Raw genomic sequence first — 70,732 nt, forward strand, 5'->3', positions numbered from 1 at the left:
TGGAGAATCCCAAGGATGGCGGAGCCTGGTGGGCTGCCGTCTATGGGGTCACACAGAGTCGGACGTGACTGAAGCAACACAGCAGGGTCTTTAGGTTAGGGCTTCCCTGGTGGCTCAGTCAGTAAAGAATCCACCTGCAAAGCAGGAGACCTGGGTTCCATCCCTGGGTGGGGAAGATCCCCTGGAGAAGGCAATGGCAACCCATTCCAATACTCTTGCCTGGTGGCCTACAGTCCATGGGGTCCACAAGGGTCAGACAGGACTTGGCAGCTAAACCACCACCACCACGTGGTCTTTAGGTTAATAAGAATGTTGGAGGAAACACAATATTATGCAGAAAGGCAACTTCCATTTATTCAAATTAAATTATTATATGAGTTCCCTATACAAATAAAATCTTTTTTGTAAATAAACATACAAAATGCTACAAATTTCAACCATGTAAAAATGCAAAAATAGTATCTGGATTATTATAGATGTGTCCTTTCCCTTTACCATGACCAAAATGTGCAGCAGTTCCCCGCAGTCCATACCACCAGGCCCGTGAGCCTTGTTCAGTCCCGTGTGCACCTCCCCGAGGGGCCAAGAGTCTTTCTCCCACACGCTGAGCTCAAGGTGCTGAGATGCTCACCCCTGCCAGGTCAGGGTCGGGCTCTGTCTGGAGCTGGTGAGAAGGCGTCCCACTCCGAAGCCCGGCCCCGGCCCCGATGCTGAGTGAGACCCGACTGGGGCCTCATTGGTCTAGCTCGCTTTCGTTCTGCAGCGTCTTCATCGCCAGCCCCCAGAGGGTCATGCTGGAGAAGAACTGGCCCTCCGAGTTCCTGTAAGCGGGGGCGGTGGCGCGGCTGCCCAGGGGGTCGGTGCAGGGGGGGTGGTCCAGGGCCGCCAGGGACGATCGCAGGGCGGCCACGCCATCGGCCTGCAGCGGCTCGGCGCCGGCCGGAGCATCCATGTCCGGGTAGCCATAGGCCTGGTGCTGCGCCGGCGGCACGTGCGGGGGCTTGGCCAGCTTCACCGGCTCCAGGCTGAGCTTCTCCGGCTCACTCGGCCCGTGCGGGGGCTGAACCACCGGCTGGAACTTACAGGGGCTGTCAAACTCCGCCACTGAGTCCTCATCTGCCGGGTGTGCGGGGATTTTGACGGTCACGGCGGGCATCAGGGGCACGGACACGTCCTGGGAGAAGGAGTCGGAGCTCTGGGAGCGCTCTAGGTCCGGGGCCTCGATGGCCCGCGCGAGTGCCTCCAGGGCGTCCGGCCCCTCGTCGCCCGCCCGGCAGTGCGTCTTCTTGTGCCGCCGCAGCACGGCCGAGCGCGTGAAGCACTTGTTGCACACGTCGCAAGTGTATGGCTTCTCCCCAGTGTGCGTGCGCACGTGCCTGCGGAGGTCGCCCGACCCTCCGAAACTCTTCCCTGCAGGAACAGACAGGGCGCTCTTCAGAGGAGGACTTTCGGGAGGGTGTCCCCGCCGCCCCCAAGTGCCCCGCTTTCCTGTTAAGTCGGCCAAGCACTGCCATCACCCACTCATGCCGGTTCCAGACCCTTCCATGCCCCACCGCTGCGGCCCCCCAACCTGCAGCCTCGGTCTCCACCAGCCGTGTCACCTGAGGGCTCCGGAGCCCCATCTCCCTGCTCAGAAGCATCCCAGGGGGGCCTGGGCACCTGACCGACAGCCCACGCTGAGAAACCGCATCAGCGCTATTCAGCTATCCCCAAATCGACCACAGCCAATCTCTACTTTAGAAGCATCTTTTCTAAAGTTACTTATACACTCAATTTTTAACATAATTTTACGCTCCTTCTCCAGGTCCTATTTCCTTTCTCTAGGTATAAACTAGAGATAGGTGACCTAAGGCCTGCCATGAGGTCAGAACACCAGAAGAGAAAAACCAATATATAACCTGATAGAAGCCATTTACAAAGGACTGAAACAAACTATGCTTTGTTTGAAAAGACGTTTGCTCCTTGGAAGAAAAGTTATGACCAATCTAGACAGCTTATTAAAAAGCAAAGACATTACTTTGCCAACAAAGGTCCGTCTAGTCAAAGCTATGGTTTTTCCAGTAGTCATGTATAGATGTGAGAATTGGACTATCAAGAAAGCTGAGTGCTGAAGAATTGATGCTTTTGAACTGTGGTGTTGGAGAAGACTCTTGAGAGTCCCTTGGACTGTGAGGAAATCCAACCAGTCCATCCTAAAGGTGATCAGTCCTGAGTGTTCACTGGAAGGACTGATGCTGAAACTGAAACTCCAATACTTTAGTCACCTGATGCAAAGAACTGACTCATTGGAAAAGACCCTGATGCTGGGAAAGATTGAAGGCAGGAGAAGAGGAGGATGACACAGGGTGAGATGGTTGGATGGTATCACCGACTCAGGGGACATGAGTTTGAGTAAACTCCAGGAGTTGGTGGTGGACAGGGAGGCCTGATGTGCTGTGGTCCATGGGGTCACAGAGTTGGACACGACTGAGCGACTGAGCTGAAACAAACTATATGATTTGCGCGGACACACCTGCCAGAACTTCTCACTTAACCCTACGCCCCTGTGTTTGAGTCCTCAGCTATCTAGCCCTGGTCAAGCAATGGTGGGCTGTCTGGACTGCTTCCAACTGTTTGCTACTGTACCTGAGGGTCAGCTCACATTGTCCTTTCCCTTGTTTCCTTAAGATAGATTCTCAGTAGTGGACTTTTATGTGGCAAAAGGTGTCAAAGGATATAAATTTCAGCTGCAGGAGAGTTTCCCAGAGAGGGGAAATGGGAGGAGGAGTCTCTCCTTTGTACCTCAAGTCAAGACAGGGGCTTGATGTGGGTCCCTAGGAGGTCCGAGTGGAGCAGCATCTGCCTCTGGCATGGGGGAAATGGAGACAGCTCGCTTACTGTATGGGCAGCCGACAGAGAGAGAGCAGACGGTCACCTCTGCACCCACGTGGGCCTGCAGACCTCAGAGCACAGAACGTGAGTATTTCCACAGATCAGACGAGGGTCATGCTCGCAAGGAAGCCAGCCTTGGAACCTCAGAGGACTGCCCAGAGGGGCGATGGGACACCGACAGGGAAAGCCTCCTCAGGATGAACGGCTACAAAACCGAGGGCTTAAAGGAGAAAGTCTGGCCAGAAGAAAATGCACCTTTCCATCCTGGAAAGTGCAGCTAAGTGGGGAGGGAGAACAGGGTATAAGGGGGAGGCTGTCTCAGGAAGAAGGTAAAATGCTTGAGGGAGAGGGAGGGGGAGGAGGAGCGAGGGAAGAAGAGGCAGAGAGGGCCAGGCTTTCAAGTCAGCAAAGCTCAGACTGTGAAGCCGCCATGAAATGGAAACTGTCTTTTGAATCCAAGAAAATGAAAACATACGCCCACACATACACTTGCATGTGAATGTTCATAGCAGACTTGCTAAGCGAAATGAAGTCAGTTACAGAAGGCCACACATTACAGGATGCTACTTCTATGAGCTGTCTGGAACAGGCAAATCTAGGGACCGAGAGTAGGTTAAGGGTTGCCGAGGGAGGGAGTGGGGAGTGACTGCGAGTGGGCACGGGGTTTCTTTCCTGGGGTGATGGAATGTTCTAAGACTGTGGCGAGGGCAGCACAGCACTAATGCACCCCAACTGCTGACTTGCTTGCTCCAAGTGAGCAGGTTCCATAGACAGGACTCGACTCAGCAAAGCTGCTAATACAGATTCGAACCTGCCACACAGAATCACTCTTGCTCCCTTCCTCTCCCTGCTTTCCTGAAAGCTGACCTCATGTGGGTCAGAAGCCTCAGGCAGCGAGTAGCGGGGAGGGGTGGAAATGAAGGATGGGGGAGACAGGGGCCCACTTCACTGCCTTCCCTAGAGGGTCGTAGCTGGCAAAAAGCAGGTCCTGGCTGGAAGGAACAGTTGAATCTGAGGTCAAGTTCACAGTCGTAATAAGAATAACCGACATCCTACACTAGGGATTTGAGACTGCAACTGTGATTGAAAGTGATGCAATTTTATCCTCTAAGAGGGAGCAGACAAATCACGGAGCTGCCGATACTGGTATCCAGGGAATCTGACCCAGCTTAAGCGGGAGACACGAAGGAAGCTGCCTCCGGCCACATCCCACACGTCCTGCCCTATTTTAGGGACCAACCACAATGAGAACAGAGCCGCTCCGAGGATGCCCCAATTCCAGGCTCCCCATGGCCTGACTCTGAGCATTTTTCCTCTTTGTTCTAACCAGGTAATCATAAAAATGGTTACTCACTCATTCAGTCCACATTGCCAGTGGCACATGTACACATGTGTGTGCACGCACACACACGCACACCCTCCCCCAGTTCTTCAGAAGCTCTAACACTCTGTGATCACGGGTACTTAACTCGAGGCCCCAGTTCCCTGGCCTGTGCAGTGATGTGCCTGGAAACTGAGCCTCCCGACGACGTCACGGATGCACCAAATGCCGCAGAGGTGACCTTTGCTTTGTGACATGTGACACGATCTCAAGAAGCACCCCCTCCCGAGCCCACTGTGTGCCCTCGGTGTCCCGCAGCCCACTGCGCCCCAGCCCTGCAGCTGCACCGCACGCTCTCCCCCACCTTTCCCATTGCCAATGCCCCGTGGCATTTGGGACTCTGTTATGTCATCTTTGTATCTGGGGCAGTTGCCGAAACCTTGGGTAAATGGCACATGAACACAGATGAATCAGAGAAGGCCAAAGTGATCAAGAAATAGCAATCACTTCCATGTTACCCATGAGAAGAGGGGTGACTTATCTGAGCACCCCTAATGACCCAGGACAGTGTGTGGGCACAGAGCCCAGCATCCTTCCCACGGGGTCTGGGGTGGGCGGAAACTTACCACAGGCAGAGCAGCTGTAAGGCCGCTCGCCCGTGTGCCGGATTCTGTGCTTTACCAACTTCCTCTGCATGTTAAAAGACTTCCCGCACTCATCGCAGGTGAAGACTTTGTCAGCCGTGTGCGTCTTTTTGTGTTCCTTCAAATTACTGAAGTTACTGAACCCTAGAGGAGACCACACACCGGGGTTAGGCTGAGGGACGGAGAACATTTTAATCGGAAATCTTCCGAAGGGAGACGCTCGGCCGTACCTCGACCACAGATGTCACACAAGTGTGGCTTTTCTCCTGAGTGGATGATAATGTGACGCTGGACATCTCCCGAGGCTGCAAACCTGCAAACGCAATTTGGAAAGTCAATTAAGAGCCTGCCTGCGTCACTGCAGACCTTTCTAACTCCAAGTCACCCAGGGAGGGGACGAGCTGCTCCCTCGGAATGCGACCAGGAGTGGCCTGATTTCGTTTGAGATGCTCGTTAGAAAAGAACATCTTTTTTTCCTCTTCTTTTTAAAGGAAGAGTAGAGAATGATCCTAATGTTTCATTTCTAAAACAGTTTTTCCCTACCTACTTGCGTTAACCTTTCTTCCTCTGAGGTGATCGCTAGGTGGGCTGGGGGCGGGGGGGCAATCCTGGCCCAACCCAAGCCCCAGTGTGGAGCTAAGTTCCTCTCTGTCCTGCCTCACTTGATTTCAGGACCACAGGTTGCATCTGGGAAGATGTATCTGGTAACACTATAAACACATTTACTTCTAAATGGGCGTTCAGAAGGCTCACACTGAAAACACCCTGAGAAACAAGACTTTCAAGGACCCGCCCTGCAGCGAAACAGCAGAGGGCCTGTGCTACAAGGCACCCCAGACAGGCAGGACCCAGGACCTGGGTGCTAAACCTGGCCTTCAGTGTCTGGGCAGCTGCAGAGACACTATCAGGCCAGGAAGCCTTTATTTCTGTTTTCTACCATCTGCAGAGACAACTGCTTTTTCTGGAACTGAATCAAGGGTGCTGCCCCATCCCAGTAGAAGACTGTGACTATAACTGCCCCGTATCATCCCACCCCCATCCCCGACTCCTGAATACAAACGTATCAGGAGCAGAAAATGTCAGTGTTCCCATCACAGCACTTAGCATACAGTAGGTGCCTAATAAATGCTGAATGGCTGAACGGTTAAGTAACTGGTAGAGGCCTGGCCATTGCCTCCTGTCCTAGAATGACCAATCACCAGATGATGACCAACCCCCAGATGACAGAGGGAGTGGAATCCCAATGAATGCCCCCGAGGGGCAGGGGGTACGCTGCAGGCCGGTGTGCCCACAGGAGGGGGCACCTCCACCTCCAGGGGGAGACTGTGGTCCCCCAAGTCCTTGGCCTCCCCGGCCCTGAGGCTCGCCTGCTCTTCCTGCGGCTGCACTCTGCCTTTTCACGGGTCTGCGAGCGGGGCTGGCGTGCCCCCAGCACTCCCTCTCCTGATTCCAGGCATTCAGGCTGCCGAGTCTCATTTCCCTATCAGACGGTCACCTCCATGGGACCAGTCATCTTTTAATAGACATTTCTGGAATGAATGGAAATTTTAGCGTAATTCTGTTTCCTGTTAAAATCCCATTTCCTACAACTGTGTCCTAGATTCTCCTTTAAGTAACATGTCCATCTCTTTCCGCTGTTCTCATGTGTGTCACAAGGAAGGCCAGTGGGCTGGGCTCTGCTGTGTCCCTGGGTGGCAGCAGCCCCGCGGGGCTCGGAGCTGCCGAGCCGGCTCCCCTTGGGCAGCCGACCAAGCCCTGCACTGACCTCTTCCCGCAGACCTCGCAGATGTATGGCTTCTCCCCAGAATGCCGACGCAAGTGAGTCTGCAAGTTACCCGCCTGCAGGAAAGGAAAAGAAAAAATATGCCACTAATGGAAAAAACACTTTTTTAAGGGCACATACATTCAAAAGGGACACTGACAGATTTAGCCAGGTTCCAGTCCAACTTCCCAGTGAAGATCCCAGATGCACGACTCAGAAGCAGCCACGTGCAAGGAGATGGAGGCCCAGCCTGGTTCTGATTTGGGAGCGGCCCCTGCCTGGCAATGAAATGAACAGGGGGCGACTGATTTCAGCTCGGCTCCATGCCAGCCCCTGGCCCGTCCCTCAACAGGGGGACAGGCCGCCATGTCCCTGTAAAATGGGCCCGACATTCTGTGGGGGCTGCTTTTAGGTTTGCTAAGCTTGTATTTTGAACAGCTGTTGATGTATTATATTTCTTTTTTTTTAACCTCGACCACCTATATGCAAACATCATTTGAAAAAAGGTAGCACTTGTACTTGGTCATTTCAGTATTCATTGTTTTTTCTTGAAAAACATGCTTTTGTTCATAAGGAAGGTAAGACATTTACAAAAAGTATTTCTTCTGGTGGTACAGTTGTTCTTACTGACAGGTTGGTCATTTTTACTTCTGTGCAAAAAAAGCAAATCAGGAGATTCACGGTGGTCCTTCAGCTGCAGGCCTTTTATGTTTCTAATCTCTGAAACAGCAGGGCTTTACGAAGAATAACTGATTTAAATGGAGATCACAAAATAGATTTCCATGTGCTAATCAACAGGAAATCAACACTAAATTGCCTAAAGTACAGTGAAATTAAACCTGCAAATGCCTGACTTTACAAAAGCTACTGGCAAATGTTTCAAATTCGGACTGGAAAACACAATCTTCCATCGCTGTGATTTACATTAACAGTCTCAATCTGCCACTTCCCAACTTAATTTTTCATAGTGTTCTGCTATGAACAACACTGAGGAGGACGAAGATATCCAAGGTAATAATGTGCAGGCCTTACGTACAAAATAAGCCAAAAAAGAGAATGAACAATAATCCCCAACTCATAACTGGCTTGTAATTTTTTTTTTTTTTTGGATAGGTAAGAAGTGGATTTATTTAGAGAGAAACACACAGACACTGTGGGCCACCTCAGAAGGCACGAGTGGCTGGCTTAAACTATATTTTAGATGAGATTCAAAGATAGTTCATGGTTATAGGACTGAAAGTATAAAGAAAACTGCGGATTTCATGTTATGTAACACAGAAGATTCTTTAAGTCTATCAGAGTCTGAAAAAACTGAGTTAGATACTGTATTTCAAAATATGATAAATATGGCTTAAGGAAAAAAAAGCTGGTTTATTTTAGGTAACCAAAGAGAAAGTATTTGGCAAAACAATGGGAAATACCTAGCTTTTAACTGAATGACTATTAATAACAATAATAAAACAGCAAATGTCAACAGCAATAGACATTTGGTCTACTCACACATAACCAAATTACCCTCAGAAATTGGTATTATTGTCTCTGTTTTCTAGGTGTACAATTGAGATTCAGATAAATAAATCAGTTGCTCTGGTTACACAGTAGGCCAGAAATTAATGCTGGTTGATCTGAGCTTAAACTCTTGTCTTCCATGAGGGCCTGCAAGCTTCTGTGAATAAGCTAGCTTGTGCTGAATTCTCAGTATGACAGTGACTGTGCTATCCAGGAAACGGCTCACTGGATTTAAGATAACACACATTTTAAATCAGTCACTTCCAACTTTCAGAAAAGCTGGTCATTTAAATAACAATTTGTATGGCACCATCTGCTCAATGGTTTAATTAGATCCTTCGTTTCAAGTTCTTATATAAACCATGTATTATGGTTAAAATACAGTCGGATTCAATTCTTAGCAATGGTGCATCTTTCCTTTTTAAATACAGCTTAACAATTACTTGTTTTCAAAGTAAATAAAACCGAATAGTCTTCCACTTAACATTACAGTGGTGGTGGTTTAGTCGCTAAGTCGTGTCTGACTCCTGTGACCCCGTGGACTGTAGCCTCCCAGGCTCATCTGTCCATGGAATTCTCCAGACAAGAATACTGGAGTGGGTTGCCATTTCCTTCTCCAGGGGATCTTCCCAACCCAGGAATCGAACCCAGGTCTCCTGCGTTACAAGCAGATTCTTTACCAACTGAGCTACAAGGGAAGCTTAAATATTACAGTAAACAACAGTAAAACAAACTTTAAGATGTTTTCTTGGCTATTTAATACTGAAAATGTATAATGAAAATGATTATCATTCCCCCTGATAAAGGAGCATATATTAGTCTGATAAATGGCATAAAAGTAGATTAAATAATGGAAAGATTCAGGCAAAAAAATTTCAATCATGCATTCAGATAATGTATACCAAATTACATAGCAAACTGGGGCCCCGATTATTTGCCCTTTAGTCAAAAGTCGTCATTTTTAGTAATTTTGCTATGCTCTGCGTGCTTGCATGCTAAGTCACTTCGGTCATGTCTGACTCTTTGTGATCCGATGAACTGTAGCCTGCCAGGCCCCTCTGTCCATCGCGTTCTCCAGGCAAGAATACTGGAGTGGGTTGCCATGCCCTCCTCCAGGGGATCTTCCTGACTCAGGAATTGAACCCTAGGCTCCTGCATTGCAGGTAGATTCTTTACCACTGAGCCACCAGGTTACTAATTATATCCTAAGTACAAGGATGACATCTTAGAAATTATCTACATACTGCTGGATCCCTGAAAACTCCAGCAAGGGGTAAATACCAGGAGGTCTCCTTTGTTAAGAGTTTACTATGAATGGAACACTTGCTCACCAGTTATAAACTGACTTTCAGAGAGTCCTTACAATGTCCTCATAAAGTGCCATTCACCAGCTCCAGGAGGTAAACAGAGGCCCTGGGAGGGGAGCAGCCATGGCCCCTACAGCTGGCATGGAACACTCCCCAATTCGACTTTGTCTGTGGACTCAAAAAGCTTGTGCTGCTGTTGGGGTGAAAAACATTAGCAAAAAAGGAAATTCTACCCTTTCTAAGTGGACACCACTTTAGTTTAGGATGGAGTTGTCAGAACTCAAAAACTCTGCTGCAGAAAAGAAGTTAACACCTGGTTTGTTGAATAATTTAAAAAATAAACTCCTTCCAACAGGTACCTGGACCTCAGTATTTAACCGTGATCAAATCAAGCACATGTTCTCGAGCAGAGTACCCTTCTAGTGGTGGGTGACTGTTTCTGTACAAAATCGGGAACTGTGAGACTTTACAGACCAAAGAGAAGTCAGATCTTAAAAGTCATCTTGAGAAGTTTTAAGACTATGAAACAGAAAAAAAAAAAATCTAGAGATTAGCAGAAGGCTGTCACCTAAGGGACAATGATTACTCCACTGATAAAAGGACATTTAACATCAAAAGTGTGGGAAACACCACCACAGAGTTGGAAGATTTAATAATTTAGGTTCACTGAAGTACTGCTTCTGGCATATTCACCACAGATGGGATGCAGCTTTGCCACCTCTGGCATGGGGCTGCATAAGCACCCTGGAACATGTCTCAGCAGCCTCCCAGGGATGCAGCGCCCTGCCAGTCACACCCTGCACAAAGGAGATGCGGGGAGGGTACTGAACCTCTCAGAACCCGACCTTCCGCAGCAGCTGTTCAGGGTCTCTATTCTGCTTCACTGGAGAGGCGAGGCGACTCCCCTCCCCTCCCTCAAGACAGCTGAATACACCGGGTTTCCCTTTGCCTGTTTTTAGATTTCGCCTGTTTGCACTGAACAGCCCGGGTTCTCCTGCACATGGGAGACACGCGGCTCCCAACGGGGCCTCAGGCACACTGTCAGCTACTGCGTGACTCTCACTTGCTGCCATCAGGGCAAGGGCCGTGTCCGAAATTGCGTTAATACATGCAGAGCCGGCTGTCACAATCTATGCTTGTCACAGCTTTTCCAAAGCTGAAGTAAACTGTTTGCTGACTCATTATTAACATTGTGGCTAATTTTTTTTTTTTTTAAAGACTAACCAACCCTATTAAATACTACAATGAATAAAGTTAATTCTTATTGGTAGGTCCACTTTCTGAATCTTCCAGAAGGGAGGGTATTTCCAGTCCACTGTAACCACGTTTTCCAGTTCATATGAGAAATGAAGGCCCGGTTACTAAAGTGTAAACACCGCCACTGCTCCCTCCGCCTGGAATGCCAGAGCCTCAGGCCCATCAAGCCTGCCATCCTCAGGGCCCCGCCCCAGTCACGGGACACACCCCAGGACCTCACCCACCCAAACATCACAACTTTCAGGCAGGAATGACCACGCCCCTCTTCGTCCAAGCTGTTCCCCGCACAAGAGCCATGGAAATTCCACCGTTTCATGTGCTTTACCACTTTGTGCACCTGTTTCTTCCTCTAAACACAAAGCTCCTTGAAGCCTTATTCATCTTTGTGCCGCAGCACAGGCAGAGCTCCTCAGACACTGCAGGTTTGTAATAAATACTTGTTCAAAGAGTCCTTATTCACAAAAACTCCATCATTACATTAGGAAGTAAAACAGCGATATACATCTAAAAACCATAAATATATGGTTATGTTCATTTAAAAAAAACTCGATGTTTATAAAAGTCTGATAAAAACACAGACACCGATATAGAAGAGGAGGATTTCTGTAGCGTCTATCAGACACGGCTGCCCTTGGTGGGACTTGAGGGGAACATGTAGGAAAGGTCTGAAGCAGAGGACGGGGTGCTATCAAAACCACTGTACTCAAACGCGCCGACACTGAAGCCCCAGCCCCAGGCAGCAGTGCCAGAATCTCTGAGGGTGAGCCCGGCATTAACTCCAAGAGAGAAGGCTGAAGGCAGACCCAATGCCTCAGTGTCTGGTTTCACTTTATTTGACTAACAGTGAAAACCCACGGGATTCTGAGCAAGAAAAGGATAGAACCTAAACTGTTACCACAGTGTATATGTATAAAGGACTTTCACGCCCATTTTTTTTTTTCATTTAATCCTCCTAATATTCCCATGAGGTGGTATCATCTCTATTCTAAGAATTAGAAAAATGAGACCCAGAGAAGTTGTGATTGCTATTATTAATGGTCGTTAAGCCACTTTTTTTAAGGCTTCCCATTACACCAAAGCTGGAAAGATTAAAGTGGTGGGGGGTGGAGTAGTAGGGGCGTGTCCCTTCGGAAGACTGGTCTGTAAGAGCAGAGAGGACAGAGAAATGAGAGGCAATGGCCACGGGACAGGGGCTACTGATGTGTCCTGAGGACTCACCACAGGCCAGGCGTGATGCTGAACATCTTCAGTTGCTCAGTCGTGTCTGACTCTTTGCGACCCCATGGACTGTAGCCCACCAGGCTTTTCTGTCCATGGGATTTTCCAGGCAAGAATACTGGAGTGGGTTGCCCCATCCTTCTCCAGAGGATCTTTTTGACCCAGGGATCAGACCCTCCTCTGCCTGCATTTGCAGGCAGATTCTATACCACTGAGCCACCTGGGAAGCTGACTGTCTTATAAACTCACTCACTCCTCACACACCACGAGGGCCAGTGGTCCCACACACTTGCTTCACAGATAAGGAAGCCAAAGTGCCAAACACGGAGACTGTCCGAGGTCAAAGCAGAAAACCAGAGGCTGGATCCAAATCCACACTGTCTGGCTCTAGAGGCCGAGTTCTGACCTCCAGGGCAGGCTGGCAGGAAGCAGCACAGGCCTCAGCTAGAGTGCATGGCAGGTAGACCAGCAATCCCTCCACTCAGCTCAGCAGAGGCTTCTGGAACACTTGGTGGAGCGCACAGCCCCTGCCTGGACTGATAACGACAAGGACCACACTGGGGCATGGTGAATTATGGCTCACAGCCAGCAGGAAGAGTGAAAAGCAGCCAGATGGCAGGTCTGGGCGTGTGGGAGGCTGAAGTGGGCGTCAGCGCTGGGGCCAACCTGCGGTTCCTGTGCTCCACGGGGCGAAGGGGTCCAGCTCCTCCACCGAGGCCCAGCCCCAGGGTCCTTCCCCAGTCAAGGAGCATCTGTACATGCTCTTACTCCACGACTGCCATGCGAGTGTAGAAACGGTTGTGAACTATCTCCTCTGGGCACTGGGCCTTTCGAGCAGCTTCTTGGAACAGCTACTTTCTGTTGCAGAAGGATAAGCAGGTTCCCACAGCCATTCTACCGTGTTCAGAATACCTCTGAAACCTTCGCTCTCTCTGTCTGGTGCCCAGATGAGTACAGAGCCTACATGAGGACACACACACTGGCCAAGTGAGAGGACATGCGCAAAGGCAGGGAATGCACAGTGTGTGGTCTTTTCTCCAACACCCTAACATCTACAACCCCAATCAGAGTAAGAAGGCATCTGTCTTGGGTCCAGGCTGGCATAAACTGCAGCCCCCCCGTGTGTGTTCAGTTGTTCAGACTCTTTGTGGCCCCACAGACGGTGTCTCGCCAGGCTCCTCTGTCCACGGGATTCTCCAGGCAAGAATACTGGAGTGGGTTGCCATTTCCTTCTCCAGGGGATCTTACCCACCCAAGGATCAAACCCATGTCTCCCATACTGCAGGCGGATTCTTTACCACTGAGCCTCCTAGGAATCCCCCAGCCCTCAAGTGGTGCTCAATATGGTTTATATCATGCACAGGAAGAGAAGAAATACACTAGAATTAGACCCATCGTTAATGAGGGATAAGGTATTGTGAGAGTTCACAGTTATGCTTATAAAAAAATGGTACCCCCACAATGAGCTAGAAATTATTTTTTCTTGAAAATTTTCTCCTGATTTAGTCTGAAGTCTTTTAAGTTACAGATATCATCAGTCTTCTCTCACAAGTCCCAAAATTATGTCTCATCTGTAATAAAAATAAACACTGGGTTTCAGGTTTCTGATTATTAACAATAAATAAAAGTATTCCCACCTGAGAGAAGTGTTTCCCACAAATGTTACATTCAAAAGGTTTCTCACCTAAAACAAAAGAAAACAACAGCGGGTAAAATCATTAGTAATACCTGCATGACAGGTTTCCACTTACAATGTTTAAACTGCCTTCTGTGTCCCACCATTCAAAACAGAGCATAACGTACTTCACCATCAGGGTACGAACATGGGGAGCCTCTGTCCTCACCATCTCTCTCACCCTCAGATGACAGGCAGAGATGATAAAAGTGAGATCTATATCTGTGTGTGTGCTCAGTCATGTCTGACTCTGTGACCCCATGGACTGTAGCCTGCCAGGCTCCTCTGTCCACGGGGTTTTCCAAAAAGAATACTGAAGGGGTTGCCATTTCCTCCTCCAGGGGATCTTCCTGATCAAACCCATGTCTCCTGCATTGGCAGGCGGATTCTTTACCACTGAGCCACCTGGGAAGTCCCAATCTATATTTACTTCTCTCTTTAAAAAAAAAAAAAAAAGTGGTTCTTCAAATTTAAACCTGTATTGAAATCAAACATATTTATGTGCACTCAAAGTACACTGGGGCTTTGGACACAGATTTCCCTTTCAGTCGAAAATCAAAAGTGAGTTTTCTTGCTGAACAGCACAAACCCATCTTTTAGCCTGGCTCCTGCACTGACCACAGGTGAGTCCTAACAGAACCAGGGGGACTCATCCATTTCACATGAGGTATGAACCCCAAACTGCTCCAAAGAGAGCAGGACCTCCTGAGTGTGTGCTGGGAAAAAGCCCCTCCCCACTGCCTTTTAGCCTTGGTTGAAACGTGCTAACAGAGTAAAAGGAGATTCCACCATGGGACGTGTTCCCTTGCTGACTGCTTGGCCCCTCTGATTTCACTAACTTTGAATGATCACATGTTGGAACAGAACAGATGTAGAGAATGGAACTCTACTACAAAGAAACCACAACAGTTCTGAAGACAGTCTCCAGAAAATGGTCTGTTTAAAGACATACTTCAGGTACTGCCTTTAACCTATAGAACCCTAATAAACAAACAGACCCCACGAAGGCCAAGAACCTTTCACTTTCCCCATTCCCCTCAAATCAAGTGCTTTCATTAAGATCCCTTCTAAAAAATGTTTCCCCTCCTATTGTGTTGCTGGAGTTGGCTAGCTTTCTGGGCTTCTGCTAAAGTACTTTTGATCTTTTCCTGGAACTGTTTAATGGCTTCCCCAGGGATGAGTGGGGAGCTCCTGAGCACAAGTACAGGTGACCCTTGAACCATAAGGTTTTAACCGTGTAAGTCCACTCACACGTGGATGTTTTTCAATAGTTAGTATCACAGTACTACATCATGGAGGTTGGCTGAATCTGCAGCTGTGGAGGGACCGGTACATGCAGGACCAACTATAAGTTATACCAGGATTTGACTGCTCAGATGGGCAGCACCCCTAAGCCTCGCGTTGTTCAAGGGTAACTGTAATTATAACCACGTGGATGCGGCATTTTGAACTACATTTGTGTCTGAAGATAAGGGAGATAACAGATAATGTTACATTAAAGCCCCCACTTATAGAGTCTGAAAAAAGAGGTTACTAGTTCCTTAAGAGTCTCAGGTGACCAGGGTTAATAACCCTACACCAGTGGTTCTCACACTTTTTGCTCTCAGAACCCCTTCACACTCTTAACAGTTGAGGACCCTAAAGAGCTTTTCCTTATGTGGGCCATATCTGAGGGTACAGTCTGTATTAGAAATCAAAACGGAATGATTTTTGAAAGAAACTGCCAGACATTTTTCACTGGCTACCAGGTGAAGCCCTCATCACACATTCTGCAGCCTTAAACTGACCCCACTGCACACTTGCCCTGGAGGAGGAAATGGCACCCAGCTCCAGTCTTCTTGCCTGGAAAATTCCAGGGGCAGAGGAGCCTGGAGAGATACAGTCCATGGGGCCACAAGGAGTCGGACACGACTGAGGGACTGAGCACTGTACACTTGCGGGGGAAGCAGGAGGGAAGGAGGAGCATCCTACATGAGGCTACAAATGGTTCTGGCCTCACTGACCCCCTGAAAGGATTCCCCAAACCATACTGAGAACTGCTGCCCTTCTCAATCTACTTATGCCCCAGGAAGCAACTGCGCCACAGAACTGACTGCTATTATTCAAAGATATTCTCACAGCATAAAAACAATTCTTGTTTCTTTTAAAGCTAAAGCAGGTAAGTTTCTCAAATAAAAATTATACTGATCTTTAGGCTCCAGAAAATTACAGAATGATCTAAATTAAGCTTTTTCAGGGCAAAATTTAGTCAATGGTACTGTCTTTGTATGGAATAATTTTGAGCAACTAGTAAAAATAATGATAGTAGTTTATATTCAAATACAACAAAATTTATAGAAGGCTTTCATAAATATTAGTTCAGTCTCAACAATGCAATAAGGGAGCAAATGGAGAATCAGGAGTGATAACAGGACATCACACCAATAGTCACAATCACACAAGCACCTTGAAAGCAGTTACTTTAGAAGCCTCCTGAACATACTCCTTCTCATGCCTTGAAGATAAATTGCCAATAATGTGTAATGTGTACTAGGGTCATCAGGCTTAAGTGCAAGAAAGAAAGTAATATACACGTGTTATATTACATACTGTATAAATATTGTAAAACACTTTTTCAAAAGCTTTGGAAAAAATAAATATTTTGGGAAGGGGAAGAGGTATAAGCTAAGGTAACAGAACTTTGAAAATTCAGTGTTCAAATGGAAGAATTTTTCACGTGAAAATACCAAATGGTTAAAGCTGATCCTCATTCAGAAGTTTACCTCCTGCCTCCCAAATCACAATTTTTAAAATCTGACATTCAAAGAGGGAGGGGACATGTATACCTATGGCTAAGTCATGCTGATATATGGCAGAAATGAAACCAATATTGTAAAGCAATTCTCCTTCAATTAAAAATAAATAAAATTTAAAAAACACATCAAAAACAAACAAAAAATTTGACATTCAAATTACTTTCCAAAGCTTTCAGAATTACTCAAACTAAACTACTTTGGTCTGAATTAACCAACATCATGGTTTAAAAAAAAAAAATCTAATTCTGAAGAAAGAACTAAATATTGCTTATCTGTTTTAGAATTAATTTGAAAATCTGAGTGAATCAAAAGAATCTGCCATACTTTGAAATGGAAAGCTTCTCATAGAAAACCACAATTAAAAGATGAAAAGTGCACCATCTTTTAAAAATGGCTTTATGAAAGCTTTTACTAACTTAAGATTATTCTTTAAAAGACATCACCAAAAACACAAAGCAGAAGATAGCGAACACTCTTTGATTTGGGCGGTAAATATCAATGACATCATCAAGCAATAGCAAAACTTCTTACAAAAACGGGAGCAGGCAGTGGTGTCTGATCGTCTGGTATTATTTGCTTTCCTTCTGCCTGCGGGGACCAAATCAGTGTACCTGTATGAGACCGTCTGTGCAGCTCCAAATTGCTGGGGTGTTTAAAAGGTTTCCCGCACAATTCGCACGCGTACTGTCTCTGGGACTGCGGCATCTGGGTCTGGTCTTCCAGGGCCGCGGCGTCTTCGGGCCGCTCTGTCTCACTCACGCCATTTAAGTTCTCAGAACTGCTGAGTTCCTCGCTTTCCTTTTCTTCGGCGCTGGGGCTGTTCACTTTCTCCACACCATGTTCCCTGGCAGCTTCGAGCCTCGTGGTTAAACTGTCATTGGGTTTCGGTTCAGAGGTTTGCTCTGCAGATTTCTGTGACTTTAGGAAGTTGAGTTTCTTAAGGTGAATGGCTTTCTTGAGCCTCATCTGCCGGGTAGGCTGTTGGCTGGCGTGGTCGGAAGCGGGGTCTGGGGCATTTTCACCCAAAGGCTGGGCCAGGAAGTTGGAAGGCAGGTGCTGGGAGGACTCGAGGACACACTCGGCGTGGCCGACCGCACAGGGCTGGCGATCCGTGGCGTGAAGGTCTGCGGAGGCGCTGAAGGTGAAAGGCTGCTCGGTCACTCGCTCGTGACTGGGACAGCCGGCGTGTTTGTAGTACTGCTTACTGTACAAGTTTCTGAGCTTATAGTAACAACTGGGCTGTTTGAAAGACAGTTCTGTGCAGCTCCCATCGAACGGGTCGGGGGCTTGTTTGGAGGTTTCGGCCGTGGGCGGGTGAAGGCCGACTGAGGGTGGGGCGTGCGAGAGTGACCCGTCCACGGCCCTGCCCTGCTGGGCGCCCGCGGAGCACTCCGGCAGCAAGTGAGGCGGGTAGTTTTCACTGAGGACACAGTTCGTGTCGGGAGTCAGGGTGCTCTGCAGGGAGAAGGTGCCGTGACAGGGCAGGCCTGGAGGCTGGTCGACGGTGGCTGACTTCAAAAAGGTGTGACACAGATTGAGGACGTTCTGAACCTGCAAACACTGGGCTGTGTCCAGCATGACTTGTATGTTGTCCTGGTTAAGATCCAGATGCGACGTGTACATGAAGTCCAGGATCTGCCCGATGCCACTCACATTCTTAATATCCAAATGAAAAACATCATTCTTCTGGCCTGAAGAGTTCTGAAAGAGGCTCCTGATAAAAGAAAGGATATCTGCTTACAGGGTTAACAATCCATACATTCTGATAGCTTTTTCTTTTAAGTAATATGCGTGCTAATGTTCAAAATGACTATCCTTCGATAAATGCTAAGATTAAAAATTAAGCATGCTTTTGAGAATTCCATGGACAGAGGAGCCTGGCGGGCTACAGTCCATGGGGTCGCAGTCAGACATAACTGAGCGACTAACACTTTCACACTTCTATTTACAATAGCTCAGACCTGGAAGCAGGACTTCCTAGGTGGTGCTAGTGGTAAAGAACCTGCCTATAATGAGGGAGACACAGGTTTGATCCCTGGGTCGGGAAGATCCCCTGGAGGAGGAAATGGCAACCCACTCCAATATTCTTGCCTGGAGAATCCCATGGACAGAGGAGACTGGCAGGCTACATTCCCCAGGGTCGCACGGAGTCAGACAGAGCTAAAGCAACTTAGCACAGCACAGGACATGAAAGCAACCTAGATGTCCATCGGCAGATGAATGGACAAAGAAGTTGTACATATATATGGTAGACACTTACTCAGCTATGAAAAGGAATGCATTCGAGTCAGTTCTAATGAGGTGGGTGAACCTAGAGCCTATTATACAGAGTGAAGTAAGTCAAAAAGAGAAAGACAAATATGTACTAATGCATATATATGGAATCTAGAAAGATAGTATCAACGATGCTGTGTGCAGGGCAGCAAAGGAGACACAAAGAATAGACTTTGGGACACAGTGGGAGAAGGAGAGGGCGGGATGGTTTGAGAGAACAGCACTGAGATACATACACCCCCATATGTAAAAACAGATAGCCTGTGGGAGTTTGATGTGTGACGTAGGGAACCCAAAGTTGATGTTCCACGACAATCTAGAGGGATGAGGTGGGGAGCAGGGAGGGAGGTGGGGTTCAGGAGGGAGGGGATGCATGTACGCCTATGGACGATTTATGTTGATGTATGGTAGAGGCCATCACAATACTATGAAGTAACTATCCTCCGATTAAAATATGTATTAAGAAAAGGTAACAGTTGTTACGCGACATGAATAAGCGTTAGATCTGCTACGCAGCATAGTGCCCACGTTAACACCACTGTGCCGCACACTTAAACACGTGTTAGGTGTTCTTACCACAGCAAAAAAATGTTAAGTCTGTCAGTTCTGAGTCAAGATCCAGGTGTGTTTGTGATATTATTGATTCTCAATGTTTTTCAGTATTTTTCAAATCACTCAAAATAAAACATGTCCTTTTTAAAAGCAAAAAAAAAAAATTAAGTATGCTTCAACCCTTTAAGAAGTGTTTGCAAGCTATTCAATAAAGCAATTTGGATTAACTGAATTCGTATGCTGAATATCCAAACTTCCAAGGAAATCTTAAAGTAAGATTTAAAAATATACTCATTGTTCTTTTTTAAGAAAATGTAATTATTCATATGCATTATTCATTGCATAGAGATAGATTACAGAAAACTAAAGAAGACACTTTTTAATATTTTGTTTAGTCTGACAAATTATCTATCTCAAACCATAAAACACATACAAAAATACTTCTGTATCTTAAGCGTCTTAAAAACATCTGAAAATGAAAATAGCTATAATAAACCAAATCTAGATATACTTCAGATACAGACTCTTAAAAAATATTTTTAATTTGTTAACCATGGCCAAACACACATAATGTCAAACATCTGGCTATATGGTTCATATGATAAATTCAGTGGCACCGTGTACATTCGCATTACTGTGTAACAACCACCACTTCCCATTTCCAGAATCTTTTCGTCATCCCAAAAAGCAACTCTATCCATTGAACAATAACCCCCATTATCCCCAACCCCTCAGCCCCTGGCAACCACCCTTCCACTTTCCATCTCTGTCAATCTGACTGATCTAGGTACTTGATGCTTCTCAGAAACCCAATGGTCCATAAACCAGCAGTGAGAGAGCCCTGTAAGTTAATGCAGGGAAAAGGCACCATAAAGCCCAGGCACTTTGTTCTGGGCCTAAGTCAAGTTCATAGGTGAATGAATTTGTCTCCTGTAAAAATACTGAGTCAGGTAAGTTGTCCTGCAAGTTTGTTAAAGACATTTTATCAAATAAACTAGCCAATGTTTCATAACATATAGACCTAACTGTCCTGGAAAGACAGAAGAAACAGGCAAAGCCCAAGCAGGGACCACTCTGCACATGGGCAGAATGCTGCCTCAGGGAGTCAATCCACTATAATACGGCTTGCAGCACTTATGACAGCTGAGACTTAACTTGATGATTCAGGATTATCAAGGAAAGAGTAAATACTGTTCCGTATATCATTTACTAGAGTAGTAAAATAGTATATATTTTAAGGGGAAAAGTTCTGAAAAAGTGCTTGTGTGTGTGTGTTAGTCGCTCAGTTGTGTCCGACTCTTTGCAACCCCACAGACTGTAGCCTGCCAGGCTCCTCTGTCCATGGGATTCTCTAGGCAAGAACATTGGAGTGGGATGCTGTTCCCTTCTCCAGAAGATCTTCTCTTCTGGTCTCCTGCTTCGCAGGCAGATTCTTTATCTTTTGAGCTACAGGGCAGTCCTGAAAAAGTGCTTCAGGACAGATAAATCCAGTTAACCAGAAAATGTGTGTAGAATACCTAAATGAAATACTATTGCTTGATCTTACTGTTTATAAGTAAATCTTTCATTGAGGCAAAAACAATTATAGGGATAAGTAAATTGAGTTCAAACCTGTTTTCTTAGAACAGTAAAATGCAAAACAAAACTGAAAATGTTTTAGTTTTTTAAAAATGGCATATAGGATGTTTCCCCCTCTCAGATTTCTTATTACAGAAATGTTCTTATCAGAAACTCTATTCCTCAATCTTTTTACCTGGAAAGGACAAGAAATGGATATAGAAGCCTGATATTAATTACAACTCAAAAATCAAAGACAAAGTGCCAAATTACTTTCACAGCCCTAAATATATGCATGCATGAACGCTCAGTGGCTTTAGTCGTGTCCAACTCTCTGTGACCCCACACACTGCAGCCCACCAGGCTCCTCTGTGCATGGAAGTCTCCAGGCAAGAATACCTGAGTGGGCTGCCATTTCCTCCTCCAGGGGATCTTCCCGCTCAGGTCACTCTAAATACAAAAATGAAAAAGCCCACAATGTGCTACAAAAGATAAGGAGAATGAAATCTGAGGAAAAAAAAAATTTAGACAAAAGATTTCCATTCCAGAAAAGCTTTCTCTCTGTACAATTAGAACAGTCTAAAACACGTACCTAAAGTACTGGCTGAAAGCTGCTAGAACGTTCTTATGGGCTTTAAAGCAGACTCCTTTCACCACCAACATACAGTCGCAGAGCAGGCCTTGAATCCGCTGCTCGTGCAGCTGCTGGAGAAGGTGGCAGCTGTGGGCAGCAACTGGGTCCATGCTCCACCATCCAGGAGACCTAGGAAAAAGGATGCTCATAAGCAGTGATCCCTGATGCCATGACTGGTCACTAAAGGGCACCCAAACCGACCGACTAATCTGTGCTTCACTGCCATGACTTCCTGTGCCACACGGACACAGAAAAGCGAGCACTATGTCAGATGGCACGGCGCGGTCCACAGTGCCGAGCCCTCAAGGGTGCTGAACGTCCAAATGACTGAGTGATCGGTTATCTACCCTGCCCCACGGTTGCCTGAAAAGAAAAGCCATCTTGGTTTATTATTATTATTAGCTATCATTTACTGGCTCATACAGACCGGGCACTGTGCTAGGAACATTGCAGCCATTAACTCAAATAATGCTACAAGAACCCTTTGATCACCATTTTACAAGCGAGGAAATTAAGAAACAAGGAGTTAAAGTAACGTGGCCATGATCGGAAAACTGTTATATTCCAAAGCCAGACTTAAATCCTGGTTCCTAAACCCTGAAGTCCATGCTCCTATGCCCGTGAGAAAAGGGAAAGGAGAAACACAACACAGAACTTTCCTCCAAAGACTTAAATGCTAAAATACAGCAAATGTCTTGAGTCTACATCACACGTTCTCTGGCTATACAGGAATGACACGCAAAGTTATGAACCATCCCACAACTTGACTACAAAAACTGTAACTATTATTATGTTACTTAGTATAGTTCTCTAATTGCTTCATGATATCCATCCTGTACCTTCCCAAATTAGATTATAAAAAGCTCCAGAAAGAGAATTTGCATCTTACATTTCTTATGTGTCTTACAAATAACCGCCACGAATCATAATGTATCATATACCTCATAAGGATAATCATCATATTTATCCAATGTTTCCTTTACGTCAGGCACTATTTTAAGCCCTCTACACATATTAACTCATTCAGTTCTCAGAATAACTGTAAGAGAGATACCACGTACCATTAGCCTCACTTTACAGACAGATGAGGACAATGAAGCGCGTGGCAGATTAAAGATGGCCACAACATCTACGACTCAAGGGGAGGTGGGATCTAGGTCTCCTCTCCTTGACTTGGGGCAGCCTCTATCTCAATCAACAGAACAGGTGAAAGGAAGGGCGTAAAGCTGCGCTCTTTTCTGGGCCAAGGCCTTTGAGCCAACAGCTCCCACCTTCCATCTGCTGGACGATGGGTCCGGGAGGCCTGCTTTGCCAACAGGCCTGTAAGACGTCCAGCTGGAGCCAGTATATGGGGCAGGAGAAGGGCTCTGCTGAACCCAGACTTCCAGTCATCCCTTCCAAGGGACCAGACATGGGAGCAAAGTCACGCTGAAGGCTCCAGACCAGCCCCACCGCCAGCTGAACCCCATTCGCCACCCACACCAGTGTAGGGCTGGAGAACCACCTGGCAGAGCCCTGCCTGAATTTCTGACTCACAAAACTGAGATAAAACAAAACAGTTTTGAAGTTACCAAGTTTTAGGGTAGTTTGTCACAAAGCAAATAGATAACCTGACCACAGTCAGAGAGGACCGACACGCCTAATAATAATAAGTATCAATAAGAGGCAGAGTTGGGATTTAAACCCAGGGAAAGCCCAAAGCCCACATGCTTAACTGCTACTCCAAGTTACATGCAATAGCTCAAAGGCCTTCCCTGGAATCCAATCAGCACCGTCTTCAGTCTATTACCAACGTCCAGGTGGCCCCACAGATAAGCACCAATGTAAAGCACAGCACACATGAGGACGAACGTGTGCAACACAGGCTTTGTGCTATGACACAAGGAGCACGGTGCGCTGTCTTTGTTGCTAACTCAATTTTGGACGAGCAACAAAAATCTACTGTCTTATCGATTAGCATATCTTTGGTGTCCAGAAGACTGCCTTGGACATAGTAGGTGCTCAATACATGGTTTTAAGATGGATGGAGACTCTGGGCCTCAGTGTCTTAATCTGGAAAAACAGAGGGTCCCCTATTGGGTTAGATAATCTCTAAGGTATCTTCCTGTTCTAAATCTACATCAAGAATGTGATGGTGGACTGAATGGCATCAAATATGGGAAAGGAGAAAAAAGGAATCATAAGAAAAAGCTTAGACACGAGCGAACGAAGAGGTGCTTCTACTGGGAATAAGAACCAGAATGGAATTTTATCCTGTAGCGACAGCTCCTAGAGCAAAGGCCCTTAGGTTCCATGAGGTTATTGATCAGTTGGCCAAACACCATAGGAAAGAATGTGGGCAGTCTGTTCAGTGGGGCCACTGACAGATTACTTCTCCAGGCATCCGAGGTACACACACACACTTGCCTAGAGTGGTCCTCCCTTCCTCTCTGGCCATCACGCTTCTCAAGTGGCTTGGTCCCCAGCCCCCTAACCCAATCCTAACGACAAAAACACTGGCCACGTGCACACAAGCCCAGGTTCCTGTCTTGGCGTTACATGACTCTATGATGCTATGGAGACCAACTGAGTAAAGATGATGTTGTGTGCCTGCTGCTGCTAAGTCACTTCAGTCGTGTCCAACTCTGTGTGACCCCATAGACAGCAGCCCACCAAGCTCCCCCATCCCTGAGATTCTCCAGGCAAGAACACTGGAGTGGGTTGCCATTTCCTTCTCCAAGGCATGAAAGTTAAAAGTGAAAGTGAAGTCGCTCAGTCATGTCCAACTCTTAGCGACCGCATGGACTGCAGCCTACCAGGCTCCTCCGTCCACGGGATTTTCCAGGCAAGAGTACTGGAGTGGGGTGCCATTGCCTTCTCCGGTTGTGTGCCTAGTACGTGGCAAGATATTGTGGTGAGGATGCAAAGTTGATAAACTCAGGATGGAATGCTCCCTGCCCTCCACAGGCTGCGTCTCAGTTTGAGTCACTCACATAACTTCACAGAGTGCCCACTATACACCAGGCACTGAGATGAGGTGGTAAACAACTCAGATATAGTCATCCTATGCTTTCACAAAGAGTCAGTTTAGTGAAAGAAACAAAAATAGGGCTGTATTGGCGATATTAAATGGGGAAGGTACAAATTAATTTGGGGGATGAGGGTCAGAAGAAAACCTTCTGGAGGAAAGACATCTATGCTGAAACCTGAAGGTTAAGTTTGCCAGAGAAAGAACAAAGAGAATTCACCCTGAGTTTTCACGGGGAGCAAACAAACAAAAAAGTGCAGAAGAGCACAAACAAGGAAGAGACTCACACATGTGCTCTGCATACCAACCCACCTCGAGCATCCAGCTTTTAAACCCGGGCAACCTGTCACTTCTGTTGGAGAATATTTCCCTCTCTGTCCATCCAGTAAATTCCTTCTTTTGTGGGCTGAATTGTGTTTCCCTCCAAATCCATATGTTGAAGACTGTATTTGGAGATTGGGCCTTAGGAGGTAATTAAGTTAAAATGGGAAAGTTAGGGTAGATCCTAATCCAATCTGACTGCTGTTCTTATAGAAAAACAGGAAAGCTGGACGTATACACCAGGGATGCTGTGCACAGAGGCAAGATCACCAGAAGGCATGGCCAGAAGATGTGTGGCTGGGAGCCAAGAAGAGCAGCCTTGGGAGCAAACAAACCTGCTGACACCTTGATCTTGGACTTCCAGCTCCCAGGACTGTGAGGAAAATATATGTCTGTTGTTCAGGCCCTCCAGCCTATGGTATTTTTCTACTGGAGCCCTTCCATACACCCTCTATTCCATTCCTGACACTGCTCACCTCCAGAGGGAAACCCTCCTTATTACCCCCACACCCGCACCCTAGTCCTAATTTAGCTTCTCACAGTTCTCTGTTCACACCAGGTTCAACCTTCATTTGCTCAGTGAAGCCCCACAGTGACCACCACTGCTATGTGCGGGACCTGTCTTAAGGGTTGAAGTGAGAGTTGCTCATTTGGGTCTGACTCTTTGAGACCCCATTAACTATACAGTCCATGGAATTCTCTCCAGGCCAGAATACTGGAGTGGGCAGCCTATCCCTTCTCCAGAGGATCTTCTCGACCCAGGGATCGAACCCAGGTCTCCCGCATTGCAGGTGGATTCTTACCAGCTGAGCCACCAGGAAGCCCAAGAATACTGGAATGGGTAGCCTTTCTCTTCTCCAGCGGATCTTCCCGAACCAAGAATCCAACGGGGGTCTCCTGCACTGCAGGTGGATTCTTTACCGACTGAGCTATAGAAGCTGAAGTCCGGGCTCCCACATTTCTGGCAAACTCCTTAGCATTGCGGGCAGACTCTTTACCATCTGAGCCACCAGGAAAGTCCCAAAGTGAAAGTGAAAGTTGCCCAGTCGCGTCTGACTCTTCGCGACCCCATGGACTGTAGAGTCCATGGAATTTCCCAGGCCAGAATACTGGAGTGGACAGCCTTTCCCTTCTCCAGGGGATCTTCCCAATCCAGGGATCGAACCCAGGTCTACCCAAATGAAAGCTGCAGGCGGCTTCTTCACCAGCTGAGTCACCAGGGAAGCCCGAGAATACCGGAGTGCGGTAGCCTATCCCTTTCTCCAGCGGATCTTCCCGATCCCAGGAATTGAACCCGGGCCTCCTGCATTGCAGGCGGATTCTCGACCAACTGAGCTACCAGGGAAGCCCCTTAAGGGTTGAGAAGAGCAGATAAGCACTCTACTGAGTGCTTTGCAGGAAATCCTACAATAATCTTATCGAGTTAAGCACGGCAGTGTAACACGCGTTTACAGACGCGGATCCGAGGCACGGAGAGGTCGCACGGCCACGGGACTGGGCTGGGCTTTAGGAACTTTGGGGTCTTCAGCGCTAACTCTCTCAACTTTACACGGCGATGGAGGGAGCCGGGGCGAGGAGAGGGGACCCGCGGCTTCCCGCGGGCGGTGCCCCGGGCGGCCGGGACGGGAAAGCGGGTGCGGCGTCCAGGCCGAAGGTGCTGCACACGCCGTGAAGGACGCGCTCCAGAGCCCGGCCTGGTCGTCGCGTCTCCTAGCGGAAGCACCTCACGGCCACGGGCAGACACGCCCGACCCAGCAGCAGCTCCACGGCCCCTCACGGTGGCAGAGGGATGCGCGGGGCGGCGGCCGGTCCCTGCCCTGCCCTGCCCGGCCCGGCCCTTCGGGCGCCCAGCCCGGGGTTCCGGGCCGTTTCCATCGCCCTTAGGCCCGCACGCTCTCGCGAGGCCGGCCTACCAGTCCGGCAATCCCTACCTTACCCTCAGAGACCGCTTCCCGCCCCGTCGCCTCTTCTTCACCTGCAGCCGCTACAGCCGCCCTCAGCGCTCCTGGCCGGGCTCAGCCGGCAGCGGAAGCATCGCGACAACACCGCCCCTCCCACAGCACTGGGCCGGCGGCACCCGCCCTCTGACTTCCGGTTGCCTCACTTCCGCCAGGAGGTGTGGTCGCGGGGCGCCTCCGAAGCGAATTCTGCGCGCGGAAGCCCTGGAGGGAGGTGCAGGTTATTGAGCCTTGCGGGAAGCCGCGATTCCACGTGCTCCTCTCCGGGCGGGTTGAAACCGTTGGCGGGCGCTGGCTGAGAGGTGAGGGCCGGTGGCTCAGAGGTCCGACCTGGGAGGCTGGAGCTCAGGCTCTGGGGCGGGGGTTGGAATGGGGTAGGGTGGGCGCACTGTGGCCGTCGCCTGCGTTTCCACCGTTAGAGAGTCTTTCCTTTGGCTTAAACGCATGGTAGAAAGAAATGCATTCAAGTTTCATTCGTGCTCTGGGGGAAATGGAAGAAGTCCTGGAGTTAGAATGACCAGTTCCTCCGGATTTTAAAATGGAAAAGTCGGTGCCGGGAACTCTGCAGAGGGGGTTCCAGCCGGGATGGTTGGTTGGTTCCCCCACCGGACTGCGTTGTGCAGGCTTGCTGCATGTTGGGGACGAGGCGCTTGCCTTCTTTGAGTCTTGGGGAGCTCGATCCCCAAGGAGGAGGCCCTTAGGGCATAGTGGTTGAGAGCGCGGGGCTTTAGGGCCGGGAGTAGCTGCGTTGTGAATCCAGGTTTGCCACCAACTGCACGTGTAGCTTGCTGACAGTTATTGAACCCCTTTGTGCCTGGTCTGTCAAAAGAGGATAATAATAGAACCTACCGAACTCAGAGGATTCTTGTGAGTATTACAGGAGCCAGGGCTTGGCACATAGTACATGATCCGTCAATGTCCGGATTTGCTGCAGCCCCTGCCTTTGTGGAGAGGTTAGAGGCATGAGGTGGGGTTTGATGCTTGCAAGCCTACCGTTCTTGCAGAGTGCCTACCTGGGACTTATACACACAGCACCCCCAGTCTCCCCAGTGCCTAACGTAGTGCCTGACGTGTCGGCTTCTGCACAGGTAGTTATTGCACCAGTGAATAGATGCTGTTTAAACCACTGCTGTTGATGTAGTATGTGGGGAGGGTGTGAGACTGGAACTTGGGGTTCGAGAGACACCGCTCAGCTTCTGTGAGCCTTGGCTCATCTGTCAAGTGGAGATGGATGTGCCTTCCTTGAGAGTCTTTGCAGAGCAAGGAAGAGATCTTGCCTGACTATATACCTACAGTCAGGAGCTTCGGCGTCATGGTGTACAGTGTAAAGTGTGTCCCTTTCACCATGCCCCTGGTTTCTTGGAGTTTTCCTCTTGGGAGGAGGTCGGGGCTAGCCTAGTTGGCCTGATGGATTGTTTCACAGCCTGGAGTACTTAAGTCCCTAGGGGACAATGACTTGCTTCAGGTCTCAGGGCTCACTGGAGGCTGTTGACAGCTTGGCCCTTAAAGTGGGCAGTTTTGGTGGTGATGGTGTCAGTGGGATTTAGGTCTGTGTGTGTATGTTTGTGAAGGAATTGTTTTTTAAGAATAGTAAGACAATACAAAAATGTGTAAAGAGGAAGGTTAAAAAATTGCCAACATCCGCTGGATCATGGAAAAAGCAAGAGAGCTCCAGAAAAACATCTATTTCTGCTTTATTTACTATGCCAAAGCCTTTGACTCTGTGGATCACAATAAACTGTGAAAAATTCTGAAAGACATGGGAATACCAGACCACCTGACCTGCTTCTTGAGAAATCTGTATGCAGGTCAGGAAGCAACAGTTAGAACTGGACACGGAACAACAGACTGGTTCCAAATAGGAAAAGGAGTACGTCAAGGCTGTATATTGTCACCCTGCTTATTTAACTTCTATGCAGAGTACATCATGAGAAACGCTAGGCTGGAAGAAGCACAAGCTGGAATCAAGATTGCCGGGAGAAAGATCAATAACCTCAGATAGGCAGATGACACCACCCTTATGGCAGAAAGTGAAGAGGAGCTAAAAAGCCTCTTGATGAAAGTGAAAGAGGAGAGTGAAAAAGCTGGCTTAAAGCTCAACATTCGGAAAACGAAGATCATGGCATCCGGTCCCATCACTTCATGGGAAATAGATGGGGAAACAGTGGAAACAGTGTCAGACTTTATTTTTTTGGGCTCCAAAATCACTGCAGATGGTGATTGCAACCATGAAATTAGAAGACGCTTACTCCTTGGAAGAAAAGTTATGACCAACCTAGATAGCATATTCAAAAGCAGAGACATTACTTTGCTGACTAAGGTCCATCTAGTCAAGGCCATGGTTTTTCCTGTGGTTATGTATGGATGTGAGAGTTGGACTGTGAAGAAGGCTGAGCGCCGAAGAATTGATGCTTTTGAACTGTGGTGTTGGAGAAGGCTCTTGAGAGTCCCTTGGACTGCAAGGAGATCAGCCCTGAGATTTCTTTGGAAGGAATGATGCTAAAGCTAAAACTCCAGTACTTTGGCCACCTCATGCAAAGAGTTGACTCATTGGAAAAGACTCTAATGCTGGGAGGGATTGGGGGCAGGAGGAGAAGGGGACGACAGAGGATGAGATGGCTGGATGGCATCACGGACTCGAAGGACGTGAGTCTGAGTGAACTCCGGGAGTTGGTGATGAACAGGGAGGCCTGGCTTGCTGTGATTCATGGGGTCGCAAAGAGTCGGACACGACTGAGCAACTGAACTGAACTGAATAAATAAATAAATAAATCACTCCAAATACAAGCTTCCCTGGTGACTCAGATGGGAAAGAATTTGCCTGTAATGCAGACCAGGTTGGATCCCTGGTCAGGAAGATCCCCTGGAGAAGGGAATGACAACCCACTCCAGTATTCTGGCCTGGAGAATTCCACAGGCAGAGAAGCTTGGCGGGCTACTGCCTATGGGATCGCAGAGTCAGACACGACTGAGTGATTTACACGTTCACTTCACAATCCCAGAACCAATTTGAGTTCATGTTATCAGGGAACAGGATGGTAGTTTAGGCACCCAGGGGATGGGGAGTCAGCAGAGACGGGTGAGTTTATGAAGATAAGATGGGTAGATTGAGGGTCATATTTAAAGAAGCAGTGTTTGGAGGGGACTGGGAGAAATATCACTGATTTGCAAGTAAATAGCCCACAGGAAATTTTACCATTGAGTAAGGCTGCATTTTCACAGGTGTGTCTTTTTGTAAGTTTGTAACATGTCCACTTCTGAAATTGTCAAACCTGCACTAGGATTTGCCACACTTGAGTCTGCTGTGCAGTTTGGATGGTTTTGATCTTACCCTGGAGGGCTGGGTGAAGAGGGATGGGTAAGCTCCTTTCCGAGCTTATCTCCTTAGCAAGCAGGCAGCCACACTGCCCGGTGTAGATCAAGGCTCAGTATGCAGCTGTGGCTCTAAAACTCCAGAGGAAGGCCCTAGGAGAATGAGTTCCAGCTTACTGTGCAAGCTACCCATTCTATCTTTGAAAAAAATCCCAACAGATTTCTGAATGTGAACATATGCCACAAAAGACCAAATGAAAACGATTGGAGAGGTATCTTTCCAATCTACATGTGACCAAAATCTAATTGTTTCCTGAATTGATGTTTACGCTGTGTGTGTCTAATCACTAGAGAGAAGACATGTTTTGCACAGGTACGCTGAGCACCATTTTTTGTCAACATCACTGGCTTCATTCAGTAGAGAAATTTTGTCTCTAGCCGTCCTTCTCAGGCCTTTTAATTACTGACCTTCCATGACAGGCTGCATCTCTCAACTGGATCTCAAAGCTTGGCAAAGCCTTCCTCCCCTCTCTGCCTCAAACAAGATACAGAATAGACCTCAAAAATAAAGGTTGGAAAGCTGTAGGCCATAGCTGCAGTTTGAGGGGGTTATTCTTTTCGTGGTCGAATCTCACTGTGAAAGTACTTTCAACATTGTCAGCAGGTAATTGAGTTTGTCCCAGCTGCTTCCCCCTGTGTGTAAGGGGGCAGTCCATCTCTCGCTGACTATGGTTTACTCTCGTTTTGAGACCAAAGTGCCCTTGTATGCATGTGCGTTCAGTAGGCTGCCAACTCTTTTGCAACTCCATGGACTGTACCCCGACAGGCTTCTCTGTCCATGGAATTCTCCAGGTAAGAATACTGGAGTGGGTTAGCCATTTCCTTCTTCAGGGCATCTTCTTGACCCAGGGACCGAAGCTGCTTTGCAGGCGGATTCTTTACCACTGAGCCACCAGGGAAGCCCGGCTGCTTTTGTTGCCTGCCAGAAACCTGGTCATCCTTCTGCTGAGAGCAGAATGCTGGCTTTGGGGGAGTGGGTCACAGTCCATGTGAGACCAGCTCCCCCAGACCTGTGACTGTTTCATACATCTTTCACTGTAACCAGGTGAGAAGATGCTCTTGGTTGGTGCACATCCCAGAACAGTCAGGTTTTCTTTCCTTTGGATTTGCTGCTCGGCTGTAACTGACCCCATGTAACCCTGATGGAGAGCTGAAGAAGGGGGTCTCTGGGTCAGGGCCCCACGTTTTATAAGCACATTAATCAAACTGCAGGGCAAGAGACCTCCAAGAGAGACCAGCTGAGCTTCTGTAAACCCTGGAGTTGCAGCCAGGATGTACATTTTCATTTGAGGCTGAATGGAGGGGAATAGCCCTGCTCCTTTCTTAGGTTTGTCCTCTCTAGCAGTGACTCAGAAGGTGGGAGCACAGGAGAGATGGTGATCTCGTGCATGAGAATTTTCCGTGAACCAGGAGTAGTCTCTCATTTGTGCCAGAGGAGTCTTAGATGAAGTCTTAACCTGAACAGTGTACTTGACCCTTACCTTCATGATGAGAAAGAACATGCTGGGTTAAACATTTATTCTCAGTATTTTTGCTCTAAAACTTATTTATAATGTAAAATGACAATCTAGTGATTAAAAAAATCAAGATCTTAATGACCCAGATAGCCACTATGGTGTGATCACTCACCTAGAACCAGACATCCTGGAATGTGAAGTCAAGTGGGCCTTAGGAAGCATCACTAAGAACAAAGCTAATGGAGGTGATGGAATTCCAGCTGAGCTATTTCAAATGCTAAAAGATGATGCTATGAAAGTGCTGTACTCAATTGCCAGCAAATTTGGAAAACTCAGCAGTGGCTACGGGACTAGGAAAAGTCAGTTTTTATTCCAATCCGAAAGAAAGGCAATGCCAAAGAATGTTCAAACTGCTGCACAATTCTACTCATCTCACATGCCAGTAAAGCAATGCGCAAAATTCTCCAAACACATCTTCGACAATATGTGAACTGAGAACTTCCAAATGTTCCAGCTGGATTTAGAAAAGGCAGAGGAACCAGAGATCAAATTGCCCACATCCTTTGGATCATTGAAAAAGCAAGAGAGTTCCAGAAAAACATCTACTTTTGCTTTATTGACTATGCCAAAGTCTTTGACTGTGTGGATCACATCAAACTGGAAAATTCTTAAAGAGATGGGAGTACCAGACCACCTGACCTGCCTCTTGAGAAACCTATATGCAGGTCAGGAAGCAACAGTTAAAACCAGACATGGAACAATGGACTGGTTCTAAATTGGGAAGGTAGTATGTCGAGGCTGTATATTGTCACCCTGCTTATTTAACTTATATGCAGAGTACATCATGCAAAATGGTGCGCTGGATGAAGCACAAGCTGGAATCAAGATTGCTGGGAGAAATATCAATAATCTCAGATATGCAGCTGACACCATCCTTATGGCAGAAACTGAAGAGGAACTGAAGAGCCTCTTGATGAACGTGAAACAGGAAAGTGAAAAGGCTGGCTTAAAGTTCAACATTCAAAAAACTAAGGTCATGGCATTGAATCCCATCACTTCATGGCAAATAGATGGGAAAATAGTGGAAACAGTGACAGACTTTTTTCTTGGCTCCAAAATCTCTGCCGATGGTGACTGCAGCCATGAAATTAAAAGATGCTTGCTCTTTGAAAGAAAAGCTATGACCAACCTAGACAGCATATTAAAAAGCAGAGACATTACTTTGCTAACAAAGGTCCTTCTAGTCAAAGCTATGGTTTTTCCAGTCGTCATGTATGGATGTGAGAGTTGGACTATAAAGAAAGCTGAGTGCTGAAGAACTGATGCTTTTGAACTGTGGTGTTGAAGAAGACTCTTGAGAGTCTCTTGGACTGCAGAGAGATCAAACCAGTCAATCCTAAAGGAAATCACTCCTGAATATTCATTGGAAGGATTGATGCTGAAGCTCCAATCCTTTGGCCACCTGATGTGAAGAACTGACTTATAGAAAAAGACCTTGATGCTGGGAAAGATTGAAGGCGGGAGCAGAAGGGGGTGACAGAGAATGAGATGATTAGATGGTATCACCTACTCGATGGACATGAGTTTGAGCAAGCTCCAAGAGTTGGTGATGGACAGGGAAGCCTGATGTACTGCAGTCCGTGGGGTTGCAGAGTCGGACACAACTGAGCAACTGAACTGAATCTTCGAAAGTTACAGTGATTTCTGACACACTTGTAAATGAATTTGTGTTTTGTTGAGGGCAGTAGCACCTCCATGAACTTGGGGCAGTGCTCCAGATGCCTGGGTTTGGGAGCCCACTCCAGTAGTTGCGCACCCAGCATTGGGACACCTGGACGGGTTCTGTGGTTTCTGATTGATCCAACAGGGGACCACGCCTGCTCCCATCCACTGAAACTGAGGTGCACATCTGCATTTTTAACACCTGTGGATACATGGTTATGCCCGTATGAGTGCTGTTTGTGCTTATAGGAATGATTTTTAGGCCTCTTCTCCACTCTCTAAACTTTCCGTGATTCCCCTTTGGCTGTGTTCTTATTGTATTTGGGGACTCGGAGTACTTTTAAGTGCTCACCTAGAGGCAGTAGAGAGAAAGAGACTGCATGTGTGCACTTAAAGTTTTTGGAAAAGTAGGATATTGCACATGATGTCCCCAAACTTCATCTCTAGAGCCAGCCTGCCAAGTTTAAATCCTGGTTCTGCTACTGCGTGACTTTGGACAGTTTCCTTAGTCTGAGTCCCGATACCAAGTGTAAATTGTGAACAACGATAGTCCTTCCCTCATAGGGTTGCCGTGAGGGTTAATGAAGTCCATACACGTAAAGCTTTTAGAATAAAGCCCAGCGCGTGGTGAGCACACACTCAACCAGTTTTAGCTGTGTTAATATTGTTGAATAGTTTTACTTAGGTGATGGTAAAGGTTAATGTAGATTACGAATCAGCTTTGATTCTGTTGTGTTATTTTCATGTGAAGAGTTAGCTGTCTGAGTCATATATTTGGAAAAGAAGTTTCACATTACAATATTAATTATCTTTTTTTCCTTTTTAATTTTTTTTTAGGACAGGGCTTAAAACCCATCTTGGGTAAAAAAAAAACAAACTATTTAATCATTTAGCTAAAAATGGTATTTTTTACATGCAATGCATGTGGTGAATCAGTGAAGAAGGTACAAGTGGAAAAGCACGTGGCTCTTTGCCGAAACTGCGAATGTCTTTCCTGCATCGACTGCGGCAAAGACTTCTGGTAAGTCCATGTGGATCTGTATGAAATGTCCAAACCAGTGATGGGATCGTTGGTTCCACAAAGCATTAAAAAAAAAAGAGCAAGAGGCAAATTTGAGGAAAGAAAATTAAGAAAAAAATGTAGAGCCTGCCAGGACCATTTGCTCTTTAAAGGTGATGCAAAGGGAAGACTCAGAAAGAAGGGAGTTGCGGGTTTGGTCATAATCTGATGAGTCCGTGGCACTTGCTGACCTGTCCTTGGCACCATTACTGGAGCCAGGGAGGTGACCATGCAGAGTAGGGTTTCTGGGTGTGGTGTGCTGATCACAGGGAAGCGATGGATTTACAGACCAGAAAATGAAGTTATTCATTCACAGTGGAGATGCCTGGGAGAAGAGACCTGGTCCTCCCCCAGAAAATCAGAGGTGATGGAGGGAGTGAAGCTCCTGGCCCCGAGTGTGGCAGGTGCTTCCAGTGAAGGGGTCTCTGGAGAGGTGAGGACTGAGGGGAGGGGGCAGGGTGGGTCCTGCCCATCCAGTGTTTCTCAGGGAGAGTCGTCTGCAGTTGGCTAATCTCATTCCTGCACTGACTGCCTTCAGCTTCAGAGGGTTCAGCTTTTGGCACATGGGCCCTACTGGCCTCTGTGGCATTTGAGGGATATTTGCAAACAGTCCCTTTTAATTTCATTCTAAAGCAGTGGTTAAAAAAAAAAGTTTGGAAACTGATAAAGTCTTTGTTCATACCTAATCCTAGGAGGAAGGATATACAGAAACAGGTGAAGATTGGGCTGTTACTCCTTAAGGGACTGCCCCTGACCTCTTCCCAGTGTTTCCCCGAGGACCCTGTAGAGCTTCAAAGGATCATATAAGACAGAATCGAGTGTACTTTTTTCCCAAGACTCCCAAGATCCAGAACTTTGTCATGACCTGATACTACCATTTTATACCACCTTTTAACTTAGTCTATAGCTGATTAGTGATTGTTCGCTATATATTACCAGGAAACCCTACAGGCTTTGTAACTTAAGATAAAGCCCCCCTGTTGCAGAGAATTCTTTTTTTTTTTTATGACTATTTGCTTATGACTTAAAAAAAAATAGTGCCTATCAATATGATTTTAAGACATTTGTATATAAAAATGGGTGGAAAGTTTGGTGATGGGATTTGAACAGTTGGGAGGAACGAGGAGGTTATCAGCGTAGTAAGTGAAAGGGATGGGGTGGCCGTGCAGAGCACAGATGGGAAAGTAAGTGTGCCCTGCATGCTTGCTTTGCACAGAGACTCCGATTTGGGGATCATTGTAACGGTGGAACTTTCTCACTTTAAGGGGTGATGACTATAAAAACCATGTGAAATGCATAAGTGAAGATCAGAAGTACGGTGGCAAAGGGTACGAAGGTAAAACCCACAAAGGCGATATTAAACAGCAGGCTTGGATTCAGGTAAGGTCTTCCTGATTCACCAAGGAGCTTCATCTGTCACCTGCTTTCTTGGGAAACCTAGATAGCCAAGAATTCATGCATCTTATGCAACCAAGTACATTCACAGGGTTGTACGACCATCACCATCATCCATCTCCAGAACTGTTTCATCTTTTGATAGAGGTTACATCTGAACCTGTAGCTCTCTCTAAGTAGTACTGACATCTTAATATTGTCTTCAGTTCTTGGACATGGGACGTCTTTCCGTTTCCTTGTATCTTCTTTAATTTCTCTCAGCAGTGTTTTGTAGTTGTCAGTATATATGTAGTTTACCTCGTCAGTTGGTTAAGTTTATTCCTAAGTATTTTATTCTTTTTGATAGTATTATAAGTTGAATTGTTTATTAATTTCCTCTCCAATTTGTTCTTTGTTAGTGTAGGGAAATGCAGCTTGATTTCTGAGTGTTGATTTTTGTATACTGCAACTGCTGAACTTAATTAGTCCTAAAGATTCTTTCTGTGCAATCTTTTGGGTTTTTGACCTGTAAGAAGACCATGTTATCTGGGAACAGAGATCATTTTACTTCTTTCTTTCCAGTGTGGATGCCTTTTATTTCTTGCCTTAGTCTTGGGGAGACAGTGAAGGAGAGGAAAGCCTGGCGGGCTGTAGTCCATGGGGTTGCAAAAATTCAGACATGACTTAGCAACTGAACGGCAACAATAAATTGCTCTGGACTTTGAGCACTCTGTTGAATCTGTAAACATAGGCATTAACCCAGAATCTGGACTTGAGGTGTGAACCCAGTAGTTTGGCTTTCATGAAACTCATCTGTCGATTGTTTATTGCTTTTATCTTCCTTCTCTGTAGAAAATTCATGAATTAATAAAAAGACCCAGTGTCAGCCCCAAAGTGAGGGAACTGTTAGAGCAAATTAGTGGTTTTGACAACGTTCCCAGGAAAAGGGCAAAATTTCAGGTATGTATTTGACTGGACTTCCCTGAATGGAGGGGATATGGGCACTTCAGTGACAGCTTCTGTGTGCCTGTCAGCATATGGGATAAGTGGGTTTTTTTTTCTTTTTTCTTTTTCACCCATTCAGAATTGGATGAAGAACAGTTTAAAAGTTCATAATGAATCTATCCTGGAGCAGGTGTGGAATATCTTTTCCGAAGCTTCCAGCAATGTAAGTCTGATCTCACTCTAGACTTGCAGTGTGGCAGAAGTGGTTAGTAAAAATGAAATGGGAATGTCTTATTTTTGGAGGTCAAGACAGCCTTCTTTTTCAGAAAGCCTCTTTGTGCCTTCATTAATGGGAAGGAGTACACTGAGTACACTGCAGAGAAGATTTCCTTATTGTGCAGAGAAAGGTGTTTAATCCCGATGTTTGATAACAATATCAAACAATCCCGATGTGTGATAGCAGTACCAGCTGACTAGACTTGATCGGCTTAGACACCAAGTAGTGGGATGATTGGAAAAGAACAGGTGCTTTGGGTTTCTGACAGACCCAATTTGAATCCTTGCTTTGCTGTTCGCCAGGCGTTTGCTCTCGGACATTTTATTTAACCTCTCTGAGCCTTTGTTTCCTTGTCTTAAATAGAGGTGGATTGTTAGACTAAGTAGGGGCCTCCCAGATGGCTCAGTGGAAAGAATCTGCCTGCGGTGCGGGAGACCTGTGTTTCATCCCTGGATTGGGAAGATCCCCTGGAGGAGGGCATGGCAATCCACGCCAGTATTATTGCCTGGGAAATCCCATGGACAGAGGAGCCTGGTGGGCTACACAGTCCATGGCGTCACAAAAGAGTTGGACGTGACTTAGCGACTAAGCAACAACACAAAAGACCCAGTACTTACTGTGCCCAATACGTGTCAGGCCCTGAACAAAAAACAGAAAAACATCTCAGGAGGGTGATAGTGGCAGGAGGGAAAAATAAACAGGGTGAGGACGAGAGAGGGTGACCAGGTATTCTGGTAGGTGTGGGGTGAGGGGATGTGTCCTAGTACTAAAGCAGATGAGGGAGTACAAGCCTCCCAGCTCGTGCCCAGCAGGGCGTGGGCGCTTGGTCGGTGCTGGTCTTCTTCCTTCCGGTGGCCAGAGGGATTGCTTGGAGCACATCAGTAGACCACCTTCCGAGATGTTTTGATCCACGAGGCCCCAGATGTGGAATACAGCTGCAGAAAGTTGTAGTGTGACATCTTGTAGGCATGTCCTTGCTTCCGTTGTTCAACATTTTTTCTCATTAACTCAGTTGCACTTTGCCCCTACTTGGGGCTTATATCCCATCTGAAGACATTATTAGTATTTCAGAACAACAGTGGGGTCCAACTGGTCTTTTATTCTCCTCACAGTTGTCAGCAGTTGATGTGCTTTATGCAGAGAGAATGGTTTTGACCACAAATTGGGATAAAAATGAAACTTTCTCTTGGCATGCATCTAGCATTTATCTCTAAACACACAAATTGGCCCTTGAAACCTTATAACCAATCATTCAATTGGCACTTGTGTGACACCTGTTTTTTTAAAGGTTATTTCCATTATTTGGGGCTTCCCTTGTGGCTCAGCTGGTAAAGAATCTGTCTGCAATGCAGGAGACCTGGTTTCGATCCCTAAGTTGGGAAGATCCCCTGGAGAAGGGAAAGATTACCCACTCCAGTATTCTGGCCTGGAGAATTCTACAGACTGTATAGTCCATGGGGTTGCAAAGGGTCAGACAAGACTGAGTGACTTTCATTATCACTTCCATTATTTTAATTAACAGTCATAAAAGTTTGTGGTTATTTAGCTTAACTGCAGAGTCCAAAAAATAGAGTTTTCCAATTTCATTTTTGAAGCTGTGAATATATAAGAATTAAATAAGATAACCAGTAGGCAGCTTGTGGTAAACTCTGAGCTCTGCAAAATGTAGCTTGTCATTGCTTTTGGTCTGTGAACGTCCTGGCATGTGCCTGGAGTCGGAGGTGGAGATGGTGCCAAGGCTCTGGGGGTGCTGGGCTGGAGGCTTTGTATCCTTCTCAGGTGAAACACTCACTGCCCCAGTGCATAGCGCTCCTGGTCACTGTGGACCCAGCCTTCCTTGGACCTGGGTCCCTCCCTCCAGAGCTGTATTCTGGCAGGAGAGACCGACACCTGCTCTAAGAGCTGATGCTGTGATGTCGGGTGGTGACACAGGCCAGGAAGAAATGGGAGGCAGAAGACAGGGCAGAGAGGGAAGGAGGGGAGCGTCTTGCTGTCAAGACAGAGGCAGTGAAATCGTGTCTGAGGAGACCACATTGGAGGAGAGTCTGGAACGAAGTAGGAAGCTGATGGGGAGTGAGTTTGTTCACTCATTGATTGAGGGGCTGCTGGGTGGGTGAGTGTGTGTCTCCCTCCCTCCTTCCTTCCTTCCCTCCTGTCTCCCCTCTCTCCCAGAAGCTGGGGTGCATGCAGGGGGCGGACTTGGTTAGGAAGTGGAGGCAGGGCAGCAGCCGGAGACTGGGCTGAAGGGGGCAGGCCTGGGGCTGCGGCGCTCAGACCCTGGTGGGTTGATGCTCACTGTACCATAGGATGGAACTTGTAGGACAGGGCGTGGTGTCCTGGTCCCCCTTCCTCCTGAGTCCTTTCTGAACTCATCGCCTGCCTCCCCCGCATGTGCCTGGATGATTTGATCTCTGAATTCTTACTGAAAAAACTCCAGTTGTTTAGTTTAGTCTCAATACCCTAAATACTACTCTTTGAGCCTACGACTGGGTCTTACAGGCTTTGTGAACTCAGCAGAGTGCTTGTACAGGAGTGAAAGCCAGTCCTCCTCCATTTGGTCTCTTTGTGACCTCGCCTCTGAAAGGAGGAGGACTGCCACCTGGCCAGTTACTTAAGAGATGGAGCTTGACTGTGAGTCTCGGGGTTTGCAGGACACCTGCAGCGGCCCCGGAGCTGCAGACGCATCAGGGCTCACCGAGCAGTTCAGTGAATTGCTCCACGTTCTCTCTTGGGAAGGGGCAGGCATGGAGGCCACACCATATTTATAGTGAGAGTATAGCAGGCAGTGGGGCTGGCTGTGCTGAAGTCACTCATTTTGAGTCAGGTGGTGCAGTAAATAGGAAGTTTGTCTTATTCCAGCACGTGTTTCCATGGTTCCTTACTTACCATTCTTGACATTCCGCCCAGGTGTCCCTCCCTGACATTCCTCTCGGTAGCCATCCATCTGGACAGTGATGGTGATAAGGGCACCTCTGTCTAGTACTCAGGAGTTTACAAAACTCTTCCTGTACATCCAGCTGCTTTCTCAAGCTTAGCTTTTCTCATTTTATTTGTACATAAACTTCCCTGGTGGCTTAGAGGTTAAAGTGTCTGCCTCCAATGCGGGAGTCCTGGCTTTGATCCCTGGGTCGGGAAGATCCCCTAGAGTAGGAAATGGTAACCCACTCCAGTATTCTTGCCTGGAAAATCCCATGGACGGAGCCTGGTAGGCTACAGTCCACAGGGTCGCAAAGTGTCAGACACGACTGAGCGACTTCACTTTCACTTTCTTTCAAACTGTATTAGGTAGGTTTTTTTAATAGATGAGGAAATAGGTTTGGAGCTGATAAATACTTGCTCTGAGTCACCTGGCTAGTGAATAGAGCTGGAACTTGAACCCAGGCCTGCGGATGCATAAATCTGGTGGTTTCTGCCACACCTACATGCCTGCCTTCTACCTAACAGGTGGCTAGTGAGCCAGAATTAAAGGTCTGACTTTTCCGTGACATACAGATCCTTCATTTTTCCAGTGGAATGAAAATATCTGTTAAAGGCAGAGAGGAATGTGGGCTGGGGGTAGTTTTTCTCATTTTGTGTATTAACTGCTCCATGTGAGCTGTGGGGCTGGGGTGAGGGTCACAGTTATAAAATGGTAAGTAATAGTTTCCTTAGAGGAATTTATTCAGTAGATACACACAATGATATGTGTTTGGAATGAGTGTGTCTTGGTTTTGCTTAATAATAAGGAACCCGTCGGTAAGGGGCCAGATCAGCAGCCACCAGAGCCAGTGACCAAGCCATGTGCAGAGAACAACACCGAGGTCCCGCCCTCCAAAGCAAACAGCAGCGCGGAAGAGCCAGCAGAGGCCAAGAAGAATAAGAGAGAAAGGAAGGCAGAACGGCAGAAGAATAGGAAAAAAGAAAAGAAAGAACTAAGACTAGAAAACCACCAGGAGAACGCAAAGAGTCAGAAGCCTAAAAAGCGCAAAGCGGCACAGGAGGCTGAGCAGGAGGCGGCTGACGGCTCCTCGGGGACGAAGAGCCAGAGGAAGAAGAGCAAGGCCGTGCGCGCCCAGGATGGGGCGGTGGATGGAGGCGCTGAGGTCGGGGAGCAGGCAGATGCTGGTCCAGGGAAAAGGAAGCGCAAGCCCTCGGAAGGTTTGTGGCTCGCTTACGCTCCAAGGGTTTGTTAAACAATGTTTGAGCGGTGAGTTGGGGATGAATAAAAATGTGTCAGACCTTGCTGTTTGAAACCACTCGCGGCAAAGAGCATAAGGTTTGGGAGCAGGCCAGCCTGGGCTTAGTCTGGGGCAGGCGACACCACCTCTCAACTGCCCATTTTGTCATCTGCCTTGGAGGAGAAACCTCGGGGCTGGGGTGCCTGGGGGCATGAGCAAGGTGATAGGTGTTTTGTTTTTAGGGCCTCGGCCCTGTAGGCCTCTCATTAAATAGTAGGTGCTGTTATAAATGTGAAATCTGTGATTTCTTTTTTAATCTTCCTAATGACTTAGTTGAAGCAGATTCTAAGAAGAAAAAGATTAAGCTCCCAGAAAATTCCGAGGATGGAGAACCGGAAAACCATGAGGCTCCTGCTAAAGGTATGGCTTCTGTGCTTTGCAGCTCTGCCCTCTCTAGGTTGGGGGAGAAGGGGGAGGGTTGGGCCCGTCGGGTGGGTCGTGCCCTCTGGATGCAGGGAAAAGAGTCTGGAGCAAAACCCATACTTCAAGGTGTGACTTCAGAGTAATAGTGAGCACTCAGTCAGTCTCACAAGGGTCTCTCCAGCTTTAAGGATAGAATGTAGAGCCGTCTAGATTGGAGACGTGTATTGTCTTTGGAGCAAAGTAAGCCCCTTCTTGTCCCTGCCTCTTGTCCCTGCCTCTCATCACTCCCATAGATGTACCCTGAGGTCCAAGGTACAGGAACAGGCTTGACTCCTCCTCCTGTCTCTGGGTCTGTCCCTGATGTCCCCTTGCTTGGAGCCCCGAGGCCACCATCTCTTTCAGCCAGAATGCGTACTTGTCAGACTCCAAAGTGAAAGTATAAGTTGCTCAGTCCTGTCTGACTCTTTGCGACCCCATGGACTATACAGTCCATGGAATTCTCCAGGCCAGAATACTGGAGTGGGTAGCCTTTCCCTTCTCCAGGGGATCTTCCCAACCCAGAGACTGAACCCAGGTCTCCCACATTGCAGGCAAATTCTTTATCAGTCGAGCCATAAGTGAAACCCAGGAATACTGGAGTGGGTAGCCTTTCCCTTCTCCAGGGGATCTTACTCAGGGATCGAACCCAGGTCTCCCACATCGCAGGCCGATTCTTTACCAGCTGAGCCACCTGGGAAGTCCAGAGCTCCTGTTAAATACTGTCTTCTCCACAGAGCTGTTCCCACTGCTCAGACCGGGAACACTCCCCAGGGCTGCCACTAAGAACAGGCCCGAGCGCCCAGATGGGATTTGAGATTTTATTCATGGAAGTTCAGTAACTGCCCAAGTGTAGTTAGATTTCTTAGCTTATAATTTTGTACATGTGAAGTTTCTTTTTTTAGTTCAGAGATAACTGTAGATTCACGTGCATTTTTAAGAAATAATTAGACTTCAAGGATCCTTCTGTGGCCTTACCCAGTTTCCTCTGAGGCTGAGACCTCCCACATCCATAGGACAAAACTTCCCTGGGTGTTGACCTTAAACAGTCAAGAGAAATTAGACAAACATTCCTGTCCCCGAAGGGAATGCTCCCACTGCCCTCTTATAGCCACGCCCACTCTCCTCTCGCCCCCTCTACCCCAGAGGTCAGCCTATCCCTTACTTCCATGTACCTCTCCGTTTTCCTCTCCATTTTGGAATTGTGTCATTTCCGAATGTGACATAAATGGCATCATTTACTGTGTAATGGGCTTCCCTGATAGCTCAGTTGGTAACGAATCCGCCTGCAATGCATGAGACCCCAGTTCCATCCCTGGGTTGGGAAGATCCCATGGAGAAGGGAAAGGCTACCCACTCCAGTATTTTGGCCTGGAGAATTCCATGGACCGTATAGTCCATCAGGTTGCAAAGAGTCGGGCACAGCTGAGCGACTTTGACTTCACACTGTGTAACCTTTTGAGACTGGCCCTTTTCACCCAGCCTTATTCTAGGGAGATTCATCCAGGTTGCTGCACATCTCAGCAGTCCATTCCTCTGCACTATGAGCAGTGGTCTGTGGGGTGAGTGTCCCACGGCTTGGTTATCTGTCACCTGTTAACGGACAGCTGGGTTATTTCCGGTTCGTGGTCCTGATGAATAAAGTGGCTGTAAGCCCTCATGTAGAGGTTTTCCTGTGTCGTGTTTTCTGGAAGAAGTGTTCAGCAGGTGCGGCAGCTGTGTGGCACATTACTTGCATGTTTGGTGTTTTAAGAAGCAGGTTTTTCAAGAGTAGCTGCACCATGCTGGATTCCCACCAGCAGCAGCGTGTGAGAGATCCAGTCTCCCCGCACCCTGGTCAGCATTTGCTGGTGGTGCTGCGTTTGTAGATCAAGTTTTTGGTCTTGATGAAGCCTCATTTGTCAGTTTTTCCTTTAAGAGATAATACTTCTAAAGTCATCTAAGAACTCTTTGCCAGCCTTAAATCCATGGAGGTTTTTTTCTTTTTTCTTCTGTTTTTTTTTTTCTTAAAGGTCTTATAGTTGCATATTTAACACTCAAGTCCATGATCCATTTTGAGTTAATTTTTATGAGATATGAAACTTGGTTGAAGGTTTATTTCTTTGCTCATCAGTGTCTGGTTGGTCCACACCATTTAAAAAGGCTGTCTCTTCTCTTAGTGAAGGGCCTTTCTCCAGTATCGGTGTGGGTCTATTCTGGGTTCTCTCTCATTGTGTGTGTCCGTCCATCCACCACACACTCTTGACTAGAGTAGGTATATCCAGAGTCTTGAAAAGGGGTAGGCTTATTCTCACTTTATTCTTTTGCAAAATTAGAAGATTTATAATAATCTTGCCTACATCTATAAAAGGTCTTGCTGTGATGATAGAGGAATTGGATCAATTTGGGGAGAATTGATCACTTTATTTACTGTGTTGTCTTCCAAGCCATGAACATGGCATGTCTGTTGATTTAAATCTTTGATTTCTTTCATCAGAACTATGTACCTTCTGTATACTCGTCTTCATCTTCCCAGAAGCAAAGGTTCCCTAGATGAGTCGTAGCCTACTGACAATCTTTGCTTTGCTTACTGTGTTTAGACAGCCCCTTGATCTCAGCAGATCCTTAGTAAATCTTGAGTTTATTAGACATAACTCATGTCTTTCTACAGGAACTTGTAGGATGGTGGTATTTAATGACACTTAGTTTTTCTGCTTACTCCAAGAATGAGTATTGTAGGCGATAGTCAGTGCCTCTCGGCCACTGTGATTGGACAGGTCAGGTGCCTGCTACACAGAGCTGTGGCATCCTGTTCATTCTGGCCCTATTCATTTCCTGTGTAGCAAACAGGTGGTGCAGAAATGAGGCCTCATCGAGGCCAAAAACTTGCTCTACAAACGTCGTACCACTACCAAATGTTGACTGGGGTGTAGGGAGACTGGATCTCTCACGCACAGCTGTTGTTTCTTAACCCTTTTGGTAGTACCATGAAACAGTATTTTACATATTATTTTCCATATTGTAGGTAAATTCAACTGGAAGGGAACTATTAAAGCAGTTCTGAAACAGGCCCCAGACAACGAAATAACAATCAAGAAGCTAAGGAAAAAGGTATGAAGGGTGTGAATCAGGTATATAATGCTGGGGAGAATCAGTTCTTTATTTTTAAATGTATAGTGTTGTTCTGTTTTTCTACATCTGAAACACTGTAAACTTGTGTGTGTGTACACACTGTAAACAAAGGTGTGTGTATGTCTCAGTGACATTCAAGCTTCTCCTTTTTAGCCCTTAAGGGTGCGGGTGGGAATGGAGTCACCCCAATCCACATCTCCTCAGCCGGAGCAGCGTCAGTGTTAAATCTGAAAATCACTGCTCTAGATATGTTACTGTCTTTTGATTATTCCAGGACAGTGTTTTCTTCCCTCTTTGTAATTTTTTTTTAACTAGTGTCTGACACAGGCGGCCAAGTGTCACACGTGTGCAGCTGTGTGAATTGCCACAAGCAGGACACCCCCGTGTAACCAGCACCTGGGTTCTTTCATTTGTCACTGTCTGCTGTGCTGGGGGCCAGAGAACTAACACAGAGGGTAAATTTTCAGGACAAATACGTATTTGACCACTCTTTTTCTTTGTGAAGGTTTTAGCTCAGTATTATGCGGTGACGAATGAACATCACAAATCTGAAGAGGAACTCCTGGTCATCTTCAACAAGAAAATCAGCAAGAACCCCACCCTGAAGTTATTGAAGGACAAGGTCAAGCTTTTAAAATGAACATTTTTATATTTAACAATTGAGTCCATTCTGTTGATCTCTTTCCTTTCATAGTTGTTTGTAAAACATGTAATGAATTGTAACAACTCGAATTTTGCCTTCCAAAGCCGTATTTTTAAGTTAAGAAAAAAGTATATTTTGGTAGAACTTCTATGACAAAATAAAATATATTCTTATCCCAAGTTCTAATTCTGTAGCAGCGAAAATTACTGTACTTAAAATACTCTCGTATGGGAAATAGTACCAAATGTGAGAAGTCAAAAAATAACTTGGTCAGACTAGAAAGCATTTGTTTTTATCATATCATTTTCTAAACATTTAGAGGGCTTACGGGAGTTAATTTTTTGTGTGGCTTAAATGCATGTGAGAGTTGTGGTGTTTCACCCAGGAGCGGGGAAAACAGTCCTTTCTGTGTAATAACCCTTGCCCAGCCAGGAGTTCTGCTCTTCACTGGGGGTTCCTGTGTAAGTCTGGCCCATCCACTGACCCAGTTCATCTTCAGTCAAAGACAGATTGGTTGGTGGCTGGATTTGGGGGGTGTGGCCTGTGACCAAGTATAGGGAACCAGCCATATTAACAATACAGCTAATGCATTGTTTAGCTGTCTTACCATTTCAGTGCCCTGGTTAGATTGGTCTCAGTCCTAGTTCACTGTGCAGGAGGAGAGCCAGGCCACTTTCTGATACCTGGGTAGGTTTTGCCCATGAGTCCCTCAACAGCTGGTATGTGTGGTGAGAATCACTCCTTTGGGACTTCCTTGGTAGTCCAGTGGCTGAGACCCTGCGCTCCCAATGCAGGTGAGCTGGGCTCCATCCATGGAGGGAACCAGATCCCACATTCCCACACTGCAACGAAGATCGAAGATCGTGCATGCCGCAACTAAAACCCGGCACAGCCACGTGAAAAAAAAAAACTTAAAAAAAAATTGAATAAAATTTAAAAGAAAAGAATCACCCCTTTTACTGGTATTAACTATCATCCTTAATACCTCTTGCTAGAGGTGAAAGCAAGAGTGGAACATGGAACAAGTGTTGGAAGGATTAGGCCAGGGGGGATTAACAGGAGGAAGGGCAGCTGGGCGGATGGAGATAGGCTGTGGGCCTCTAAGTCTCAGATAGGCCCGCTTACCTACCCTGGACCCTCCCCATGTTCTGGTCTGATTGGGGACGAGCTGCTGTGTCACGGCTGGATGCAGGGGCACTGTGTCCAGAGGAAGGCAGACTCTTGGGAATCAGGCCTGGAGTCAGGCCCTGGCTTGGTCCCTTCATTGTTAACCTCTTTGAGCCTCACTCTTTTCATCCAGACAGTCAGACAGTAAAGGGTGTTCTCTGGTTGCGATTGAAGGAACTGATTTGTGAAATGCTGACAGCACTGTACCCGGAGGCCAGAGGCATCCGTTCGGTGGTTGCCAACTACTGTTAGCAAGAACAACTTCTGAGCCATGAGCGGCTTTAGACGTTTTGGAAGTAAAGGGGAAAAAGTGGGAAAGTGAAGCTTGACCCAGAACACGTGCAGGTGTGCTAAGTCGCTTCAGTCGTGTCTGACTGTTTGCAAACCTTTGGACTGTAGCCCACCAGGCTCCTCTGTCCATGGGATCCTTCAGGCAAGAATACTGGAGTGGGTTGCCATACCCTTTTCCAGGGGATGTTGCCAACCCAGGGACTGAACCCGCATTTCTCACATCTTCTGCATTGGCAGGCAGGTTCTTCACCACTAGTAAGTACCACCTGAGAAGACCCAGGACACAGGGGCAAAGCAGAGCCCTGCGTCCAGCCCAGGACGTCTTCCTGTCTCAGGGCTGAAGGAGCAGAAGCAAGCGACGCTGGCCTCGGCGGGGCGGGGTGGGTGTGCAGCACTATTTCCTGTGCACACGAGCATCACGGTGTTTCAGGATTTGTGTGGATTTTTATTCTTTGTCAGTTTTGCTGCCTTGCCTTTAAGGCAGAGTTTGGCAAATGTGACAGAAAACTCATACTTGAACTGGGGTGGGTCCTCACTTCTGCCTTCCGTGTCAGCCGTCACCCAAGAGTCTCTGGCGTTACAGCTTGCTGGCAGCACAGCACACAGGGTTGGCTGTGTCGGAATGCTGGCAGCGCACCGGAGAAGGTAGTAGTAGCCCCTCAGCTCCCTGGTGAAGCCAGGCCAGCAGACGGTGATTCTGACGGTCAGAGTCACAGCCGCGCGTCTCTTCATTGGAAAGTGCAGTTGGCAAGAACGGCTCCTGTTTCTGCTATTGCCCCATGGCTCTAACTGCAAAGCACAACCCACAGGTCCTTCCCATGGTCTTAGCTCAGAGACCACCCTTTGGTCAGTTGCCGGCTTGACTTGAACTCAAACACACACGATATTGGAACTCCGGGAACTTTGGAACCAGTCTAATGATGTTTGTTTTGGGCTTTACAGCTTTGTTTGTCTAGGTTGATAGTAAGATTGAATTCTATGTTGTTCTGTCCCCTTGGTCTGATGGGTCTGGTACCTGACTTTCCCCAAACCTGCCAGGGATGCATTTTGACATGTCATTAAAATTTTGTTTTTGGTTCATTTCTTTCTAGTATTTCTGGTTTTGTCAGCTGGCCATTTTCTGTGATGCTGTTTACAAACAGGATTTGAGAGAAGATGGGCTGTATTCTGCCCAACAAAAGATTAAGATGTGTTGCAGGCTGGGGTCCTCCTCAATGTCAGACACACCAGGCATCTCGCAGTCTGATGAGGAAACTGAGCCTCAAAACAGTGAAGGGAGGCCACACAGGAGTGAACCCAGGGCTACCCTTGCCTCTGATCGGTTGTAGCAGCCAGACTCAGGTAATGCAGAAGTCTAAAAATTCAAGCAGCTGATGACGGGGCATTGAGGTGGAGAAAGTTTAAAAATTGCAAAAGCACTGGAGTTTCCCCAGGTTCATTTTGCTTCAGGCAGGTATAAGTGACTTGTTACCTTGGTGTGAAGTAAGATGACCCCTCTGAGGAAAGAGGACCCTGTTCCTAGTTCTCTGTTTAAACCCACCCTCCTGGGGTGATTACAAGAATAAGGTAATAAAAGTCAAGATTAATAACATTGTTACAGATCTGCAGATTTTATGAATATCCTTTAAAAATTCCTGCTGCTGCTGCTAAGTCGCTTCAGTTGTGTCCGACTCAGTGCGACCCCATGGATGGCAGCCCATCAGGCTCCCCGACCCTGGGATTCTCCAGGCAAGAATACTGGAGTGGGTTGCCATCCTAGTATCCTTCAAAACGTGATTTTTGTTTTGAAGTTAAAACTTGAACTGACCAATTGCTATTAAAACAATTTACTTTGATAGTATCAAAGCAGCCTGAAATTACTTGTCTTTCCCCCCCAAATTTCTAGGAGTAACAAAAAGATTAGCAGTCTTTGATATAGACTGTTTTCTTTTAGAGAGTACTTTTGCAGTTGAATAAAGAAAGTTTTAAGAAATCAGTGGTTTTATTAGTGAAAGCACATTGATAGTGTATCTTAGTTCTTTATTCCACCACTGAAAACTGATCTTCCTAGCTGTTTTTTGTTTTTGTGTGTTTTTGTTATAGGGTTTTTTGGTCTCAGTGATGAACCTGGACTCAGCATGAGTAATTGTACATTATTGGTTTTTACCTCAATACAGAACCATGATGCCATAGCACTCTAAAGATTATAACTCCTTCCCTGTGGAAGGAAATTAGAGATCAATTATTATGCTCATTCACATGAAAGAAAAGGCATATATATTTACGAGTACTTTGTGGTGACTGGAAGGGCTTTCCTGGCGACTCAGATGGTAAAGAATCTGCCCGCAATGCAAGAGACCCAGGTTCAATCCCGGGGTCAGGAAGAACCCCTGGAGAAGGGAATAGCAACCTACTCCAGTATTTTTGCCTGGAGAATCCCACGGACAGAGGAGCCTGTCAGGCTATAGTCCACTGAGCAGCTAGCACACACATGGTTACTGAAACAGTATATATTCAGCCTTTATCCCTTCTTCCAATTAAGCATTCAAGATGGCTAGAATAGGCCTAAGTTTCTATTCTTAGTGAGCCAAGAAGAACACATTGTATTTCTCATTTACACTGGAACAGAAGTGTTACTTTATATTGATTCCTAAATTGCACCTGGGCAGGAGGCTGGTTATGTAGTTCATCCTTGTTCTCTCTCCAGTAAGCTGGATTTTAGTATATTTCTACTAAAGAGAACTAAGATTCTGTCTCCAGAAAAGTTGGTCCCTGTGAGAACCTTGCCCCTTTCAGCTTTAGACAAGGAATCGTTGACCATAAGCATGTATTGGGATTTTCCTTGAAGAGATGCTGTTGGGAAGTTGTCTTGTATATACTGATATTTGCTTTTCCTCACAAACATGTTTGGGCCTGAATCCTCCAGTACTGATCCTGTGGTTCTGCTCTAAACTCTCTTGTTGAAATCATTCTAAGTCACAGGAACTAATGAGATAATTCCAGAGTGTCCACCTGGACTGGGCTGTGTGCTGTCTTTAGGGAGAAGGAGACAGAAGACCCTGAGGCAATCTCAGAAGTCCTGGGGGGCTGAACTGGTTGTAGGGTGCACTCAGGGAGGGAGGGAGTCATTCTGCCTAGCATGAGGATAGAATGGTTGGGTTATTACCAGCCCCCTGGATTAAGTGATGGCTATTTATTAACTACTTGCTGATGGGGTCGTCTTTCTCTTACTTCTGCCACCTCACTGTAACTGAGCAGGACCCTTGAGGCCTTCCCTGAATAGAACCCCCCACCACCCATGTCCTCCACCTGCCTTTTGTCTAGAAAAATTTAGGCAAAGAATAAATTTTAATCAGAGGAGCGAGAAAATGTCAAATCAGACAGAATAATCATACTTTAGCCATTAAACAAAGTCAAGGACCTTTAGTTCTTCCTCAAGGACTATAGATAATATCCTGAGCCATGTCTTTTGAGCTGTTTTGCAGATACTAAAACCCCCACCAGGGGGAAAAGGTTAACTTTCTGCTGACCATAAGCACTTAGACTCTAGTCCAGTTGGAACCTAGAGGTTGATGATACTGACTCCTGGTGACCTCACCACCAACCAATCAGAATGCCCATGAGTTGGCCATGCCCTGCTCCCTGAACACTGTAAGACTCTTCACTAACCCCTCCAGTTGGGGACATGCAGTTTTGAGGACATTAGCCCACTGTGGGCCCCTCTGCCTGGCAAAGCAATAAAACTGTTCTTTTCTGAAAGTGAAAGTCGCTCAATCGTGTCCGATTGAATTTTCCAGGCCAGAATACTGGAGTGGGTAGCCTTTCCTTTCTCCAGGGGATCTTCCCAATCCAGGGATCAGCAAAGCAATAAAACCATTCTTTTCTACTTCACCCAAAACTCTGTCTCTGAGTTCCTATTTGGTACCTGTGAACCAAGGCAGAGTTTTAGCAACATCACTTACCTTTCACCCGGCACCCATTCCTACGTACATAGGAGACAACAGGAGATGATAAACTCTAAACAGTTTACTTTGCCCCAAATGCACTGAAACTGAATATTTCTTAAATTCCATCTCTGTATCTTCATGTATGCATGCTGTCGTGTCCGACTCTTTGCGACCCCATGGATTGTAGCCTGCCAGGCTCTTCTGTCCATGGGATTCTCCAGGCAATAATACTGGAGTGGGTTGCCATTTCCTTCTCCAGAAGATCTTCCTGTCCCAGGGATTGAACTTGCATCTCCTGAATTGAAAGGTGGATCCTTTACCACTGTGCCACCTGGAAAGCCCATCTCTGTATCTAGCTTCTCAAAATAGCTGTAAAATTCAACACTGTCAAGTATAATCTCTGGGGTTTACCACTAGGTTATAAAACTGGAAAAGGTCATCTCCAAGTTTTCACAGATTTCAGTCTTGAATGATGTTAAAGATAAATCAGAATAACAATTTCCCTCAGTTTAAAAAAAAAGACATCTACTTATTAATAGATACTCTGCGACTGTCCTTTTAGATTTTAGATTTTTTAACTTCTGTAATTTGGGGCTGAACCTTCCTTCTAACTCTCCGTCTTGCGTTCAAACAGTAAGGATTTCTGAGAAAAGCTGTGTGCACCAGTGAAAAAAGAGAGGTGTCTTTGACTGCAAAGGCTAGTTGAGCTCTTTTTGTTCTGAGATCCAGGGAAGTTTTAATTTATTCCCTTTGATAAAAGTGATTAAACTGCCGCTTTAGTAGCTTAAGTTGTAATTGCTGAGAAAATACATACATTTGTCAAGAGTTGAAAGGTCAGACATTGATGGGACGGTCAGGCCATTGTTTGTCCACAGAGAAGGTATTGTGAGCCGCTGAAACATGACCTTTGCTGCTGGCCTTCCTGGTGACCTGTTGGAGGCCTGTGGTCATCCATATATTAGATTTCTCCATTGTAGATCAAAGGTAGGTAAAGACTCAGTTCTGCTGGATAGTTTGAGCAACACTGCTCTTGGGATCTGGCATCACATTGACATCGGATACTAATGGTAACATTATAGGATTGCCCTGCTCCATCCAATTTTATCCTGAACAGAGGGAGACTTTATAGTTAAAAATGGAACGTTGATCTCTCTTCTCAGTTTTAGAGAAAGGTTAACGTAATAGAATTTTCTCATTGTTAAGCTGTCCCTGCCTAGAATTTCTTCAGCCTCTTGGCCCATATCACCCTCCGTTCTAGTTTAGATGCTGTGAGAATTGACATAAATTTTTATAGGGTATGGCTGTTTTTATTTTTTGCTTTCTAATGAGAATCAATTCGATTAGAAAAGACCCTGACGTTGGGAAAGATTGAAGGCAAAAGGAGAAGGGGATAACAGAGGATGAGGTGGTTGGATGGTATTACTGACTCAACAGACATGAATTTGAGTAGACTCCAAGAGATAGTGAAGGACAGGGAAGCTTGGCGTGCTGTAGTCTATGGGGTTGCAAAGAGTAGAAAACGACTTCGCTACTGAACAACAAAACTTTTTGCCTCATTTATCCATATTTCATGAGGTCCCCCAAAGTGCTTGGTATTCTGCTATTTGAGGATGTTTGAGAATACTGGGTCTGGAAAGAGAGGGAGTGGTTCCAAAGCACTGTTGTGGTAGCAGGCTTGGGCGTACGCCAAGCCTTTTGTGTATATGTATATGCATGCGTATATATAATTAAATCTTTCAACAGCTCTGGGAGGGTGATATTACCATATCCATGTCACGGATGATGAGTTGCAGGGAGCTTAAGTGACTTGCCCTAGGTCACGCAGTAGTAGCAGAATCAATTCAAACTCAGATGCTTCTCTGATAACTTAGATTTTTTTCCCTCTTTGGTCAGGAACCCCATCTTTGCTTGCATCTGTCTTTTCTTAGCACTGGTGATTTAGATCATTATTATAAACTCCAGGTAGAGCTTTAAAATAAAAAAAAGAAGTCCAGGCCAAGGATTCCCAAGTGGTTTGTTTCCGTAATTTCATGGTTTTATCTAATTCAAGATACTTTGTGGTGACTGGATCTCAGAATGCATTGTCTTTATCCCCTCTACCAATTAAAGTTTTCAAGAAATGGCTAAAATAGGTCTTCTAAATTTGTATATTTAGTGGAAATAGATGACAGTGTGAGGTAGTGAGGGAGAAAAGGAACAGGCCAAGCTGACTCCATCTTGAAAAAGAAGGAAACTCCATCTCACACTTTCAGTGAGCTTTGGACTATATGCCTGGTATCCATGGGGATAACATACCTATGGCCAAACTGGCCTCTGGGACTGATAAACACCAGATTCCACACCAAGATTTCCCGACGCCAAAAAGAATAATAATTCCCTGTGTAGTCAATCACCTTTGTAATCTTTACAGCAGCCACTGGTGTAGGCTACAATGTATACCCAGCTGACCCTTCTGGTTATGAATCATGGCTGTAACCTGATTGTATCTCCCTTTAACACTTTCCAGGCTAGGTTTAAGGAATTTGGGGATGTGGGCTTGAGCAGTAACACTTAAGATATATAAGGTTTTCACCAAAGTCGGTTGGAGTCCTTGGCTAAGAGGAGACTCTGCCTTGGGCCCACCAGTGTACTAAACTTCACTCCACTATCTGCATTGAGTGAGTTTGTTTCCCAGAACGCATGGCTGCAACAGTAGAATATATTATTGAAAATACAGGAGTTGGATGAAAGGAAAAAAATTGTTTTATTTGATGACATTAGTAACAGGCCAAGTTCTAGGCTCTGAACGGTTTAGATCGTGTCGCTGGTCGACCAGCATTAACAGCCTGGAAGATTCTGGGCACCTGGGGAGCAGAGGCAGCCAGGACACACCTTCATCCTGCTCTGGGTTTGTAAGCCTGATAGCAGGTTTCAACAGCAATTTAATACAAGGGACAGTCCTCCCACAGAACCCGGTGGACCCAAATGTAGTTCCCAAACTGGCCACACAGCCAGAAATGTCAGGAGTGTTTGGGGACACGCACTGACTAGGATTCCTGCCTATAGCCTCTCAGTGTTAGGCCAGTCCCCGCCTACCAACCTCCTCTTCTTTCTCGTTTTAGGAACGATCCTTTTCTGTGTCCTGATCTTTCGGTTGAGACCAGCACCTGTCTCTCTTCTGCCGGATGAGCTGGCAGCCACAGGGAAGTTTCTCCACTCTTCTCCCCAACACCCTGTCCAAGAAAACAGCATGCTGCATGGCCTTAAAGGGTGCCTGGAGGCTTCTTTTGCTAGTTCAGTAGACATCTGCTTGGTTCCTGTTGATTTCCCTTCTGCGAGAATTTCCTCTCTCTCACTGCTAAAAAGGATGGACCGGAGAGAACCCCAGGCAGAGTGACATCTGAGCTGAGTCAGCAGCAGCAGGCTGGGATGCACAGAAATGCTAAGGGCCGGAGGAATGGGGCAGGCTCACTGCCATCTGCTATAGACTTCCCAGAGCCATCCTGGGTGTCACCCTCACCCAGACTTGGTTGAAATCCTATTCATCTTTCAGTCTTGTGAAATACTTCAGAGGAATTCCAACAAGTTTCTTTTTTCTTTTTTTTTGGCCGTGCGGGATCTTAGTTCCCTGGCCAGGGATCGAACCCATACCCCCTGAGTTGGGAGCACAGTCTTAAACGCTGGACCACCAGGGAAGTCCCAAGGTTCTTTTCTTTCTGCTTTTTTTTTTTTTTTTTTTTAATTGTACATGTATTTTGTAAGGATTATTATTACGGCTGTCATTATTTTTGCTTAGTTATTTTCAGTTGTGCTTTACTAAAATAACTTTTCCCGGTAGTTAGTTGAATAACAAATGGGCAGGGAATAACTAGGTCCACTTGAAGAGGGTTCAAGTTATAGTCACTGTGGAGTGAATATATACGAGCACTGCCTGGGCACTTTCCACCTGCCTGGATCATCCATTTAGACGCCCACTGGGCAAATTCATCCAAACTCTTCATCACAGGCTATGGGGAGTGAAGAAAGACAAAACAAAATAGAGGTATGAGCATGATCACCCTCAAAAGGTAAATAATAAACTGGAAAAATATATAATGATATCCTTGATCTATAAAAAAAAATAAGAGATGAAAATCCCCAAAGGAAAATGATGTACAAATGGCCAATTAGTGTGTGAAAAGAATTGCTAATAAAAAATTGATAGATTTTTCCCTCCAACTATCAATTGGGAAAATTTTACCAAAATAATAAAGCCAGTGGTTGGTGTAAATGATGAGGATGGTTGCTCCTGTCCACTGCTGCTAGGAGTTAAGTAGTACAGTCCGCACTTTCTGAATGAAGCTAGTTTTAAAATGTAGATCTTTCTTTCAACTGAGTGATTCCGGTTCTATTGCTTTTATCAGAGAAACAGACATGCAGAGAGACATATTTCACTGAATTATTTATATAATAAAAGGGAGACTTTTAAAAAACTGCCTTTCTCTTTGGAATAAAGGGTTGCATTCCAAATGATAGATATTCTCATTTACTGAGCATTTTCCACATGGCAGTTTCTTTTCTAAGAACTTTACATATATGAACTCACTCCTGGAGGCATTTGCAGTCCAGTGAAAGACCAAGGGGGCAGGTACCAGGTACAATGAGAGAACATTGTACATGAGAGGGTGGTATTGGTATGGCCTCACGATTGCAAGTATCAGAAAACCACTCAAACTTGCATTAGTTTGAAAAAAAAGATCCTTTTATTTTTGGCTCAGAAATCTGTGAAATGTCAACAATGGATAATAAGAACAGCTAAGACTTATTGAACTATAGTTAATACACCCTGTGTGTGTGTAGTCACTCAGTCATGCCTGATTCTTTGTGATCCCATGGACTATAGCCCGCCAGGCTCCTCTGTCCATGGAATTCTCCAGGCAAGAATACTGGAGTGGGTTGCCATTTCCTTCTCCAGGGGATCTTCCAGAGCCAGGGATCAAACTTGGGTCTCCTGCACTGTGGGCAGATTCTTTAACGTCTGAGCTGCCAGGGAAGCCCAAATATCCTGTAATAAATCATAATGGAAAAGAACATGAAAAACAATATATATATATATGTGTATGTGTGTGTATATATGTATAACTGAATCACTATACTATACAGCAGAAACTAACACAGCATTGTAAATCATCTGTAATTCAACTAAAAAAAAGAAAGGCATATCAAGAGCTTTCTATGGGCTAGGCATTGTGCTAAGCAATTTGCGTATATTAATACTTTTAATCTTTACCCAATCTTGTAGGCAATGGAGAAGATCCACTACTTGCTCAAGGCTGAAATAGCTAGTAATGACAAAACCAGTTATGACAGCTGGCCCGGCACAGCTGGCAGCTGGTTCCAGAGTTCTTATTCTTAACTACATCAGCTAGGTCTTGGCTGGATTTGGAAGTTGAAACAGTGCTATGAGACTTCTTAGCTTAGCTTGCATCTGAGCTTCCTTCCTGGGTGGGCTCCTCTGTGTGTCTCCACAGTGGGTGGCATCCCCAAGCCCACACTGACCTCTGAATGATCTTCCCAACAGCCCCAGCCTGAGTCCTGGGGGCTGACAGGTCTGGTCTAGGTCCTGAGCCCTCCCCAAGGACAGAATCAGTCTACTGAGAATATTACAGGGCTATTACAGAAGGGAGAAAAAGTGGTTTCTCAGAGGAAGACACATAGGCAGACACATAGATGTCTATATCAAAGGCCAGACTTAATTGTGACAAGGATCAAACTGAAAACCAGGTAATAGAATCCTTGCTACATGCTAGGTGTTTGCAAAGCACTGCTAAGATGTGACTGTAGCCCCCAGTCAACTGGGAGAGGCCAAGCAAAAGGAAACTGCCACAAAGAGAAACTGGAGCCCATGGAGAAAGGAAGAACTGATAAGGAGGTGAGCAGGAACCAGATCCAGATCTGGCAAGCCCAATTAAGTAGTGAACAATGACTTAACCTGAACATAACCCTGCTTGACCATGGGAAGCATTAGGCTAAACAGTCAGCATACATTTATCTTCACTCTGGTACCCCTGGTGTCGCTGATGAGGAAACTGATACCTAGGACAATGAAACAACTTGCCCAAGGGATCCAGAACAATGGAGCCAGGATTCAATAGTCTATAAACACCTTGGACCTAACCACATTGCTAAGGGGAGGCCCAGCAAAGATTACGGTCAAATTTATTTTCCCCCCACAAGTAATCCACATTGAAAATGGAATTTCTTGGTTGGTAGCAATCTGATATCATGTATCTATCATTATGGTGCACAGTACACACATTGAAGAACTTATTTAATGGGCCCCAGCAATGAAGATGTGGTCATTAAACCCTGGATTTTTTCCAACCTGCTTTTAAGTATCATCAACGAGGTCTGCAAGTTGTGCATTTAAAATATTAGGGGGAAAAAAGGGCTGGAAGGAGTTCAGATCCAAATACAAAGACTCTGAAACCACCAAAGGGGAAACTGATCGGACCTGAACACACTACATATGGAAACCCTGGAATGCCTGAGATGCTCTTGGGAATATTCAATTACAGGGAGACCCAGCGCTGACCTTTTCACAAGGAGACAATCAACAGAAGACCGTATTTGATGAGGAATTCGCTTCCTGTTAACAAGGCTTCTAACCTTGTACCAGAGAGAAGAGAAGGGAGGGCAAAGACCCCAGGTGGCTTTGAAGAGGTGAACTCTGGTTATTTACGAGTCTGAAAAGAAAAAGGGGGGAAAAAAAGCAAGACAGGAAAAAGAAGGTATTGTGTAGAAAGGCCATATGATCCACCCAGCTGTTAAATCCTATGCGCAGAAGCGTTTGCTATAAAGGCTGAGGAAATGATACTAATAAACCTGTAGAAACTTGACATTCTTTTCTTGAATATTTATTACATTTCTCCTGCAAATACTCAGGACATATAGAAGATATTAAAAAGTGACCACTAATTCAAATTTTACTTCTGGGGTGACTTTTCAGACTATCCATCCCTGAATATAACCCACCTCAAGCCACTCTGTGATTTCCACACAGTCCAGCAGAATGAAGGGCTGCCCTTTATGAATTGAGTCACTTAGTCATGTCTGACTCTTTGCGACCCCGTGAGCTGTAGCCCACCAGGCTCCTCTGTCCATGGGATTCTTCAGGTAAGAATAGGGGAGTGGGTTGCCATTCCTTCTCCAGGGAATCTTCCTGACCCAGGAATCAAACTCGGGTCTCCCACATTGCAGGCAGATTCGTTACCATCTGAACCACCAGGGAAGCCCTTTATTCAGCCCATATACAGTATCTCTGTCATGGCCTTGTATGGAAATTTTCTCCTCCGCTAGATCTAACTTACCTCTGTCCTCAGCATTTTAGCAGATGTAGCTGCTCAGAAAACGTTTGTTGACTGAATGAATAAAATGCTTCCACACATTTATATAAACTGCTCTCTACTGTAGTAAGTCTCTGTGGTCATTTTTAGCCCAGGAGCTCCTCAAGTGCAACCTCATGTCTTATCCATCTTATCTCCATTGTCTAGCAAGGTGCCTAAGAGTTCCTTACAAAGAAGGCAATGGTACCCCACTCCAGTACTCTTGCCTGGAAAATCCCATGGACGGAGGAGCCTGGTAGGCTGCAGTCCATGGGGTGGCACAAAGTCCTACACGACTGAAGAGACTTAGCAGCAACAGATAGTAGGTGCTCAGCAAAGGTTGGAAGGGTTAAGAACAAAATTTCTCAGCAAATGACAGGGTAGGAAGGAGGCAGGAGACTAGTAAACAGGATTAATTCTTTTGCTTGTTTTTTTTACAACTCATAACTGTAACTTTATGTATTTGCCTTTGAAATCTTTTTTAAATTTTATTTATTGGCCATACTGCTGGGGCATGTAGGATCTCAGTTCCCTTACCAGGAACGGAACCCCATGTCCCTGGCATTGGAAGGCAGAGTCTTAACCACTGGACTGCCAGGGAAGTGCTGTCAACAGGACTATTGATGGAGTAAAACTTGTGAATTTGTGGCAAGAGCCTTTTTCAGTTTATGAGCATGACTGATGGGAAATGGTGGGTTCCTGGCCAAATACCATGTACATGAGTTTGAGCAAACTCCAGGAGACAGTGAAGGACAGAGGAGCCTGACATACTGCAATCCGTGGGGTCGCAAGGAGTCGGACACGACTTAGTGACTGAACAACCACCGGTTTAGCTTCCACGATCCTGGCTGGGTGCAATTTCTCACAAAAGTCCTAAGAAGGGAGCTAACACAAACCCCACACAGGTGCTTCATATTTAAACCTCCAAACATATCCATGAAGCAGGTATAATCCCCATGGTACAGAAGAGCAAACAGGCTCAGAAAGGTTTTTATTTCTTGCCCGGAGTCCGTCCAAGCGGTCAGTGCCAGGCCCAGGCTCCACCGCAGGCTCCCGGCCCCGGCCCAGCGGTCCTTCCCTCCTCCCGGGCGTTCTCCAACCCTTTCAAGTCTAGCTGGGCGATTCCTGAGGAGGAGGAAAGAAGCTGACGGGCTGAAACGCTGTTGGCACAGGGGAGCCACAGAGGGCTCCGGATGCAGAGAGCGGGACGCAGCCAAGCACCAAGGCAGGGACCGACAGTCCCGCCTCCGCGCATCCGCCGGCCTGTAAGTTTGATCCTTCTGGGCTTCCGTAGCTAGGAATAAACGGAGCGTCTTTCGTTCGAGAAAGGTCAAAGTTTCGAAATTCAAATCCTGTTCGCAAATTTGAGCACGGAGACAGCGAAGCCAACGCTACCCTACGTTCTTACCAACTAAAACCTAGAAGACAACATAGTCTCCACTTTTCTTAGACGGGAACCCCCTCCTTCCGCCCGGATGTCGCTACAGGAAGTTCCGGTTAGGTTAACGTCACTTCCGCCCCGTTTCTGGGTGGTGCCAAGATGGATGCTCTACGGGCTCGGGAGCAGCTGCGGCGGCGGTACTTGTTCCCGCCGGACGCGGAGGTCCCACTGGAACACGAAGGCTACCGCAGGCCGGGTGAGGCGCTTCCCCGGGCACGCTTCGAGCCGCCTCGAGGTTCCCGTAGGCAAGGCGCCAGGAAACGGCCGGCCCCGCCGACCTCCCGCAGGCCCACCCATTCCGGAGAGACTGGGATTTGTTTTCATCAAGGCTTACCAAGTAGTTTTGCAAGTTAGGTATTTAAGTATCGTAAAAGAGCGTTAGAGGTCAGGTAGCCTTCCGCATCTTCATCTCAGCTGCGCTTCAGGATTCCCTGGAGAGCTGGTTTAACACCTATTTGGCAGTATCCATTAGAATAAAAAAAAATTCCACTGGTTGTGTCTCTTAAGAAAAGAAGCATATTTGTAGCAGTACACAAGGACGTATGTGCGTGCAAAGTGTTTCATCTTCGCATTGCTATTGCTGGTTATAGCGAACGACTGGAAGCATCTAATTGTCCGTCAGCAGGGAGCTAGTTAAATACTCTTGGATATCCGTACGTCACACAGCAGGCCGACTTTATGTACCAATGTGGGTAATTTTCAAAGGGAGGCGCAGAACAAAGTATGATATACCACCGCTTGGGTTCAACCCAGATAACACGCGGTGTATGCCCTCCTGTAGATGCATAGAATATGCAGGAACTCAATAGACGTTGATACTGGTAGTTGCTTTGGGCTGGGGAACGGGTTAAGGATCGAAAGAGATTACATCTTAGATGTTTTTTTGTCCTGTATGATGTTAAAAAGTTCTGTATTTATTACCTTTAAAAAATAAACACAGAAAACTTCATGATCAGACTTTCTGGTTTATAAATTTTGAGGATGTTTCCCAGAATTTGTATCATGAGTAAGGCGCCGGGGAATTCTGATGGTCAGCTAAAGTCAGGACCTCGGATGCATACCAGTGGTTCTCACATGAACTGGGAGAGCGGGTATATCAGTCACCTGGGGAGCTTGTTGGACCCCATTTGACCCAGAGCCAGCCAGTTGTTCTTTCAGATCGGGTCCCCGGTGGAAGGAATTTGACTTGTCCATCAGTAGTCTAGACAGTGTGGTGTTGGAACTGTACCTCCAGTGTGACCTTTCCACTTTTGAGGTGCCTCAAAGGTTGTGTTTGTTTAAAACAAGTAAATATGTAGTGTTTGTAAGTAGTGTTTTTGGAAAATCAAAGTCCATTTTGTGTTCTAATGTTTGTCACTTGCATTTTTCTGAATTAACAGGAATAATCACTTTCCTAGGCAATGAAGCACAACGTGAAAATTCCTACGCTACAGGATGGCATTATTTCCAAAAGACTGTTTAAGTAAATTTAGATCCAAAATTGATTTGGTGGAAAAAAGTTGATAATACTGAACAAGTGTTATAGCAGCTCCTATTATTTCCAAAAATATAAACCTATTTTGGTGGTTTTACAGAAGAAATTGATACTCTAATAGGAGAGAATCTGGCTGTTAGAAAGCTCTAGGAAATTATTTTATTTGACTTGAAATAGGTGTAATTTTTCCTGTGAAGCTAATGGTTACTTGATCAGTTGAAATCTCCCTTATTTGCAGAAACCTCTACAGCTGTTGAGAAAAAGGAGAAACCTCTTCCAAGACTTAATATCCATTCTGGGTTCTGGATTTTGGCATCCATTGTTGTTACCTATTATGTTGACTTCTTTCAAACTGTTAAAGAAAACTTCAACACCAGTAGGTAAGAAAACTTGATGGCTCTTATTTTTTCACATTATGTTTTGTTAGACTCTTAGTAAGCACCTGCGTTCTGCCAGCCAGGGTGTCGGAGGGGCTGGTGATACAAAGTTGAAAAAGAGTGCAGGTCCTGGGCATGTGCAACAGAGTGGACATTATTTCAGTGGGCCTTTTCAGCCTAGACGTTTTGTAGGATGAGGAAGGCAGTGAATTTAAGAAGGACCTGCTGCTGCTGCTGCTGCTAAGTCGCTTCAGTCATGTCCGACTCTGTGCAACCCCACAGACGGCAGCCCACCAGGCTCCCCCGTCCCTGGGATTCTCCAGGCAAGAACACTGGAGTGGGTTTCCATTTCCTTCTCCAGTGCATGAAAGTGAAAAGTGAAAGTGGAGTCGCTCAGTTGTGTCTGACTCTTCGCGATCCCATGGACTGTAGCCTACCAGGCTCCATCCATGGGATTTTCCAGGCAAAAGTACTGGAGTGGGGTGCCATTGCCTTCTCCGAAAAAGGACCTAATCATTTGTACAACATGGAGAGAGAATGACTAAAGGTGTTTAGGAGATCAGATCCACAAGCCTTGGGAGGAAGGAATGAGAACTGTGGTGGGTGAGAATCAGGTCTCAGAGCTCATTTTTAGAGAGTAGTTAATGGCCAGTGAGGTACATGTACAGGCTGTGATTGAGCTAGAGTTGAGTTCACTGGTGCAAGAAGTGCGGCAGGATGTCAAATAGTCCATCATTCACGTAAATTGAGATCTCTTTCAGGAGCTGATGGTGGGTGCGGGGGCGGTTGGTGGGGGAAGGTTGTTGATCACCCTCCTGAGTCTTCGCTGAATGTTAGAGAGTGTTCTGGAGGCCCCTAGATAACGGAAAAAGGTGGGGAGGTGTTGGTCAGAGTTAGAGCTGGCATCGGGAGGGGTGGTTCTCTTAGAGAGCAAGTGTGCTTGTCTGGAAGTAGGCCCCTAGATAACAGAAAAAGGTGGGGAGGTGTTGGTGAGTGTTAGAGCTCCATCGGGAGAGGTGGTTCTCTTAGAGAGCAAGTGTACTTGTCTGGAAGTATCAGTAAGACTTTCCTGGTGGCTCAGATGGTAAAGAATCTGCCTGCAATGCAGGAGACCTGGATTCAACTCCTGCGTTGGGAATAACCCCTGGAGAAGGGAATGGCAACCCACTTCAGCATTCTTACCTGGAGAATTCCATGGACAGAGGAGCCTGGTGGGCTACAGTCCATGGGGTCCCAAAGAGTCAGACACAGCTAAGTGACTGGCACACACACAACTCAGTGAGGCCAGAAAGGTGCAGACAGGACTGCCGATCAGGTGTTTTCACTGGGGATGGGGGCATATGGTTTTTCTCTGTCAAGGCCTTCAGGAGGGGCGGTGACTGCTGGAGGGGCGCCTGTGGAGAGTGAGGGAGCAGGCAGCCAGGGGACAGCAGGGGTGGGGGGTTGATGTAAACTGTAGGAAGGAGAGAGCTTGTTCACTTTCCTTATCTCCACAAGCAGGAGCTTTCCCCGAACACTCCCCATCACTGCTTCCCCGTCCTGCCCCATCACTGCTCCTTCCCTGGGAGGTGCTGGACCTCCTGATGGGGTTTGGGATGAGAACCAGACTTTTAACTCAGCACCTTCTTTCTCTTCAGAGCCAGCTGCTTGCAGGAAGCAGATTCTGGGATGCTTGTCTGTGCCATAGTTTTTGTTGTTGTTTGTTTTAGTATTTTGGGATCTCTTTTTCTTAAAATTTTTTTTTTAAATTTGAGTTTTAATTGTTTTTTATTTTGCTGCCCTGAGGTTTTGTTGCAGTGTAGTGCACAGCTTTCTCCAGTTGCAGTGCGTGGGAGCTTCTCTCTATGTGCGGCCTCTCTTGTTGGCGAGCACAGGCTCTAGGGACTTGAGCTGAGTAGTTGTGGTGCAGTGGCTCAGTTGCCCTGAGGCATGTTTGATCTTAGTCCCCTGACCAGGGCTTGAACCCATGTGTCCTGCATTGGAAGGAGGATTCCTAACCACTGGACCACCAGGGAAATCCCTGCACCATCGTTTTGTGGGGCAACCCTAAGATGAGAAGGTCTCTAGGTTTTCACTGTGTCTTGAAGCCAGTGGCTAAGTCTGTCTGTTCTTGAATTTCAGTGTGAGGAAGCACTCTGTGACCGTTCACCAAAGCCATCTTCTTTCCATAGCTCCATTAGTTAAAAAAAAAAAAAAGCTGACACTTGATCTTTATCAGCCTGGCTCCTTTGTCTCTCTCAGTTGGCTGGGCAAAGAGGGAACATTCACTTCAAACACCGCTCGTATCAGCTGCCCCTTCGTTAACTGAATATTTAATGAGAACCTGAAGTGTGTCCAATTTTGGTGCCAGTGATGAACAAGGCACATTTCTCACCCTCCACCAGTTCATTTTAGGCTGTGATAGATGAACAGGTCACGTGGTATGTACTATGTTAGTGTATGAGTGTGTGTGGGATGACACAGGAGTGCCTTGAAGGGGCACCTCGTCTTGCCCAACCTCGGGTTGTTGTTGAGTTACCCAGTCATGTCTGACTCTTTGCGACCCCATGGACTGCAGCACACTAGGCCTCTCTGTCCCTCACCATCTCCCGAAGTTTGTCCTAGTTCATGTCCATTGCATCTGTGATGCCATCCAGCCATCTCATCCTCTGACACCCTCTTCTCCTTCTGCCCTCAATCTTTCCCAGCATCAGGGACTTTTCCAGTGAGTCAGCTGTTGGCATCAGATGACCAATATCCTGGAGTTTCAACATCAGTCCTTCCAAGGAGTATTTAGGGTTGATTTCCCTTAAGATCAACCGGTTTGAGCTCCTTGCCATCCAAGGGCCTCTCAGGAGTTTTCTCTAGCCCCACAGTTGAAAGGCATCAGTTCTTCGGTGCTCTACCTTCTTTACCATCCAGCTCTCTCAACCGTGCGCCAAGCTCGTGAGGTGGGCGTCTTTGAGGTTTTAGGAAAGATGAGAGTATTTATTTGTGTCCTTCTATATCCTTACATAAGAGAATACTAAGTATTAGCAGTTAAGGGAGATGGGAGGTGAGGAATAGCTCCTTCCACTGTGAGATGTTTGGGGGCGCCTGCAGGAGTAAAAGTCACGCCCAGGTGTGTGGCAGAGCCTGACAACCGCCAGACCAGGGCAGTGGGGCATGAAAAGGAAGTGGAAGTCATAGGTCTGTCCTTGAATAAGTGTCATCTTAGAGGAAAAGAGACAGAAACACCCACTCAGAGGCTGAGAACTTTGAACAGCGTTGTGTTCTTGGCTAAGGCCTCAGTTCGAGGGGAGTTGGAGCAGCCAAGGCGTGAGAGCGCTGCCCAGAGGTGGTCCGTGGAGGCTGCCTTCTGCTTCCTCGAAAAGGGATTTTCCTCTGATTTTCCAGATCTGGCCACATCCCGGTGACTGGCCGGGACTGATGAGGGTTCCCCACATACACTGAGCCAGGCTTTGGATGCAGTTGGAAGGAGAAAAAAGCCATTGCCCCTTGGGGGAGTACTGGGAGATAGTCTAGGAATGGGAGGGTTTCATTTAGAAATCTTTTATGACAGGCAGTTTAACTCCTTCCAAACTGATTTTCAGTATTCCAAGAAACCTTGCCTGACTTGGAGAAGTTGATGGTATCTGTTGAAATATTTATTAATCTCACACTCAAAGCTTCAGAAACAACCAGAAAGCTGCTGTTTTTCCTGTATTTTTAAAGAAAATGCACTACTGTAACGAGGGCTCTTTTTTGGTTGGTTAGTTTATGAAAGAGTGTGTGTGTGTGTGTTTAAAGCCTTCCTTTTTCATCCTTTCTTGCGTATCACTCCCATATTTCTTGCCCATTTCCTGCTAGACCTAGATCTTCTGAAACCTGGGATTGAGGAACGGCGTCCCTCTGTGCCCCTTCCCCAGTTGACACCTTCTTAGAAATAGGTATCTTGTCTATTAATGAAAACTTTTAAGATCCCTGATGTGCTAAGTGCTGTCATTCAGCACTTTAAAAAATAAATCATTTTAATTTTGTGTCCATATTTGCTTAACAGCCACTGAATGTCTAGGCCAGCTTCAGGGAACTGAAGAGCCTTTATAAGTAGTTTATATTGTCTACACCCAAGTTATGTGCACACAGCTGGGAGCAAAATTGCAGAACATGGGCTTGATCCGAAGAATCGTAAAGACGCTTCCTTGCTCTAGTAGCAGGGCTGAGTCACAGCTGGCTGGTGGGACACCAGACACAGGTACAACCAGGAAAAGGGTGCAGAGCACGAAAAACCAAGCTGTCCCCCCGTGGTTGGCACAGGTCTCCCAATTCAGACCGCCTGTACGCAAAGAGCTTACGAAACCTTCGTCAGGTACATACACTGTTAGGAACGGGATTGCTGCCGTTGGTATGGTTAGCCAGCAGCTGTCCTGTGTCACACTGGAGATGCGTCAGAAAAGACTCTCTGCCCTTGGGCCTCAGAGACGACGTTGAGCGGCTGACGGAAGGGTGTTCCTTTGTCTCTACAGTTGGTTTCTCTTCGGCAGTGCCTTGCTGCTCGTCAGCGTGTCGATTGCGTTTTTCTGCATCGTCTATCTGGAGTGGTATCGTGGAATTGAAGATTATGATATCAAGTATCCAGCACTGATACCCATTACAACTGCTACTTTTATTGTAGCAGGAATTTGGTGAGTTACCTTTGGAATGACTAATAAGAATAAAGATTGTTTGATCGAGTAGTGATATACATGGTACAGAATTCAACAGGGGGTAAAAAGGAATAATGAGAAAGTAGTCTCTGATTTCTCTTTTCAGTAGTGTCTTTCTTTACTTATATAGCAATTTAAAATACAAATGGTGACATGCTATATATATTTTGCATTTTGCTTTTTAAATCACTTTCATTGTGAAGTTTAATACAGAAAAGTGGAAGAATGAAAATTGTATGGCTGAGAGAATTATCATGCAGTGAGCCTTTGGGTAAACCCTCACGAGGGCAGGAGAACTGTGCCAGCCTCCTGTAACCCCTCCCCTGCCCCAGTCATTCCCTCTTCCTTCCTGCCCACAGGAGGACACTGTCCCCGCCTTCCTGGTAGTTCCTTTCTTTTGCATCTCTTCAGAACTCTTACTTTTTTTGTTGTGTCTATTTTTTTGAACTCTATAGAGATGGGTTGCTGTAGTATGTTGTTCTTTCATCCTTGGCTGTTACATGCAACATGGTGTATGATTCCTCTGTATTATTGTGCGTAACAGTTGCTCATTTTCATTGCTGTTCAGCATTCCGTCCTATAACTGAATTCCAATAGATCCATTCTGCTCTTGATAGAATTTGGATTGTTTCCAGTTTGAGGTTATCTGTGATGCTGTTAAGTAAGATGTTAGAGACATATACAAGACATTCTTGTATGTGTGCCTCTGTATAATTCTGTTGGGCGTCTGTGTACATGCATACATATGTATATATAGGTCTCTCTAGAAGGGAAGTCGTTGGCCTACTGGGTATGCATGCCTCCAACTGCAGTAAATAGTGCCAAACTGTTGTCCAAAGTGATCTCCTTTTTACACTGAGTTTGTATTCCGTATTGGTGTGTGTAGATGTGGTTCATTATTTTTATGGTTACATGGTTATCACTGCATGGACATAGCATGATTTATTTAACCAGCTTGGTTTCTTTAAAAAATTCTTTTGCTGTTATTAAAAATGCCACAATTAATATCCCCTTTCATACTGTTCATGGGGTTCTCAAGGCAAGAATACTGAAGTGGTTTGCCATTCCCTTCTCCAGTGGACCACATTCTGTCAGACCTCTTCAACATGACCCGCCCGTCTTGGGTGGCCCCACACAGCATGGCTTAGTTTCATTGAGTTAGACAAGGCTGTGGTCCGTATGATCAGATTCGCTAGTTTTCTGTGAGTATGGTTTCAGTGTGTCTGCCCTCTGATGCCCTCTCGCAACACCTGCCGTCTTACTTGTGTTTCTCTTACCTTGGATGTGGGGTATCTCTTCACGGCTGCTCCAGCAAAGCGTAGCCGCTGCTCCTTACTTTGGATGAGGGGTATCTCCTCACGGCCACCCCTCCTGACCTTGAACGTGGAGTAGCTCCTCTCGGCCCTCCTGTGCCCGTGCAGCCACCGCTCCTTGGACGTGGGGTTGCTCCTCTCGGCCACCGTCTCTGACCTCGGGCACGGGATAGCTCCTCTCAGAGTGCAAAAGTATGAGGTCAAGAAACACCTGGGGTAACAGGCAAATTTGGCATTGGAGTATGGAATGAAGCAGGGCAAAGGCTAATAGAGTTTTGCCAAGAGAATGCAGTGGTCATAGCAAACACCCTTTTCCAACAACACAAGAGAAGATGCTACACATGGACATCACCATATGGTCAACACCGAAATCAGATTGATTATATTCTTTGCAGCCAAAGATGAAGAAGCTCTATACAGTCAGCAAAAACAAGACCAGGAGCTGACTGTGGCTCAGATCATGAACTCCTTATTGCCAAATTCAGACTTAAATTGAAGAAAGTAGGGAAAACCACTAGACCATTCAGGTATGACCTAAATCATATCCCTTACGATTATACAGTGGCAGTGAGAAATAGATTTAAGGGCCTAGATCTGATAAGAGTGCCTGATGAACTATGGATGGAGGTTCGTGACATTGTACAGGAAACAGGGATCAAGACCATCCCCATGGAAAAGAAACACAAAAAAGCAAAATGGCTGTCTAGGGAGACCTTACAAATAGCTGTGAAAAGAAGATAAGTGAAAAACAAAGGAGAAAAGGAAAGATGTAAGTATCTGAATACAGAGTTCCAAAGAATAGCAAGGAGAGATAAGAAAGCCTTCCTCAGCAATCAATGCAAAGAAATAGAGGAAAACAACAGAATGGGAAAGACTAGAGATCTCTTTAAGAAAATTAAAGATACCAAGGGAACATTTCATGCAAAGATGGGCTCGATAAAGGACAGAAATGGTATGGACCTAACGGAGGCAGAAGATATTAAGAAAAGGTGGCAAGAATACACAGAAGAACTCTGAACTCTACAAAAAAGATCTTCATGACCCAGATAATCAGGATGGTGTGATCACTCACCTAGAGCCAGACATCCTACAATGTAAAGTCAAGTGGGCCTTAGAAAGCATCACTAAGAACAAAGCTAGTGGAGGGGATGAAGTTCCACTTGAGCTATTTCAAATCCTGAAAGATGATGCTGTGAAAGTGCTGCACTCAATTTGCCAGCAAATTTGGAAAACTCAGCAGTGGCCACAGGACTGGAAAAGGTCAGTTTTCATTCCAGTTCCAAAGAAAGGCAATGCCAAAGAATGCTCAAACTACCACACAATTGCATTCATCTCACACGCTAATAAAGTAATGCTCAAAATTCTCCAAGCCAGGCTTCAGCAATACGTGAACCATGAACTTCCAGATGTTCCAGCTGGTTTTAGAAAAGGCAGAGGAACCAGAGGTCAAATTGCCAACATCCGCTGGATCATCGAAAAAGCAAGAGAGTTCCAGAAAGACATCTATTTCTGCTTTATTGACTACGTCAAAGCCTTTGACTGTGTGGATCACAATAAACTGTGAAAAATTCTGAAAGACATGGGAATACCAGACCACCTAACCTGCCTCTTGAGAAACCTATATGCAGGTCAGGAAGCAACAGTTAGAACTGGACATGGAACAACAGACTGGTTCCATATAGGAAAAGGAGTACGTCAAGGCTGTATATTGTCACCCTGCTTATTTAACTTATATGCAGAGTACATCATGAGAAACGCTAGGCTGGAAGAAGCACAAGCTGGAATCAAGATTGCTGGGAGAAATATCAATAACCTCAGATATGCAGATGACACCACCCATATGGCAGAAAGTGAAGAGGAACTAAAAAGCCTCTTGATGAAAGTAAAAGTGGGGAGTGAAAAAGTTGGCTTAAAGCTCAACATTCAGAAAACGAAGATCATGGCCTCCAGTCCCATCAGTTCATGGGAAATAGATGGGGAAACAGTGGAAACAGTGTCAGACTTTATTTTTTTGGGCTCCAAAATCACTGCAGGTGGTGATTGCAGCCATGAAATTAAAAGACGCTTACTCCTTGGAAGGAAAGTTATGACCAACCTAGATAGCATATTAAAAAGCAGATACATTACTTTGCCAACAAAGGTCCATCTAGTCAAGACTATGGTTTTTCCCGTGGTCATGTATGGATGTGAGAGTTGGACTGTGAAGAAAGCCGAGGGCCGAGGAACTGATGCTTTTGAACAGTGGTGTTGGAGAAAACTCTTGAGAGTCCCTTGGACTGCAAGGAGATCCAACCGGTCCACTGTAAAGGAGATCAGTGCTGGATGTTCTTTGGAAGGGCTGATGCTAAAGCTGAAACTGCAGTACTTTGGCCACCTCATGTGAAGAATTGACTCATTGGAAAAGACTGTTATTCTGGGAAGGATTGGGGGCAGGAGGAGAAGGGGACGACAGAGGATGAGATGGCTGGATGGCATCACTGACTCGATGGATGTGAGTGTGAGTAAACTCTGGGAGTTGGTGATAGACAGGGAGGCCTGGCGTGCTGTGATTCATGTGGTTGCAAAGAGTCGGACACGACTGAGAATTGAACAGAACTGAATATCCCTTTTCATAAACTAATACGTTGTCAATGAACAAGATGGTTTTTTTATGTTTATAAAAGTATTTTATAACTTTCTCACTAAAGAAAAATCTGTAAATTACAGAAAAACACAAAGGAAGTAAATCCCATGGTTCCTGCCAGCCAGTGAGAAAACTGTATTGAACGTGGTGTATGGCCTGTTAGGGTTTTTTCCTCCCTTTATATTAATGAAGTTTAGTTTGGGGAAAACCACACACCTTTGTACATTTGTTGTTGTTCAGTTGCTAAGTGGTGTCCAACTCTTTGTGACCCTGTAGACCACAGCACTCCAGGCTTCCCTGTCCTTCACTGTCTACCAGAGTTTGCTCATACTCATGTCCACTGAGTCACTGATACCATCTAACTATCTCATCCTCTGCCGCCCCCATCTCCTTTTGCCTTCAGTCTTTCTTAGCTTCAGGGTCTTTTCCAGTATTCAGTGTAAATGTAATTTTTCTGTGATTTATTTTATGTAGTTGAAGTTTATGGATTTTTGACATGTTACATTGTGATGTTATTATTAACTCTTCAGGAACAAGTGTAGACAGGTGTGTTATTCAGCAATTTCTTAAGAAGGCTAACATCACCCCCAAGAATGTTACTTTATTTTTAGCACAGTAAGATTATAGTTATTTAAATTTCTACTTGTCAAAGTGTTATATATTAATCATCAACTCTCTAAACACTTAATTGACTATAATTTTCCTTCATTAGCTTTAACTCTTAAAAAATGCAGTCTATAAAAATCATTTGCACTGTAGAAAGTATTTTATTCTTACCTTGGTGACAGGAATAGTGTTTTTCTCAATGGAAAATTTAATAGCAGCTTATAAATGTTTTTCAGTCTGTTTCTAATGGGAAAATAAGCATCTTTTT

The 70,732-nt window shown here is 46.1% G+C and overlaps 3 protein-coding genes across 4 annotated transcripts in view; 2 read left to right on the forward strand and 1 right to left on the reverse strand.

Annotated features, from left to right (window-relative positions):
* On the reverse strand, positions 333 to 26,743 carry ZBTB49 (zinc finger and BTB domain containing 49). Of its 2 annotated transcripts, none has more exons than XM_018049724.1 (8): positions 26,641 to 26,743; positions 21,335 to 21,505; positions 16,971 to 18,073; positions 13,527 to 13,573; positions 6,602 to 6,675; positions 5,067 to 5,149; positions 4,819 to 4,980; positions 333 to 1,410 (listed from the first exon to the last, which is right to left on the reverse strand). In XM_018049724.1, exons 2-8 carry the CDS (start codon positions 21,484 to 21,486, stop codon positions 734 to 736), a joined length of 2,298 nt encoding a protein of 765 aa, XP_017905213.1. In that variant the 5' UTR covers positions 21,487 to 21,505; positions 26,641 to 26,743; the 3' UTR covers positions 333 to 733. The 2 variants fall into 2 exon arrangements, with proteins under 2 accessions (XP_017905213.1, XP_017905214.1); XM_018049725.1 differs by having other exon boundaries at positions 26,636 to 26,743.
* On the forward strand, positions 26,823 to 45,419 carry LYAR (Ly1 antibody reactive). The gene is made up of 9 exons (XM_005681896.3): positions 26,823 to 26,964; positions 34,051 to 34,234; positions 35,539 to 35,653; positions 36,500 to 36,607; positions 36,732 to 36,815; positions 40,595 to 41,006; positions 41,360 to 41,446; positions 44,490 to 44,575; positions 45,102 to 45,419. Exons 2-9 carry the CDS (start codon positions 34,113 to 34,115, stop codon positions 45,234 to 45,236), a joined length of 1,149 nt encoding a protein of 382 aa, XP_005681953.2. The 5' UTR covers positions 26,823 to 26,964; positions 34,051 to 34,112; the 3' UTR covers positions 45,237 to 45,419.
* TMEM128 (transmembrane protein 128) overlaps positions 59,466 to 70,732 on the forward strand; it is a 14,044-nt gene continuing 2,777 nt past the window's right edge. Inside the window, exons 1-3 of the mRNA XM_005681897.3 lie at positions 59,466 to 59,603; positions 61,120 to 61,261; positions 65,743 to 65,901. Coding sequence (XP_005681954.2) covers positions 59,507 to 59,603; positions 61,120 to 61,261; positions 65,743 to 65,901 — 398 coding nt within the window. The 5' untranslated portion in view covers positions 59,466 to 59,506. The remainder of the gene's footprint in view (positions 59,604 to 61,119; positions 61,262 to 65,742; positions 65,902 to 70,732) is intronic.

The sequence above is a fragment of the Capra hircus genome, chromosome 6 (assembly GCF_001704415.2).
Source record: "Capra hircus breed San Clemente chromosome 6, ASM170441v1, whole genome shotgun sequence".
NCBI classification, from domain to species: domain Eukaryota; kingdom Metazoa; phylum Chordata; class Mammalia; order Artiodactyla; family Bovidae; genus Capra; species Capra hircus.

Excerpts from the sequence above, each read along its gene's own strand:
- LYAR (XM_005681896.3), top strand. The coding sequence starts at position 34,113 with ATGGTATTTTTTACATGCAATGCATGTGGTGAATCAGTGAAGAAGGTA. Across the intron at positions 35,654-36,499 it reads AACAGCAGGCTTGGATTCAG|AAAATTCATGAATTAATAAA; the intron begins GTAAGGTCTTCC and ends CCTTCTCTGTAG. Across the intron at positions 36,608-36,731 it reads GGAAAAGGGCAAAATTTCAG|AATTGGATGAAGAACAGTTT; the intron begins GTATGTATTTGA and ends TCACCCATTCAG.
- ZBTB49 (XM_018049724.1), bottom strand. The coding sequence starts at position 21,486 with ATGGACCCAGTTGCTGCCCACAGCTGCCACCTTCTCCAGCAGCTGCAC. Across the intron at positions 18,074-21,334 it reads GCTTTCAGCCAGTACTTTAG|GAGCCTCTTTCAGAACTCTT; the intron begins GTACGTGTTTTA and ends TTCTTTTATCAG. Across the intron at positions 6,676-13,526 it reads GTGGGAAACACTTCTCTCAG|GCGGGTAACTTGCAGACTCA; the intron begins GTGGGAATACTT and ends CCTTTCCTGCAG.